This window comes from Lepus europaeus, chromosome 11, assembly GCF_033115175.1.
Source record: "Lepus europaeus isolate LE1 chromosome 11, mLepTim1.pri, whole genome shotgun sequence".
NCBI classification, from domain to species: domain Eukaryota; kingdom Metazoa; phylum Chordata; class Mammalia; order Lagomorpha; family Leporidae; genus Lepus; species Lepus europaeus.
Window position 1 is genome coordinate 81311497 of NC_084837.1, and position 71894 is coordinate 81383390.

The 71894-nt window shown below is 41.8% G+C and overlaps 2 protein-coding genes across 6 annotated transcripts; both read right to left on the reverse strand.

Annotated features, from left to right (window-relative positions):
- Positions 1-4022: 4022 nt before the first annotated feature.
- On the reverse strand, positions 4023-24226 carry GTF2A2 (general transcription factor IIA subunit 2). Of its 3 annotated transcripts, XM_062206038.1 has the most exons (6): positions 24089-24226; positions 12628-12745; positions 12378-12498; positions 9829-9933; positions 6009-6135; positions 4023-4319 (listed from the first exon to the last, which is right to left on the reverse strand). In XM_062206038.1, exons 3-6 carry the CDS (start codon positions 12447-12449, stop codon positions 4294-4296), a joined length of 330 nt encoding a protein of 109 aa, XP_062062022.1. In that variant the 5' UTR covers positions 12450-12498; positions 12628-12745; positions 24089-24226; the 3' UTR covers positions 4023-4293. The 3 variants fall into 3 exon arrangements, with proteins under 3 accessions (XP_062062022.1, XP_062062021.1, XP_062062023.1); XM_062206037.1 differs by lacking the exon at positions 12628-12745; XM_062206039.1 differs by lacking the exons at positions 12628-12745; positions 24089-24226 and adding an exon at positions 23672-23690.
- An 891-nt stretch (positions 24227-25117) lies between these two features.
- BNIP2 (BCL2 interacting protein 2) lies at positions 25118-49809 on the reverse strand. 3 transcript variants are annotated; one of them, XM_062206042.1, is made up of 11 exons: positions 49640-49809; positions 42787-42893; positions 41744-41811; positions 40425-40601; positions 38577-38753; positions 36141-36243; positions 35503-35634; positions 34230-34316; positions 34027-34125; positions 33268-33303; positions 25118-29988 (listed from the first exon to the last, which is right to left on the reverse strand). In XM_062206042.1, the coding sequence occupies exons 2-11, from the start codon at positions 42834-42836 to the stop codon at positions 29937-29939; spliced, it is 981 nt and encodes a 326-aa protein (XP_062062026.1). In that variant the 5' UTR covers positions 42837-42893; positions 49640-49809; the 3' UTR covers positions 25118-29936. The 3 variants fall into 3 exon arrangements, with proteins under 3 accessions (XP_062062026.1, XP_062062024.1, XP_062062025.1); XM_062206040.1 differs by lacking the exon at positions 49640-49809 and adding an exon at positions 48265-48460; XM_062206041.1 differs by lacking the exons at positions 33268-33303; positions 49640-49809 and adding an exon at positions 48265-48456.
- Between the last annotated feature and the right edge of the window lie 22085 nt (positions 49810-71894).

Consider the following 71894-nt stretch of genomic DNA (forward strand, 5'->3'; position numbering starts at 1 on the left):
CTAGAAATTCATTCTGGACCTCCTGAAAGCTACCTTAAAGAGAAGGCAACTGTCCAGAGCATCTGAAACTGAGTTGTGAGACTGCTGGATGGGACCTACATGCCATCAGACTAAGATCATGTGGCTAAAGAAAACAAGCCCCAAGGATCACATTTTAGGCCAGGTGTTGCACATTGCAGGCACTGGTTATTTTTGAATCCTTAAAGTTTTGCAATGTATCATATATTCAGATACAGGATAGGTCTAATGAATCCCATTTATCTATTGGACTTCAACAACTCAATGTGTCAATTTTCTTTTTTCAGTATCACTACCCACGGCCTCTATTTTTGAAGTGCTCTATGTATTACTAAAAAGTACTTTAGTGGTAAATGTTGTTAATCCACTGGGTTCTCAGCTCCATATAGCTCATGTCAAGGTGAGTAGTAACAGGGAAGTCTGGACGCTATAAAGAACAGCTTGTGGGCTGGTGCCGTGGCTCACTTGGCTAATCCTCCGCCTGTGATGCCGGTACCCTGGGTTCTGGTCCCGGTCCCAGTTGCTCCTCTTCCAGTCCAGCTCTCTGCTGTGGCCCGGGAAGACAGTGGAGGAAGGCCCAAGTCCTTGGCCCTGCGCCTGCATGGGAGACCAGGGGGAAGCACTGGATTGGCACAGTGCGCCGGCCGTAGCAGCCATTTGGGGGGTAAACCAACAGAAGGAAGACCTCTCTCTCTGTCTCACTAACTCTGTAAAAAAAAAAAAAAAAAAAAAAACCAGCTTGTGTACTCAAGCATGCTACTTTCATAGTTCTTGGGTTTCATACCCAGCTTTCTTGCTGACTGGCTGTATTGGTCTTCCGAATGGACCCCTCTCTGAGTCTTATTTTTTTGTGCACTGAGGAAGTTGAATGTATTGGATCATCTTTTAGATTCCAGCAGTTTTGTCTTTTTTGCTCTGTAGACCTTACCATGTGACTGTGTCTTGATGAGGAGGTCTTGAGTGACACCCATAGGCAACCTGAACTCCAGGCTCTATGGACTTTTCAATGCCATTTTCCTGATCTGGGGCTCTCTTTTCCTCCACAATTTCTTTTCTAAGCCAGACTGTTTTAACACCTGTCTGGATATTCCTTCATCTCTCTTGCACATTTCAATTCTGTTTCATGAGGCTCTGTCCTAAAGACCATTAAAATTCCTGTAAGAATTTCCCTGTCTGGCTTTTGATGCCTGTAGTAATCTGGTCTCATTCTATAAAATCAATTGTTTTCCACTTCCCCTTTCCATGTATTGTTTCCACTGAATTCAAGTTTTCTGACTATGCTAAAAATTGTTTCCCCAGAAATATATAATTAGAAATGCATGTATATTTTAAAATCTTATGTTTATTATGAGTAGCGATCTGACCCACTCAGTACTGGTTGATATCAAAAAATGAAATATTTACCTTGCCCCCCATATTGGCTGAAGGTGGATCAGAACAAATGAGCTGATCGATCATGTGTGGCATCCAGCCCAAGGAAGGAGCTAACCTTTGTCCAGTATTTGGATTCTAAGAGCAAGCAGGTGTGCATCTAGAGGGGACTGACTTTGGATGATCACAAAAAACCCAGCTTTTATTCTTAGTCATGACAGTGGATGAATTAATGGATTTTCTGTCCTCTATCCCAACCAAGACGTTTAAATCACTGGTACCTGTGGCCAGGTGGGAGACCACAGTGGGATAAGCACTTGCCGCGGACCTCTGTAATTGTAATAGTGTTAGCACCAATGGGAAGGTCAGATAGGCAGTGTAGGTTAAGTAATAGAACCATCAGGAGGAAGTATCAGGGTTTGACTTGTGTATCCCTGCTCACAAAAAGCAGAGGTGTGCTTGTGGCTAAGTGGAGGACTGGTTTCAGTGGATGGAGCACGGTGAAACCCTAGGCTGCGCACCAGTTACTTCTACGAGCTATCTAGGACCTGCGCACTGGAACAGACGAGTTTCATCAGTCTGCAACAGACCTGGCCTCCCACCCAACAGGCTGAGCAAAGTCCTAAGTATGGATCATTTAATAGTACACTGCTATACGAAAGGAGAAGTTTATAGTGTTATAAACTATACAAACATTGTTCTATTCTTTCTAGTTGGTGTGCCTGGTACATAACAAGAGTTGAGTGAATTCGTGAATGTGTGCTTTTCTTGGATCATGCTGTACAAAGGCTGGCTGTCCACCCTGCCACCTCCGGTTCCACCAGATGACTGAACTAATGGGACGTGCCTGATCTTAGACTATCTCCAAATCTGTAAGGCAAATCAGTCTCCTTCCTTCCTAAGTTGCTTGTTTCAGGTGTGTAGTTACAGTGATGCAAAGCTAATCAAGTAGTGAAGGTTAGGAAGCACACATGGGAATAGATGACAAAGAATAGGTTGCACAGATGATAAACTTAGATCTAAAGTGAGAATCAAGAACTCTGCTGGGGCCGGCACTGTGGCGTAGCGGGTTAACACCCTGGCCTGAAGTGCCAGCATCCCATATGGGCGCTGGTTTGAAACCTGGCTGCTCCACTTCTGATCCAGCTCTCTGGTATGGCCTGGGAAAGCAGTAGAAAATGGCCCAAGTCCTTGGGTCCCTGTATCCACGTAGGGGACCTGGAAGAAGCTCCTGGCTTTGGATTGGCACAGCTCTGGCCGTTGCAGATAAACTATTAGATGGAAGACCTCTCTCTCTTTCCACCTTTCCTCTCTGTGTAACTCTTTCGAATAAATAAATCTTTAAAAAATAATAAAAACCCTCTGCCAACATGCTGATGGCTATAGGAGCACCCGGAGAATAACATAAATCATTATGCCAACTAGTAGGTCAAGCCTGTTAACCATGTAAATGCTTTTGTATCTTTTGCACATATACAACCTACTGGTATCATTTACAGGATTTTAAGTTCCCAAACAGGTATGTAACTCCAGCCCTATCCTTTCTGAAAGTTTAAGCCATGACTTACTCCTTAAGAAACAGATTCTGTAAGTTTAATATAAATATACTTCTCTCTTAGCAATTATGCTAAATTTCAAACTAAAAATGGTTTTAATTTTTGACTAATTGTAATTAAGAAAAATCCTAATTGTGTGACTCTTGGTAACTTGAGAAGTTAATTTTCAAGTTCTTACTTGGCAAAAAGACAACACACTTTTTTCCAGAGTCCTTGTGAGGACTCACTTGGGGGACACAGCTGAGTAACCCTGGCTACCATCCTACAAATCAAAGGTCCTATTTGTATGCTACTAAATCAGACTTTTTTGAGTGATTAAAAATGATGACAACCATTATATTAGGACATGCAACTTCTACAACTCCAAAAAGCCCATTAGGAACTATCTAATATTTTAATATGTTGTTATTTTTGTAGATTGTTGCCAGTTATTTTGTCTATGGAGAGAGAAAAGGGTGACTTTTCATCCCTATGTAGTAGTTTAAGCACTCAACTAGGGGTGAAGAGGGGTGGGCTGCAGGATGGAGCTGTCAAGAGCCTCCTCTGAACAAATGATGAAGAGGGCCAGGTCCTCATTAAAAAGTCGGTCTTGCTGCATCTGTAGTCTGCTGGTAACTTCTAGTCACTTCCACTACCTGCATTGGATATTTTCTCTGGACAGTTCAGAAATGTCCTACTCATGTAAACAAGGGAAACTCTTCTCCTTCATTTACTCATATTGGAAAACAAATGTATTCACAGGAATTGTTATTGAAAGTCTAATAACTGCTAAGTGTAGGCCATTTGATCAGTATGGCCAGTTCAGGAAGTAATACAATTGTTCTTTAGGTTTTTTTTGGTTTTCTGGTTTTGTTTTTGCTACAGAACAATCTAAGGATGACCTAACATCCTAAATCTCTGATTCTGTACTTTTCTTAGCAAAATTCCATTTGAGTTTGGTTTTGACCCTGCTGATATTTTCATTAGATGACGTTATAACTGCCAAGGCTAACCCGACTGTACTGAAATGGATGCATTTTCTAAGTTCTTACCTGCCATCTTCATATTGACGGCATAATAACTCCAACAGTTATTACGTTGAGTTTTAAAATGAGTTTATTAAAGAATGTTCTTAGGAAGGCAACAACTTTTGATTTGTCATTAAAAAAAAGTTATATTCTTCATGCTGTATAATAAAGGTAATGTAAGAGGCTACAGTTACAAGCTTCTTTTTGCTGGAATTCTGCGTATAGCACAGTGTAGTCATTTCTGCAGTGCTAGAATAAATAAAAAAAGTCTCTTCTATGCTTCTTTTCAAAAAGCAATGAGTAACAACAGAAGATGGCATAAAAAAGAGCCATTTTTCCATTCATTCTGTAGTATTGGAGCCAGTATCTAGGAAACAGGAAAGAATAAGTAAATTAATTATAAATATTTTAAGAGTATCTTCAAAAAAGAAAAATAGTTTGAGGGGTGGGAAAGAGGGAAGCGGACCATGAAATAAGGCAAATGCTTAGCTCTTCATATTTATGCTAGAGAAAACCAAGTTGAACTACATTTGGTTCTTATAACTGTTATGTAACCACCTATTTTTTCTCTGCAGTCTCACAGAGAACCAAAACATACATAATAATAAGAGAACTGTTATTTAAAGATATTTCCAGGTGAGAAACATCACTCCTCCCCTCCTCCCCCCACCATCAATGCTTCTAGATTAGGAGCTCAAGTTTATTTCAGAGAGCTGACTTTTAGAATATTTATAGTATTACCTCCATTACCTTGCATCAGTGAGAAATGGTATTTTAAAAATCATTCAAACTTACCTCTACCTGTAAATGCCAAAGTATTTAAATTTTGGAAAAAAAAGTTTCCATTCTTTTCTGCTGATACAATAGAGTAATGGGACACAATTAGGGAAAGCTTTCCCCGAGTACTCAACAGTTATTTCGTGGAAGACCAATTATATACTTGGCTGTCACTGGGGCAGGTGCTCAGAATCAGTGCAGTTAAGGCTGGTTTGCTGCTTCTCTTCCACTCAACTTCGGGAAAAAAAAAAATCAGCTTGTGCCTCTGAGCAAGAGCAACATACTCGGAGAACCACGAACTAGGAATAGGTAAGTAAAACGGTATCTTTAGATGGATTCTTCAATATTACCTGGTTCTTTCTGTATTTGTGGTGTTTTGCTATGAAGGCTCAGATTCTACTAGTCTCCACCTGTGCTAACCTAGTACTTTAACAGACTTGTTTCTCAACCCTATTTCAAGTGCTCATTAGCTCTGCACTGCTACTGGAAAACTACATCATTAACTCATTTTGACTGAGATTTTCTGGTATCAGTGAATGAAGATGTAATTTTTGACTCTCATTCGTGTGTTACTGTAAAAAACAGAAGGGCTTCAAGAAGTTTGTGGGAAAATGACATCAGAAGATACTGCCATTTCTTCATGAACTTTCTGAAGTCCTTCATATACATGTCAGAAGTGAAGGCCGTTTTTATTTTCTTTGTGCTCTTTCTTCTTTTGAAATCAAACAAACCCAGCCCATAATCTAGAAGCCTGCTTTCCTAGAGAGTGGTAGTCTTTTCTATTTAATTCCAGGATAACTGCTTTAAACACATGGTCCAGATTATAAAGGTAAACACACATTCAGAATACAACTGGCAAATAGGCAGTAACTCCTCACAGACTGGAAGGCAGGGCTGTATAGCTTTTGAAATAGATCTAACAAATGACAGGAATGAACACTTAGCACACGACTGCTTTAAAATAGCTTTTAAGAAATTACATGTAAAGATATCAAGCAACACAAAAATAAAGTGTGTATCAGGCTTTCCCCAGCCCTCCTAACTTTTTCGTATTCAATCTGTGTAAGCAGTCTGTGTTACTGAATTACACATATATAAAGTCAGTTAAGAGGACCTGAGATCTGGAACTGAGAATCCTAGACAGAAGCTAGGCCTCTATTTGGGAGTTCATCATTTGGCCAGTTATAAATTCTTCATCTATTTGAAAAGCCTGAAGACTTAATTAAAAAAAAAAGATTTCAGGTAGTTATACATTTATAGTACTTTAGTGAACACTTACTTTTACCGTCACAGGCTACAATTTTCACTTTATCCACTTTAATAAGTTCTGTCACCTCTCGGAATTCCACATCATTCAATACAAAAGTCCACACATTATCACAGAATCTGTACGTATTTAGAGAGCCCTTAAAAACAAAACAGGAAGAAATGCCATGAAAAATCATTTAAGAGAACTTATTAGCTTCTAAGTATATAACTGTTAAAACACTGATATTCCCTTAATTTAAACAAACCATTAGAAAAATTTGCTAAGGAAAGGGTTAAATATTTCAGGTAGCAGACTTTTTTCAGCATTGTGAAAACTCTGCAAACCATTTAGTATGAAGCAAAGCTGAATGAAAGCTTGAATGTGTACTTCTACTGCCCTCATGTGGCTAAAATTCAAGTTGATTTGAATTTTTATGTAAACACTCAAGAGCTACATACTTCATTCTACATTAATTCTCTAAGCTTGTGTAAAAGCCTGGATTTCCTAGAAACAGTTAATTTTAATCCTGGGATTTACCTCAGATGTATTACTATATTAACCACTAATCTGTGATATTTATTGTCCCATGAAAATAACATTCATCTAATTTTTTTTTGAAGCAGGAAAAAATTTGTATCCTTCAACATTAAAAGCAAAAATTATATGAAAGGCAGAGTGACAGAGAAATCTCTCATTCCTCTGGTTCATTTCCCAAGTGGCTGTAACAGCCAAGGCAATGCCAGGCTGAAGCCAGAAGTCTAGGGCTTATATTTGGGCCATCTCCCACTGCTTTCTCAGGCACATTAGCAGGGAGCTGGATTGGAAGTGGAGCAGTTGGGACCCAAACTGGCACTTCCATATAAGATGCCTGCATTCCAAGTGGTAGCTTAACTTGCTATGCCACAACACTGGCTCCCAAAAGGAAAAAAACTTAAAAGTGCTAGACACAAAATACAACCAAACCTTCAGAGAAATATACATGCACACAGAAGATTTAATGTAGTCAGGAACAAGACATCTAAATGACTAAAATCTTCATAGAAAACAAAATTGAGCACAAAAATTTCCCCCTGCAGTGTTATCTGTAACAGCAGTTAAATGTCCCAGTGCTGTGGCGTAGTGGGTAAAGCCTCAGCTTGTGATGCCAGCATCCCATGTGGGTGCCGGTTCTTGTGCTGGCTCTCTGCTATGGCCTGGGAAAGCAGTGGGAGACCCAGAAGCTTCAGCCGGGCCAAGCCTGGCCACTGCAGCCATCTGGGGAGTGAACAGTGGAGGGAAGCTTTCTGTCTCTTCTTTTCTCTCTTTTAACTCTTTCAAATCAGTTATAAATACATCTGAGAATGACTGTGTGATGGCCTATGTTGGAGCTGTGGTCCGTGTCACCACTGAGTGAGCTTAGTTTAGAAGGAAGGACCCTAAAACAAGTAAGTGTGGAGTATTAACTGAAAGAGGTAGGTACTGGGTACAAAAGGAGGACAAAGGGCAGAGAAAGCAGCTCACAAAGTGAAGGTTGAGTGAGTCCTAAAGACTAACAGTCAATGGAAAGGAAGACAAACACTTGGAATGGGACGGGAGGTTCCCACTGATGCCTCTCAGCCTGCTCTGTTGGAAATAAAGTAGCTTCACTACAGAGGCAAAAAGGGGAACAACAGAAATGGATTCTGTGGAACTGGGAGGACTTGACAACAAAGGGTATGGCAGGGTGGGAGGGCACAGTGACAGATAACTCCCACGTTTCTGGCTTGAGTGACAGCAGAACTCTTCAAGCCACGGAGTACAGGAGGCATGGGCATATCGATTTGAGAACCTCAGGGCTGCGTGACTTCATTCAAGAGCATGTGGAGGTGCCAGACGGCCCTAAGGAGTAAACAGGGGGTTAAGTGACAGAGGGGGACGAGGACTACAAAAGAGCCTGATGGAGGCCAGGGAACAGGAGAAAAGGTACAGTAGTATTATTTCAACAGGAAATAGATTTTAAACACTACTTTCATCTGGATTTTTCTCCCTAAAAATTAATCCAAGGCCCCCGATACATATAATTAAAACCTTAGCTTTCATATTCAAGGGTCCTCCTCTCATAATACTCCATTAAAACAAAATTTGTGGTTACTCTTATTGCATAGGCCAGCAAAAATTACAGAAAAGAACTATATATTTAAATGTGATCCAGCATATTGTCTCATCTTTACCACGTATATTCTGGATTGCTGTAATCCAGTGGGGTATGGTGATTAAGATTGAACTAGCAATGGGGAAAACAAAAAGCAAAAATGGCAAAGTCAGTCCTGGCTAAGACTGATGGCACTGTTTCCAGCTTTTGGAAAACACACACACTTAGGAGATGCCTATACAGACCTTGGGAACTTTATGGGCTCTAGTAAAAGGTCTACCAAATTTTCTACATAGTAGAAGGTTTATGTGTTAACAGGGATTGATTTAAAAATAAAGGATTGGGGCCAGTGCCGCGCCTCAATAGGCTAATCCTCCGCCATGCGGCGCCGGCACACATTCTGTCCCGGTTGCCCCTCTTCCAGTCCAGCTCTCTGCTGTGGCCTGGGAGGGCAGTAGAGGATGGCTCAAGTGCTTGGGCCCTGCACCCGCATGGGAGACCAGAAGCACCTGGCTCCTGCCTTCAGATCAGCGCGGTGTGCCGGCCACAGCGGCCATTAGAGGGTGAACCAACAGTAAAGAAAGACCTTTCTCTCTCTCTCTCACTGTCCACTCTGCCTGTCAAAAATAAAAAAGACTTAAAAATAAAGGATTGGGTTTTCAAAGACAACCTGGGCTGATTTCTACATACGGTTACACAAACAGAAATGTAGTACTTTTGCCAGAATCATTACCTGGTAAAAATCTGAGAATACACCAAATTTTAATTCTGTCACTACCCCATTTCATCCCAGGTAATTTTCAGGCATGTGAAACAAAAAGACACTTTTACTGCTTCACTAAAATTTGGGTCAAACAGGGCTTTGTCTCATTCACCCATGTACTGCCAATACCTGAAATGATGTATAATGTGTAATGGGCACTCAAATCTTTGTTAAATAAATGATGAACGTTTCATCATCAATAAGAACACTAAGGGTCCCTTACATTTACAGGATAATAACTAAATGTCTCCAGCCACACAATAAACTATTTCTATTCCACCATGAAACTGAGAATTCTGTTTAGGTTTGGACGGCTACTCAAAGTGTAAATGACTAAAACAAAGGGCCGGTGCAGAGTTGAAGCGGGTTAAAGCCCCGGCTGCAAAGCAGTAGAAGATGGGCCAAGTCCTTGGGCCCCCGCACCCACATGGGAGACCTGGAAGAAGTGCCTGGCTGCAGACTGCTCAGCTCCAGCCATTGCAGCCATTTGGGGAGTGAACCAGCAGATGGAAGGCCTCTCTCTCTCTCTGCCTCTACCTGTCTCTGTAACGCTACCTTTCAAATAAATAAAAAGACAAAAATGAGACCAAGCTAAGCTGAACAGACTACTATCTACCACTTGTTCAGTTATCCAAGAGTAGACAGGTGAGAAGCAATGTGAAATTTCTAAAAATATCTCTGGACTTTGGGTTAAGGCCAGACTTTGAAATACACAACTGAGCCTGGCGGATTATTCTGCCACTTACCCTCAATCTCGCAGATAATGTTTTCAGGAGTTGAAATTTTCAGTAACTCCTCAGAGAAGGGAACCACTCAAACACAGGCTGATTTATGAACAGAATACTCATCTCACAGTAAGTGGATGAATTTAACATATACAACTGATTTAATAGTAAAAATCAGTTATAAGCTGTAGATACGTAGGGGTCCAAAAAACACTACGGTACAGGCTGTGAGACTGAGGAAAATACTCTTACCCGGAAATTGACTCTGTTCCTGACCCTCTGAGCCAATGCTGAGTTTATAGCCTTATCAAACTGAAGTAGAACTTGAAGGGCAAGTTGAGGGGTGATCTGTTGAGACTGAGAAAAAAGTAAAAGTCATAAATTCTCTTAGGGGAAAAACATGAAAAACAAGCAAAACTGTAATTTAACTGAGGCTAGCCAGAGCCTCTAAACCTGATTCCTTATTCCCCCTTTGCCATCCCTGACAAGAAGCCAAAGGCTCAAACTGTCTTGACACAAACATTCTGAAAAGGCAACATACCAAAACAAGGTTATGAAGCCAAAACAAAATCCTATTATCTTTTCCTTCCTTCACAATGTCTGGAAAGATAAAATGTTTAAAATAGTTTTGAAGCCCAGCAAACAGTATTTTCTTGGGAGTATTGTATTTTTAAGGTTAATTCTCAGAGCCAGCGCTGCGGTGTAGTAGTTAAGCAGCTGCTTACAGTCCCGGAATCATATGTGGGCGCTGGCCATTTGAGGAGTGAACTAATGGATAGAGGATCTAACTCTGCCTTTCAAATAGAGAATTTGTTTAAAAAAAGTTAGTTCTTGGTCTCACAACTATGGCACAGTGGGGCCACCATCTCATATGGGTCCAAGTCCTGGCTGGCTGTTCTGCTTCTGATCCAGTGCCCTAATGTGCCTGGGAAAGCAATGGAAGATGGCTCAAGTGCTTGGGCCCCTGTATCCTGCTGGGCGACCTCAATGAAGAGCCTGACTTCTGGCTTCAGCCTAGCCCAGTCCTGGCAGTTGTGGCCACCAGCAGATGGAAGATCTCTCTGTCTCTCCTTCTCTAATTCTACCTTTCAAATAAATATTATTATTATTATTATTATTTTTTTGACAGGCAGAGTGGATAGTGAGAGAGAGACAGAGAGAAAGGTCTTCCTTTACCGTTGGTTCACCCTCTAATGGCCGCTGCGGCCGGCGCACCGCGCTGATCTGAAGGCAGGAGCCAGATGCTTCTCCTGGTCTCCCATGCGGGTGCAGGGCCCAAGGACTTGGGCCATCCTCCACTGCACTCCCGGGCCATAGCAGAGAGCTGGCCTGGAAGAGGGGCAACCGGGATAGAATCCGGCACCTCAACCGGGACTAGAACCCGTGTGCCGGCGCCGCAAGGCGGAGGATTAGCCTGATCAGCCACAGAGCCGGCCTCAAATAAATCTTAAAAAACAAAGTTAGGTGCTGGTGCTGTGGCGCAGCAGGTTAAGCTACCACCTGCAGCATCAGCATCGCATATGGGCGCTGGTTTGAGTCCTAGCTGCTCCACTTCTGATCTAGCTCCCTGATAACATGCCTGGGAAAGCCTTGGAAGATGGCCTAAGTGCTTGGGCCCTTGTGCACATGTGGGAGACCCAGAAGAGGCTTTTGGCTTCTGTCTGTTGTGGCCATTTGGGGAGTGAATCAGCAGATGGAAGATCTCTCTGTAACTCTTTCAAATAAATACATCAATCTTTTAAAAATAATTCAGGGCCAGCGCCGCGGCTCAATAGGCTAATCCTCCGCCTTGTGGCGCCGGCACACTGGGTTCTAGTTCCGGTTGCCCCTCTTCCAGGCCAGTTCTCTGCTATGGCCCGGGAGTGCAGTGGAGGATGGCCCAAGTCCTTGGGCCCTGCACTCGCATGGGAGACCAGGAGAAGCACCTGGCTCCTGCCATTGGATCAGCACGGTGCGCCGGCCGCAGCACAGCAGCTGTGGCGGCCATTGGAGGGTGAACCAACAGCAAAGGAAGACCTTTGTCTCTGTCTCTCTCTCTCTCACTGTCCACTCTGTCAAAAAAAAAAAAAAAAAAAAAAAAAAAAAAAAGTTAATTCAGCCGGCGCCATGGCTCACTAGGCTAATCCTCCACCTGCAAAGCTGGTACTCCGCGTTCTAGTCCCGATTGGGGTGCCGGATTCTGTCCCAGTTGCTCCTCTTCCAGTCCAGCTCTCTGCTGTGGCCCAGGGAAGGCAGGGGAGGATGGCCCAAGTTCTTGGGCCCTGCACCTGCATGGGAGACCAGGAGGAAGCACCTGGTTCCTGGCTTCGGATCGGTGCAGTGCACCGGCCGCAGCGGCCATTTGGAGGGTAAACCAATGGAAGGATGACCTTTCTCTCTGTCTCTCTCTAACTCTGCCTATCAAGAAAAAAAAAAAAAAAAAAAAAATTCCAAAATTGAAATAAATTGAAAATTCTAATCTAAATCTCAAAAGATTATTAAATTGCACAAAATGATCCCAAAGCTACATAGCATATGCTTTCCTTCTTAATAAGAACAGGGAAAACCAACAATCTCAATTTTATGTCTAACAAAGGTTTTTTTGTTTTTTTTTTTTTTGGAAGTTTCAGATACATTCCACTACATCACTTACTCATCATGTATCTAGATTATTGTCAGGATGGCATAATAAACAGAACCTGAGGTTATTCACCAGTATTACTAACTGGGTCAAACAGTCTAGGTTATTCACCTTGTATCTCTGCCTGGGATAAGAAATGTGACAAGAACTACTACAGAGTGTTAGACTGTCAGTCTCCCACCTGAATGAGCTCATCTAGGCTCTCCTGAAGACTGTTTCCCAAAGTCGTATTTCTGTACAATTGATATGCCATGGCTCAGAAGGAAGAAAGTGCTCTTCTTATTCAGGCTTGCATTGATATCCTAGAAATTTAATGCACAATAATTTAAAAAATACAACTTAGAAATTATATATGCCTCCTCAATATAATTACTAAAATGTGTAAAAATCTGCCCTCTTAGTCTAGAATTTTCCACATATCATACTCTTACTTGTTGTGAAATCATGATCCAGGGAATCTTTAGTTCACATGTGCATGCCTGCCAGCCCCTTTATTTTCCATTTCTGTTAGATTTCAGTACTTGTGGAGCATCCGCCCAGAGGATGGTGCTGTGGTAAGTACCAGGGAGAGGGAGGTGAATAAACATATATCCTAACCCTAAAAAGTTATGCCCTGGAGGATAACAGATATAAAAACAGTTAAATTCATTGATTTAAAAAACAAAACAAAAACAAAAACAAAAAAACAAAAACGCGATAGAGATATCCAGAGTACTACAGAGGCTGCCAGTATACTGAGTTGCCTCGAAAAGCTTCCTGATTCTTCACACTGACCTTCAGGACAGTTAAAGAGGAAAATCTGGGATGACAATAGAATATATACAAGAAGGTTTGTGGGAGAATATAAACTGCTCCATATTACTCGTACCTAAGTGTAACAGGGCATGGCAGAGATGGATGGGATAGACTTGTTCCCAAGGTGAAGGTCAGGCAACGTGGAGCCCCTGGATCATGGCAAGATCAAATATTACAGATGAGGGATGGAAGCTCCAGAAAGGAGACAGCAGTACAGACTCAACAAACACTAGATGTCAGGAGACGCTCATTTATGCCCAAGTCAGCAAAAATCATGGTCAGCCAGCATCTTCACTTCACTTTACACAGCCCTTGCCTGACTTCAAACATTTCTTGGGCTTCTGGGCTACCATTCCCAGTGCTCTCCCTCCACCTCACTGGATTCTATTACACGTCTTGGTTTCTTGGCTGGTTCTCCCTCAGCTCCTGGCCTTCTTCCTACTAAACTGCCCTAAGGCTTCTTAGGTCTTCCTTCCACATGCTTGACTCCCACAATTACTTCACCCAGCCTCATGGCTTCAAACCTCATCTCTGTTCTAATGACTTCCAAATTCGCATCTCCAGTCCTGACTTCCCTTGTACCCATAGACAAAGGGCTTTCAATGCATATTAAAAAACTACATGGATTTCAATTTTTTTGTGCACCAAGATAAACCTTAATTCCACCACCCCCACCCCAATTTTTTTGTACTTCCCTGGATGCAAATACCAAGTAGGCAACTCAAATTTGCAAAAACCAAATTCCTGATACCATCCCTCCCGTACCCTGTCCTCAAGTCTTGCCCATCTCAGTAAATGGAAAATCTAGGCTTTCAGAACAATCCCCAAATCATAATCATTAACTCCTTTCTTTTTCTCATACCTGGAATCTAACCTGTCAGCTAACACTTTCAGCTCTTTTTTTCTAAATGTATCCAGAATCCAACTATTCCTCTCACCTTCAATGTTACCATTCTTATAACATCACCAAAATTAATGTGATAGTCCATTATATGGTTTAATAACCATGTCCCATCCCAGTATCTCTTAGCTTACAAATCCACTGTAAAGCTTAACTCAGAGTAAAGGGAGCGGCACCATTGTCCCTCTAGCTAGCAGAGTTAACATCTCAATGCTAGCCTCTGTTCTGAGAGCAGGCAAGAACTCCCAGACAGAACTCCTCATGTCAGGCCTTGAAATTCACTTATCACCCCTTTAGCTAACATCCGCCTGTGAGACTAACCCTGAGACATTTTGCAGGAACTTCAAACCTGGTTCAAAGAAAGTAATACCTAATCTACCCCTAGACCCAGACCGACTGGAGCCCACCTCTGCCTTTCCAAAGGAAAGGTGCGCCACTTGAAGGAAGGCCATGCATACTTGGCTGTGGACCAACAGCAGGCACACACATAAGAGGCACTGGGCATCTCCACTCTATAAAATTCATGGCTGAAGTCTGGGATTTGAGGGATAGCTGCCCGGCTCCTGGCTCTGCACACTGCAATAAATACCTACTTTTCCCCATCAGCCTGATGTCAGTGACCGGTTTACTGCATGCCAGGCATGCAGTCCTACTTCTGAGGTACTATAGAAACTTCTCCAACTAGTTTTGGGGTTGTTCTAGAGTAGCTTCAGGCTTTCTACCCTTGCCTATCTCACCCTTCATAGCAAGCACACTGAGACTTTACAACGCAAGGCAAATTACATAATTCATCTATTCAAAGTCACCGAAAGCAACACCCCACGTCAGAGTAAAAACCACACGTCCTACTGGTTTGCAAGGCCCTCCACCACCCTCTTCCCCTGACTGCCCAGGTCATAATGCTGAACTTCCACCTGGCAGGTCCGTTCCTGCTTGAGGACCTCCACACTGACTGGTCTTTTTGCTGTGAATGTTCTTCCCAGATACCTACAAAATTCACTCCCTGACTTCATTCGGAGCTCTGCTCAAATGTCACCTCATCAAAAAGGCCTTTTGTGATGAATCTGCAAAAAATAGTTTCTCCTTCCTCCTTCTTTGCTTTATTTTCGCTTTTCTTCATTTCAATAAAGCAGATGATGAACGCTTATTCCGTCTCCATCTACTGTAACTGACGCGCCATGAAGGCAGGAATTTTTGTACAGCTATGGACAAGTATTGACCACCTAGAACAAGGTATAGTTATGTATTCAGTAAGTACATGCTGACTCAACAACTTGATGGTATGTCAAAGTGCTGTATTAGCAGCAGTAAAAAACAATGAAATCCGGTCATCTGCAACAAAATGGAGGAATCTGGAAAATATCATGCTGAGTGAAATAAGCCAGTCCAAAAGGAACAAATATCATATGTTCTCCCTGATCAACTAACCGAGCTCCTAAAAGGAAACCCGTAGAAGTGAAATGGACACTATGAGAAATAACGACATGATCAGCCCTTGTCTTGACTGTTGAGGAACAACTTACTATTTTATTCCTTTTAGTATTTTTGTTGTTGTTGTTCTTTTTGTCCTACTTAATACCACTGGTTGAACTCTGTAATTAATACACAATTATTCTTAGGCGTTTAAAATTAACAGAAAAGTGCTCTCTGTTAAATATAAGAGTGGGAATAAGAGAGGGAGGAGATATACAGGTCGGCACATGCTCACTCGGACTTACCTCCAATGGTAGAGCTAGAAATGTGCCAGGGGATTCCAATTCAATCTTATCAAGGAGGCATGTACCAATGCCAGCTCACTTGTTAAAGTGAGAAGTTTAAGTACATAATTGATCAAACAGGGTAAGTGTGGAAGAGATTTCACAAATAAGACCAGTGTCTGCAAATAATGAAGGATAGAATTAAAAGGGAGAGAATGATCCTGCGGGGGAAGCAGGACACACAGCAGACTCACAGAATGGCAAATGCCCTAAACAGCACTCCGGCCTCAGAATCAACCCTTGGGGCATTCGCATCTGGCTAAAAGGCCCATGAGAGTCTCACAGGCATGGAAAGCCAAGACACTGTGGCAAAAACCACCTGAATGAAAGATCTTGGTGAACAAGACCCCAGCAGAAAGAACGGGCCATCAAAGGAGGAGGCACCTTTCTCGGAAGGAAGGAAGGAACCTCCACTGTGATATGGCCTTGTCTAAACAAGTTCAGAGTTGGTGAACTCAAGGGGCTTCCATAGCCTCAACAGCTCATGGCAAGAGCCTTGGGTGATCACCGACGTCATAAATAAGAATGTCAATTGTTAAATCAACAACGGGAATCACTGGGCACATGCTATCACTGGGCACAGGCTCCCCACATAGGATCTCTGTCCTTAATGTGTTTTACTATGAGAGTTAACGATAACACTACTAGTCAAACAGTACCCTATATCTTGTGCGGTTGTGTGGGTGCAGTCTGTTGAAATCTTTGCTTAGTATATATATGTTGATCTTCTGTATATAATGATAATTGAAAATGAAACTTGATGAAGAGTGGGATGGGAGAGGGCTGCGGGAGGGAGGGAGGGTGTGGGGGGGAAAAGCCACAACAATGCAAAAGCTGCACTTTGTAAATTCACATTTATTAAATAAATAAAAAAACAAAGTGCTGTATTAGAACTCTAAGTATAATTCTAACTTTCTACTTCATTGAAGAAATGGAAATAACAAAAACTTCAGATTCTCAGAACCAAATCTAACCACATACCAATCCGAATCTGTATCCCAACATACTGTGCCTCAGCTTAGTCGCTACAGTTGAACTACACATGCTTTTATCTAAATCTGTTCTTTGTACACATCATGTCCTACTGAAATCAGATCACCCCTTAATTAGGTTTCCTCAAGGCACGCCCTGAAATTCAAATGTCTTCTGATGGCCCACCCTGCCCAGATCCTTTCCTTCTCTGCCCCATGCTTCAACAATAGGCTCTGGAAATAAAGACCGGGCCGTATTTTTTAAAGTTCCTGTTTTCTTAGGAAAGCTGTTTAAGGCTTAGCCATACAGGCGCAGAGAAACTTGGACATGGGCAGAAGGTAGAACTGCCTCACCACCAGAACCAGAGAGATCAGAGGACGACTGGAATGTAAACGCTGGAGACCCTTCAAAAGCAAGGAGTGTGGAACAAGGAAACAAGGTGCTGGAGCGCATCTCATTAAACTATCACACGGCCTGAGTCCAAGCCCCTGCAAATCAACTTGCCTTACCAGTGTTTCCACATAGCGGCTTTTCCTACCTAATGGATAAAACTTTCCCCAAAGCCCTGATCAGGGAGACAGATTTGAGCTTACCCCTTCTCCATGCTGGTTGGCTACGCTAATAAACCCTTCTCAAAAGACCAGTGTCACAGATTGGTTTTTGTGTGCATGAGGCATTGTTTGCTAACACTATTCCCGGTAATACAGGAAGGGTAGTATTTTAGCAATTCAACTGTTCTTCACTCCCTTATCATCAAAGTTCCCCTCTCCACAGCCATTTCTGTTAGCAAACAAGTGAGTACTTCTTCCATTTTTCTTTAAAGTCACAACTCACTTCCTCTGACAGCAATACTGTATTTTCTATTCCCCTCTTTACTTTTTGTCTCTGATTCTCTCTCCTCACCTTTTTCTCTTAAAACTGCTCTAAGTAGGTTTTTGCCTCCATCACGCTAATGAAACAGGTGGTGAAGGTCATTGATGGCATTACTAAGACTAGACTAGAGCACCTGACACAGCACAGCTGACTACACTCTACTCTTTAAAGGAGGCTTCCTTGGCTGCTGGAATTCTAAACTCTGAGCTATCCTCTTAACTCACTGGTTCATCCTCACACTGTTGGGCTCCCTGAACTCATGTCACAAGACACAGAGGTTGATCCTCTGCTGCTTTCTATCTATACACATTCCTAAGCCATCAACATTCATTCTCATGGCTGTAAATACCACTACCGATGATTCCCAAATTCACACAACAGCACTGAACTTACTCTATGATCTTGGCTTAGGAGGATCTTAGGCTCCGTCTGCAGGTTCAGGCCTGGGGGTAGTAGGCCATAGAGCCCTCCAGTTGGTGTTGGATTTAAATCTAAGGTCTGGACTTAATTCTCTACCCCTCTCCTGAGCAGGCAGAGAGCAGTTTCTATATGCTGTGCTACTAAGAGCTGCCAGGGACGGGGTGTGTGGGCTGCGGCAGGTGACACCTCTTTCTTTCTTAACCTCTTCGATGAGTCTTTGCTTATTACACTGCAGCTGAGCACTGTGGCCTCACTTGGCTGCCTACTCCACATCGCTCTGTTTTCCCTATCTCAGTTAAAACTCCACACTTCTTTGAGTTTACACAAAATCTGTGAAGTCACATGCCACGTCTGGCTGCTCGCAAATCCGATAATGTTCATGTGCGTTGAGGATTCAGCCATTTCTGAACATCTCCACTGTTGGCACCCTGGTCTCAGTCACCATCACCGTCCACCAGCTTAGAGTCCTCTACACTCTAATGGCAACTCATTGCACAGGACAATCTTTAAAAACACCAGAGACAACATGTCTCTTCTCTATCCCATCAGTCGTTATAAATGCATTAGTGACTCACTCTTTCTCTCTCCAATCTTACCTACTATTCATCCCCTCCCTTGCTCATCTCTCTCCAGATACAGTGGCTTCCTTGCTATTTCTTTGACGTGAAAAACACACTCCTACCTAATAGCCTTAGAAATGGCTGTTCTTTCTGTTAGGAATGCTCTTCCCTAGGTGCTCACTTGGCTAACTCTAACGTCTTTGTCTTTGCTCAAAGAGAACTACTTGAGCCCTAAACTGACCACCATATTTAAAATACCAATTCCTACTTCTAGTCTGGAACTTCTTTGCTCATTTTTTTAATGGAAACATCTAACACATTATGTACTGTCAATGCCATGGGTACAACGATTTTGTTCTGTTCATGGAAGTAATTAGGCCTCTAGAACAGTACCTGGCACATAGTAAGAGCCAAATGAAACATTTTCAATAAATGAAGGCAAGTACCAGTATTTATGACATTAGGGAAAGGGGAGGGTAAAAAGGGTATGGAGAGGTCTCAGGAGGGAGATAAAAACTTTACAAAGCAAGGAGAGGCAGGGTAAGACGGTGGCTGAGTAAGATACTATGGCAATCATCTTCTCACAGGGACAGCAATTTGAACAGCGAGGTATGTACCAAGTCACTTTCAGAAGCGCTATGGAAGCCAAGTGAGGCCACAGTGCTCAGCTGCAGTGTAATAAGCAAAGACTCATCGAAGAGGTTAAGAAAGAAAGAGGCGTCACCTGCCGCAGCCCACACACCCCGTCCCTGGCAGCTCTTAGTAGCACAGCATATAGAAACTGCTCTCTGCCTGCTCAGGAGAGGGGTAGAGAATTAAGTCCAGACCTTAGATTTAAATCCAACACCAGCTGAGGGCTCTATGGCCTCTACCCCAGGCCTGAACCTGCAGACGGAGCCTAAGATCCTCCTAAGCCAAGCTAACAAGGGAAGGCCTCCACTGCTCCTCCCTCAACCTTCTGTAAACAGAGCAAGATTCCAAGTGCTGAGGAACAGGGTGGGAAAGTGAATTTAGGACTTTGCCTTAAGCTCAGTGCCAGTACCACTGTAGTGATGAGACCCAGTGCACAGACTAGAATCTCCTATCCTCCAGGCCAGTACTGGCCCGGGGAGGATGAATGAGTACTCTAGCTCCATGGGGGGCAAGACAGCACAAGGCCCTGTGGCCAAGAGTCTCAGGTGTAACCCCGTGTTGTGGCAGTCTGAACAGTCTTTTTTTTTTTTTTTCTTTTTGACAGGCAGAGTGGACAGTGAGAGAGAGAGACAGAGAGAAAGGTCTTCCTTTTTGCTGTTGGTTCACCCTCCAATGGCCGCTGCAGCCAGCGCATCTCGCTGATCCGAAGCCAGGAGCCAGGTGCTTCTCCTGGTCTCCCATGGGGTGCAGGGCCCAAGGACTTGCGCCATCCTCCACTGCCTTCCTGGGCCATAGCAGAGAGCTGGCCTGGAAGAGGGGCAACCGGGATAGAATCCGGCGCCCCAACCAGGACTAGAACCAGTGTGCTGGCGCCGCAAGGCGGAGGATTAGCCTGTTAAGCCATGGCGCCGGCCTGAACAGTCTTTACCACCTTTCTCTGGATCTTGGACAGACAGCAAAGAGCAAGACTCCAGCCACAAGTGTGTAGGTCGCCACGGTGAACAGAAGACTGCATTCTGGAAGTGGTAAAACTATCGTGGGCAGATTTTAAGAAGCTCTCTCTCCAGGACAGTACCTACAGATGGAAGCTCGGGACCTGCCCCATTCAAAGTGGGGAACCATGGTCCTAATTGACTGGATTTATATACCAGCCAGCGTGACCTATGATTGGTTGCAGCAGCCCTGAGCTCCACCTCTTTGGCAGCAGGCAGCCCACAGCAAAGTGGTCCTTGGTCCAACCCTGTGCCGGGCTGGCCTTGGCTGGCTGTGGGCTTTGCGTGTGATCCAGCATTGTGGCACAGGTAGCCACAGAACTGCTTACTCCATTCCTCTGCCAACCCCAGGCAGCATTATGAACAACTCTATACCAAGAAAATGGAAAACCTACAAAAAATGGATACATTTCTGGATACATAACTAACCAAAATTAAACAGGAAGACATAGAAAACTTAAACAGAACAGTAACAAGTAATGAGACTGAATCAGTAATTATATGTTCTCAAAGAAAAGCCCAGGACCAGACGGCTTCATTCCTAAATTCCATCAAACTTTTATTGAAGAATTAACACTAATTCTCTTCAAACTACTACAAAAAACTGAAAGGTAGGCATTCTCCCAAACTCATTCTGTGAGACTAGCCAAAATCAAAGAACAGCAATCTTATAATCTCCCTACGAGCGCAGATGTAAAAATCTCAACAAAATACCAGCGAACTGAATGTAACAACACTCGAAAAAGATTATTCACCATGACCAAGTAGGATTATCCCAGGGATGCAGGGACAGTTCAAAATAGGCAAATCAATAACGGTCATACATCATATATCAACAGAATGAAATAAAAAATTCTTTCAAAAGATGCAGAAAAAACATTTGATCAAATTCAGCATCCACTCATAAAAACCTTGAGTAAATTAAGTAAAGAAAAACCATCAACATAATAAAGGCTACATAGGACAGTCAACACAGCAAACATCATGTTGAAAGAGGAAGCCAAAAACATTTCCCACTAACATCTGGAATCAGACAAGGCTGTCCTTTTTTACCACGCCTATATAATATAGTACTGCAGGTTTTAGCTGGAGCAAGTAGCCAAGAAGAAGAAATAAAAAGCACAAAATAGGAAATGAGAAGTTCCAACTACCCCTGGTGCAGATATGATTCTACAGAGAAACTAGGATGAATAACATATACAAATCAGGAGTATTTTATACACTAATACTGAACTCACAGACAAGAAATTGTAAGAGCAATTCCATTTAGAACAGATGCATTAAACCCCCACAAAACCTTGTAATAAATTTAATCATGGATGTGAAATGGATGTCCCTACAATGAAAATTACAAAACACTGATAAAAAAGTAAAGGCATGAGGCTGGCGCTATGGCATGGCCCCTGCTGCCTGCAGTGTCAGCATCCCATATGGACGCCAGTTTGAGTCCCAGCTGCTCCACTTCTGATCCAGCTCTCTGCTATGGCCTGGGTAAGCAGAAGATGGCTCAAGCTCTTGGGTTCCCTGCACCTGCCATGGGAGACCTGGAAGAAGCTCCTGGCTCCTGATTGGCGCAGCTCTAGCCACTGCAGCCAATTGGGGAGTGAACCAGCAGACGGAAGACCTCTCTCTCTCTCTCTCTCTCTCAGCCTCTCTTCCTCTCTCTCTGAAGCTCAAATAAATAAATCTTAAAAAAAAAAAAAAAAAAAAGTAAAGGCACAAAAAATGGAAAGACCTGCCCCTCCCCATGTTTATGGATTGGAATAATTGATATTATTACAAATATCCATACTACTCAAAGCAACTTACAGATTCAATGCAACCCCATCCAAATACCAATGATATTCTTCACCAAACTAGAAAAAAATCCTAAAATTCATATGGAAACACAAAAGACCTTGAATAGCCAAAATAATCTTAAAATCAAGAAAACCAGAGGCATCCTGACATTCAATTTTAAGATATATCACAGAGCCACTCTAACCAAAACAGCAAGGAGCTGGCATAAAACACAAAGACCAATGGAACTCATATACAGCCAATCGATTCTCCACAAAGGAACCAATACCGTAACAACAGATACTCTGTTCAATGAATAGTGCAGGGAAACCTGGCTATCTATATACAGGTATATATACAAAAATCAACTCAAAAATGGATCAAAGGTGCAAATGTAAAACGTGAAACTATTAAAAAAAACAAATGGGAAACACTTCAAAAGCAAAAACTGGACAAATGGGATATTAAACTAAAAAACTGCACAGTAAAGGAAATGAGAATGAAGAGACAAGCAACAGAATGAGAGAAAATATTTGCAAACTAACCATCAAAGGATCAACATACAGATTATAAAAGCAATTCAGAAGACTCGGCTACAAAGTTCCAGGCAATCCACTTAAGCAACGGGCAAAGGACTGGAATACACACTTCCCAAAGTACCACCAGTGCTAGCAGCGAAGAGGAAGTGCTCAGGATCCCCAGCTATCAGGAAACACTACCAACCGCACAGTGAGGCAGCATCCCACTCTACTTACAGCGGCCATGGCTATTATCAAAAACACAACAATAACAAAAGCTGGCACGGATGTGGAGACAAGGAAACCCTTGCAGGTTGTTGGTGGGAATGCAAATCAGTATGTCCTTTATGGAGCACAGTATGGAGGTTCTTCAGAAAACTACACAGACATGCACTCTATGACCCGGCTATCTCCACAGGCAATGAAACCAGTTCATGAAAGATACCTGCACTGCCACATTCATTATGATCCAATCCCAACAGGAAAGATGGACTCAACCCAGGTGCCCAGGAATGGTTGAATTTGTAAAGAAAATGTAGCATACATACACAATGGAAATTATTGTTCAAATATAAAAAAATAAATTTTGACATTTGCAAAATGGATGGAACCAGAGGCCATTATGTAAACTGAAATAAGGCAGACACAGAAAGACAAATACTGCATGTTTACTCTTACATGAGGAAGTCTTAAAAACAGTCGCTTTGAACTTAGAACAGTGATTGCTAGGGTCTGGGAAGGGTGGGTGGTAGAGGGATGGATAACGGGGTTCAAAACACATAGTTAATACACACAGTAGTAACAGTTCCTAGTGCACCCCAGCACAGTGGGGCAGCTACAGTTCACAATGTTATATAGTTCATAAAGAACTGGAAGAGAGGCGCTGGTAGGCTCCAAACATAAAGAAAATCAGAAGGCAATGGAAACGTTAATTGCCTGAATCGATCAGCTGATGTTGAATACACGGGTCGAAGACTGCACGGCACCCCCATTAAAACGTGCAAGCATTACAAGTAAAAATTTAAAAACTCCACGAATCACGTTAGGGCATCTTGGGTCAAAAGTCTCAGTTATCTAGAAACCGTGACCGTTCGCTAAAATGACTCGCGTTAGCGATCTCAGAGGCTTAACCATCGCTGGAGAAGCGCTCCGATCTCTCAGGTGTGGAGCCGGCAGCCCGAAGCCCGCGCTCCCTCCTCGGGACCCTGCGGCTCGGCGCTCAGAGGCGGCTCCACACTCCTAGGTAACTAGTCCCAGTCCCCCGGCATCACCCACCCCGTTTCCACTCGTCCCTCCGTCGGAGCCGGCAGGAAGCTAAGCTGGAAGGCGGACTTCCAACGCACGACGACGCAGTCAGCAGCCGAGGAATGCCCTAGGAAACGCTCCCTGAATTCGGCACCACCCTTCGGGCTGCTCGCCTGAGTGCTTCCCAGGCATCCACCTGGCGGACCACGCAGGGCTGCGCCGAGGACCTCCTCAGGTCCGATCGCCCGCCCCAGGACGCAGCCGCCTCCCGCCGCGCGCAGGGCACCGGCCCGGGGCCTCGCCCGCAGCGAGGTCGGAGGAAGGCCGACCCCCGGCGCCAAATCGCCCTTGGAAACGGACCGAGCCAACCGCAGCCCCGGCTCTGGGAGCTCAGGGAGGCGCGGGCCCTGCCTTGCCTCACCTCCCTCCCCGGCCCAGCTCACTCACTGCCTGTGGGGAAGGCGCTTCCCGCCGCGGCGCGGACAGAAGCGGCGCGGCAAGTGGCCAGGAAGGAGGTTCCCACTTCACCGACCACTTCTTCGGCCGCCGCGAAACCGCAGAGCTCGGCGGACGACCCGGAAATGCTCCTGGAACCTGGAAGTGACACCACGAGGGTGGGCCGGGAGGCCCCGCCCACCGCTGCGCCCGCACGCCAATCAAGGCTTCCGAGGTGAGGGCGGGGACGCGGGGAGGGGGAGGAGCGTCGGGCTGGCTCCTCCAACCCCAGAGCGGTGGCCCTGCTTTTCGGGTGATTCGCAAGTTTCACTCAAGCGCTCCGAAGAGAACTGCAGTTTTTAGAGACTCATCTCCCCCACTGTTAGATGCAAAATTTAACAAATATAGGGCATGCACCTGCTATGCTTGGGTTGTGTTCAGGACAATTCTGCTGAAGACCATGTGACACGAAATTGAAGACGAATTCTGAAACATCTGAGATGGATTATCTCCTATCAGTCAAAATAGGGCTGCAATTATTTTAGCCTGGCAGTCTTAGTTTGTTATTAAGAATTTTAATTTCTGAGACACTGTACTTAAAATTTGTGCCTAAATATGCAACTCAAATACCTTGGGCATAAGTTTGCATAATCCTAGATTCCTTGAGGTATCCTAATTGTGGATTGAACTTTGTAGTGAGGTACACAGCAGTTTGCGGACAAAGCCAAAGAGCTGCATAGTAATTAAAGACTAAGTGCTACCAACTGGAACCTCTGAGCAGGCCTTTAAATAGATTCTCATTTACCCACTCTGCATTTTCAGCCACTTCCAATGTTACCTTTGGATTCTTTCCTAGTTAAAATTTCTAAACTGTGAAATACAAAATCTGTTTGTAATCCAGATGTTAAAAATTAAAGCAGATTGGACTCCACTCCTGGAAGAGAACACCAGATCACAGGAAAACAGAAAAGGTCTGAAATTATTTGAAAGGCTTATTAGTAATCCAGTGTGAAAATTTAGTGGCATGGCAGAAGACAGAAGAATGTGATAAAACGAGGCACAAAACGAACTTTCCAATTAATTTATTTAAGTTCATGAATGCTGCAAAAATATGATGTGCAACAAATCAAGACACAAGTGATTGCATTCCTAACAGGTCAAAGGAAAAGAAAATATTACATCACCTTAGTAAATCATGACCAACCTTAGTATTTCTTAAAGGGACCACATCGACATCTTGCACACACAGACATCAAAACTGAATTTCTCACTCTGTGAAATGATAGTACTGGGCTGGGCAACACTATCCTACCCAGCTGTGAAATGATCACAGTACTTTTGGCTACACAGCAGCTGGTGAACCTGTGGCAACAAAAACATCTTTGAAATACGTATCAAAGTGCGTTAGTGTCTAACAAACTCTGACCTGTGTTCTATACGGACAAGACTGCTAGTCAGCGGCCCTGAACGTCACTGATATTTACTAACTGGGTTTATGCAAATAAACAATTAAGCAACTGTTAAAGGGGCATTAAACTTCCCATAATCTGCACACAAAAAGTGCAGTGTGCAGTGGCGTAGCTGATGCTGTATTTTCCAAGTTCTTCCTTTGCTAAATGAAATGCGAATTGAAATTGCAAGTCTGAAGCATTAAGCTCTTGGTTTTCATCTGGTAGTTCATCTGTTAAGTGCTTTATGTGAATTTTCATGGCATTTTAAGATTTACTCTCAAAGCAAATGAAATTAAGTAGAAGATCTATTATATATAGTTGTAATAAACTGTTCTATTCAAAATTTAGTGTTGCTTTTTACTGTGACCATACTACTTTATTTTCAATTAACTTTAGAACTTAAAAAGGAAAGTTACATGACTGGGCCTCAGTACTGATCCAGGCTTTTTGAGAATCTCTGTAACGGAGAAGGGAGTGATGGGTCCCTCAGGCAGTTCTTTTGCACTACCTTAGAACCTCAAGTAGATAATAACTCCTTTCCCTCCACAATCAGCCTTCCCACGAAGTTCATGCCCTAAGAAACTCAAGCTACACAATTCCTATTCCCCACAAGATAAACTCTCAAACAACAAAACAGTGTTAACTTCTAAGTACTGTAATTCTGCTATTTACTCCATCCCTCCAAGATTTATTTGTGATCCATTTCTGAAATACATGTATAAGATGGGGGAAAAATACAGGCAAAAAACCAAGTGTGTAACAACAATCCCTTTTCAGCTTATCTCCTCACCTCACCACACTGAGTTACCTTACGTTATTTTCTACATACAACATGGGAAAAGGACGACTCTACCACCACCTCGCATACAGTTTTGCCTACTTCATCAAGACACCGTAGTGTTCTACCAGATACACATCCTAATGCTAACTCATGTACCAACTAAAGAGATTTAGCAAGCCGCGTCTGCATTAGGTCGAACACTTTCCCCAATTCCCTGAGCTCTCACCGTTTCAACAGCCACATAATAATGCTGAGTTATTTGAAAAAAGCCTCTATCAAAAAAGCAGATCCCTTACCTTTTAAAATACTGTAATCGCATTTGAAGAGATTCCAGCCATAGAAATTATTAGCTCAATATTCAGTGCAGTTACTAAATAGTGACGTCCTTTTGAAAGACTACATCAATGTTTACCGACTGTGAACTGGGAAGAACCCAGTCTCAGCCTTTAATCTGACACTGTGATTACTAACCCTCTCTGTTCAAACTTGCTTCTGTATGGATAAGCAGAGCAAAGCAAACATGGATTCTTTTCAAAGCTGATATCATGTTCTCTACTTCAATCCGCAGTCTCCTAATTCACATATTATGATTAGCCGCCAAGTTTTCCTGCTGGATAAGAGAAACAGTGCTACCAACGGCCGTATACAGTATTTCCCTTAAGAGGGACACATTGATTCAGGGAGGTCTTAGCTAAGTCTTTATCTCTTTAGAAAGGTTTTCATTTTCCACGAATGTAGCTAGACTTTACTTAGAATCATATTTCTTCATACCCGCCTCTGAGTTACAGACTATTAAGCTTAAACTGTGGGGTCCATAAAATCGTTCCTTGGTGCTTGCTTAGGAAGATAACCAAATAGAACAGAGTCAAATTATTTCATACTTCAGTGGACAAACTTCTAACTAGAAAGGGGCACTCAGCCTACATCCAACAAAAACAGGGATAGAAGCATCATATTTGGCCAGTTAAGTTAGATCCATGGCCCCAGGAAAAAGATAAAATAATATAATTGTATGTACTTCTACCTCCATCAGTAATGGAAAATTAAAACTGAATATAAGAACATGTTACATAGCTACAAATTGCAAATAAGCTTAATAAATGCTTTTCCTTTACACTACCAGTTATTTCTTAATGTCTTACAGTTAGGAAACATTTATTGCCACACCCCTATAGCAGAATCCACTAAGGTGTAGGTTAAAGCAGGTATTCTTTAATCTCATGATTCACAGAACACCTCCTTTGTTTAAAAAAAACAAAAAAAACAAACAAGTGTAACAACATTGTCCTAAGTTTTGATGTTCTGACAGAATATAGGCCACTTCTCCTTTAAAAAAAATTGGGAAAAAAATCACTTTTACAATAAGTTGTATCTATAGTTAGGAACAATGACTGCAAAAGCAAAAATCAATAAACACAACACAGAGTTGAACTACTCTTTGCATCTCTCCAACCTGAACCAAGCACTTAACGTGGTAGAGAAACCACCTATTAAAAAGGCCAGCCCATTTTGAGAAAACATATAGATGAAAAGACTAGTAAAAATGTTCTGCAAATATAGAATATAATCACAATTGATTCAAACAGGATCTTTTATTCATAATCTTCACATGGTCAATTCAGAAGGAATGCCTAAATTGTTACTGTTAGTTTACTTCTTCAACACAGTGTTTCTAAGATTTCAGTCAGCAGTGATGGTTTTGGTTTAATTTGCTGTAACCGACAGTACAGGAGCTGCCCAGAGCCACTGGATCCAAGTTGAGAGAACAGCTGCTGAGGCCCTGCAGCACCTCCGGCATTGCATTTAAGTTACCACAGCAAGTTTGTGACTGAGGAGGACAAAAAGTAAAATTCCCTTTGGTAACAAAAACTTCATACTGTAAACGACAATACCATGTATGTGCTTAGGAGAAGACAGGACAAACCATTCTTTTCAATTGTTGCCACTCTAGGCCAGTCTTTTGTAAAACACACAAAGGGGGCCAGCGCCGTTGCTCAATAGGCTAATCCTCCACCTTGCGGCACCGGCACACCGGGTTCTAGTCCCGGTTGGGGCACCGGATTTTGTCCCAGTTGCCCCTCTTCCAGGCCAGCTCTCTGCTATGGCCCGGGAAGGCAGTGGAGGATGGCCCAAGTGCTTGGGCCCTGCACCTGCAAGGGAGACCAGGAGAAGCACCTGGCTCCTGGCTTCGGATCAGCGCGATGCGCCGGCCACAGCGGCCATTGGAGGGTGAACCATGGGCAAAAGGAAGACCTTTCTCTCTGTCTCTCTCTCTCTCTCTCACTGTCCACTCTGCCTGTCAAAAAAAAAAAAAACCACACACACACAAAGGGCTGGAGAGTAGTGTGACCTTCAAGTTTGGAAGATATTGAATTTACCAAATCCATGAGTCATTCAAAGATATGAAACAACGTTAGACCCATCTGTTGTTTTTGAATGATTTGGTATGTAACTGAGCTCAAAGGAGAATGTATTTGAATGTGCAGGTACTCACCACATGAAGCAAGGAGTGCATATGCTTATCTTAAGAGTGTCATTCACAACAGCACATCCAAATGATGTTTCAACCTAACTTACGGTACTGTCAAAGACGATTCAACAGAAAATTGAGGCCAGACCGTCTCTGACGGATCAAGTCACCAAGCTCCAATAACTGATGTGGAAGTATCTGGTAAAGTGCCCACAGTGAGCAGTTTAAAAAGCAGCCCGTTTGCTACAGAAAAAGTCGTGACAGCGAATAACTCGTCATTCTCTGGAGAACGCCACAGCACTCACACGCACGGAGGAGAGCAATACCCTGGACACACAACTTATTTCATATTAGTGAACAAACCAAGACTTTATAAAGTTCTGACTTTGGGCCAGAAGATAAAATGTCCCATTTATACATATATACAAACTCCAATTCCTAGCCTCTTACGTCCTCTAATTCTAAAAATGGCTTTTAGACTTTAAGTTTAAAAAGAAAAAAATGTGCAATGCGCTCAAAGTTGCACTTCTGAATTAAGGAACAATACACATTAAGTTAGACAACAGCTGGGGATGGTACTAATCTACTTAGATTATGCACATGATCTTTGGGTATTCATGAGTATCAGTCTGACTGTCCCTCACCTTGTGAGCAACTTAATTTTCTAAGTTACCCAGGAAATGCATTGAACCATTTACAAAATAAAACAAATCCTAACATGCATTTTACAAAACCATGGTCTTATTTACCTGCATATTCTTCCACAAGACAGGTATACATTAAAAAATATTGCTCAAAAACATAAAAATATATATTATTTCTTTCCTTTACCATTTATGCATATAAATATGTTACTGAAGATGCATAATTCAATAAACAAATGCAAAAACTTTTATATAAAGTGTAGTTCTCTGCTATTTAGCACTACAAAATACAAAATGATTACAATACAATTAGCTATTAAGGAGCTAAATTCAAGAGATTTGCAAACCAGTACAGCAGTGAACAGTCCCTTGTACAAAAGTCCATTAAGAAAAAGTCAAGTCAATGTTGTAACAGATTACATAAAAATATGGGCCAATAAATGCATTATAAATGCAAAAGAGAGCATTGCTTCATCAGCACATTCTTCAGTCTTGTTTGGACTAGATGCCAAACTTACTGTTCACTTTTTGGTTCATCTTGTTTTCCATTAAGCTCTTGATCAACTCTGTTTAACGAAAAATATAAATAATAAGACGCTAGCAACTGAACATTTTATTTCTAAAAATAGTGACTACTTTCAGCATGGAATATTATTCTGTTAAAAACAAAGCTTTGCAAAGAAGCAGACACAGTAAAAAGGTTACCAAATATTTCCCCAACCAGAAGAGACAAGGGAATTCCTACAGACAGGAAGACACTGGTAAGAAACATGACTGCTGTTTCTTAAAGATTATAAACTGCATACAAATGTATATGAACTTTCTTAAAAGTTCATGATGTATAGCAAAGCTGCAGCAAGAATCCAAAAAGTAAGAGACTGGCAGGAAAAACAACTCCTCAAAAATGGGTTTGGTAGCTGAAATATTAAAGTGCTACCAATGCCAGCAACTGACCATATTTTTAGATTGAGTTATAAAAAAAGGTACATTTATGAAAACCATAATTATACTTAGTCTGTGTGACTCCTTTTCACTTATTTCGACAGTAAGAAATCATAATAATTTAAGAGTCCAAAATGTCTAAAAGTAAATTAAACATCTTCTAGGTTTACTGTGGATTGCATAGAAGCCTTATCAAAATTTAGGCAAGTGGTGATTAGAAGAATTATTCAATTACCACACAGTAACTACAGATTGCTTTTTGGGGAATGGTGTTGTGGTATCAGCATCATGTCTGAGTGGTGGAGTAGAAGTAGCTGCTCCACTTCCAGACCAGTTAACCAATGCACCTGGAAAAGCGGCGGAAGACGGCCTAAGTACTTGGGCCCCTGCCACCCAAACAGAATCCAGACAGGGTTCCAGGCTCCTGGCTTTGGTCTGGCCCAGCACTGGCCATTGCCGCTATTTGGGCAGTCAACCAGTGGATCGAAGAGATATCCTTCTTTATTTCTCTCTCTCTCTTTCTCTTCCTCTCTTTCTGTTAACTCTCCATTCAAATAAATCAAATAACTATTTGAAATAATTACAGACAATCTTTCAGGTAAACATACAATAGTCTATCATTACTCTATCTGTAGTAGTTTGGATAACTGATGCGGGAACACTTAGTGACAATTTGGTATGATACAGGAAGAAACTTTTCGCACTTGTTTCCATTACTATGATCACCTGAACATTACTGAATCAGACCCACCATTCTTGGCTCGTTGTGAAGCCAGATTATCAACATTAAAAAATATTTTATATTGGTATCAAATATTTGAAGATATACAATTCTGATAAGGCATAAAATAAATACCCAAATCTTCAAATCTGGAATATCTCAATGAACTACTTAACAAATTATTTTTAAACATATTGAAACATTTAGTCTACCTGCCTGGCCACACCTTCACTGAGTTGTTTGAAAGAAACATCTGTAACATTTAAAACTGTTCTATTTGAATACTCACTTCTGGACCCTGCTTAGCATCAGTACTTAGCATTGAGATGTCACCTTAAATACGTTCACATGCACCTAGCCTGTTTCAATTTTGGTTTTAAAAATATTACTCTATATTTAAATATAATTTTATTAGAACATAATATAATATATATTAAAATATAATATAGTTTTATTCTCAAGTGGATTCTCTTTTTTAAAGCCAGCAAATGTCTGTACAAAAACCAAGAAGTACCAGACATATGTAATGATTCTTTTTAAGGCTACTGACACAAAAGAAAAGAAAAATAAATAAACAAAATCAAGATAAAATAGTAGGGATAGGTTTCAAACATCTAAAAAGAATGAGTTCTATTTTTACTTGATGCTTAAATTACTCCTTGACAGTTAATCAAATTTAAAAAGGTGTAATACAGCACATTGCATTGACAAAGATAATTTGTTTTCAAATTCACAAAGCAGTGAGCTTCAAAATCCAATTACAAATATTTCTAATTTTAGTCACTTGTCTGTCAAATGTACAATGATGCCTAGAAAGGAATGAGAAACCAGCATGATCTAAAATCTCTATCTATATCTCGATGGTAAAGTACTGGTTAAACTGTGAAATGTCAGGGGCCGGCGCAGTAGGTTAATCCTCCACCTGCGGCGCGTGCCAGCATCCTATATGGGTGCCAGTTCTAGTCCCAGCTGCTCCTCTTCCAATCCAACTCCCTGCTGTGGCCTGGGAAAGCAGTGGAAGATGGCCCAGGTCCTCGGGCCCCCGCACCCACATGGGAGACCAGGAAGAAGCTCCTGGCTTCGGACTGTCGCAGCTCTGGCTGTTGCAGCCATTTGGGGAGTGAACCAGTGGAAGGAACACCTTTCTGTCTGTCTCTCCCTCTCACTGTCTGTAACTCTACCTCTCAAATAAATAAATAAAATAAAATTTAAAAAACTGTGAAATGTCAGGTAAAAATGTAAAACCATGATTCTATCACACGATCGATTAACTGAATTCTCACTGAGCAGCAGAACTAAAATGTGTTCAAAGTTAGGAATGTTCCAGTTACAGTTAGTGACAGTTGATTGCTTAGAATGGTCAAATGAAAACTACGTAAAATTCTCTCACCTTAATGCTTAAAAAAAGGAAGACTGCATGAAACTATGGTTGGCCAACTTAAACTATCAAAATTTATCAACAAATTAGTTCTTCTAATACCTACACTCTTCTATGTTACCATATAAAATGGAAACTACTTTATACCCTTGCACTTCATCTTCTATGCCAAGATATTAATAGATAACAGTTTGTTATGCTCAAAGCAGAAGTGTTCAAACTTAAATGTAAAATGGAAAGCAGAGTGATCAACTGTTAAATGGTCCATTAAACTTTTAGGTATTTTATCACATGTAGAATTTGACTGGTTAGCAGGCCATTTAATTTAAGCATACAAGGAAATCAATGTTGGTTAGCCAAAGAATATATGCATTGCAAATATAATCATCAACCCCAGGGAAATATACAATTTCTTAAAGATATCTACACAAACATTTCAGAAGCACAGGTTAGAGATCTAAAAAAAAAAAATGGTAAAACAAATGGTCTTAAGAGCAACTGGTATTTCAAATAGTATTAACAGTAATTTCTCTGGTTTCACCATCAGTGTTTAAAACCATAGGTAGGGTTGGTTGTGGTCTTTAATTCCTAATGGGTTTAAATATATGGTATTCAAACAGGGTGAATCCAAGTCATATTCAGCACCAGGAACTTTGGATTCACCCTGTATTGGGATGCTGGGGTGTATTATATTTACAAGTGCTATTATCTTTGTCTACAAGCTAACCAACCAATAAGGAAGAGTTAGTCTGTGCAATGCAAATGGACTAGTCTAGATGCAACCCAGTCAAGGTGTGCATATACCTTTTCTGTTTCTTTTTAAACTTTTCTTCTTCATACCTTGGTAGGGAAGAGTTATTTCAGTAAGTACACATGTTATGAAGTGAACAAAATCTTGAAAAAAGGCACTAAGAAATAAACTCATATAACTTTGCAGACAAAACCAAAAATAATGTACAAAGTAGGAACTAAAACTGACTTAATACTACCTTTGATATATTAAACACCCTAAAACTTCACATTAACAGAACAAATCAATGTCTCTATGTAACAGCATTGTGGTGTCCAGGTAGTTATGTTAACAGCCTTATACTATGTCCTTTCAAAAGCTAAGAGAGGGATAAGGGAATTTTGTAAACAACTTCCCGTCACTGCAAAATACTAAGGTTAGACTGATTTAAGTAGTATTTTATTTTTCTAGTAAGATGATCATTTGATTCCATGATTGATTATCTCAAATTTGGAAAGCAACGTGTTCAAGTTTAGACAGTGTCCTTTAGTACAAATCAACTAGGAAATCATCTCTTACTTTGTAACCAGCCTTAAAAAAAGATAAAACGAATAACTACCAGAAATCATTTCTCATAGTTCTTCAACTAAGTCTGAAGAAACTAGTGGCTAATGGAGACTATATGGGAAAATGGTTTTTACCTCTTATTCTCTCTTACACACAAACTAGCAGTTTCAAAACATATTGAAAAAGAATGCATATTGAAAAATATTTCCCATTATACATCAAAATACACAGAACCAATACAATTAGAGAAATAAAATCAAACATACTGTTTTATGCACTCTGGGATGCCAACATATTCCATGGGGACAAGTTCTGCTAATTCTGCCAAATTAAAGACGTATCTAATTTTCTGGCTGAATTTTGAACTATGGAAAAAAAAATAAAAATTACATCAATATTTCCAATCAATAGAGCTACAAAGAAATTTATATAAGGAATTTTTCTTAAAAGTCCATGGCTCTAAAATTACCTAATAAATGGTCTTGTAACAGCCAAAAGTGTTCTAATAAACCAAGATGGATGCACAATGATTAGAGACTTCAGGTTTTTTCGTAACCTGGAGTTAAAAAAAAATTGAAAGTATTTACAAATTCTAATGTTAATAGTTAAGACATCAATAAGTATGTACAAGTTTACAGAAAATAACTAAAAGCTATAACCCAGATTTTCTCACTAAAGATGAGAAAATATATTCTTAAATTCTGATTGTCTCTCACTGCTATTAAATGAATTTTGGATTACAGTTAAACTATTAACAGGGCATTTCCAAAATTCATGGAAAACAGAATTACAAGGTAGGTTTAGGGGCCGCCATTGTGGCATAGCGGCTACCACTGACTGCAATGCCAGCATCCCATATGGGTGCCGATTCATCTCCTGGCTGTTCCACTTCCGTCCCAGCTCCCTTCTAATGACCTGGGGAAAGCAGTGGCAGATGGCCCAAGTGTTTGGGCCCCTGCATCCATGTAGCAGACTCAGATAAAGCTCCTGGTTCCTGCTTAGGCATGGCCCATTTAGGGAGTGAACCAGCAAACAGAAGACTTCTCTTGCTTTCTCGCTTTCTCTCTCTCTCTCTGTAGCTCTTTCAAATAAATAAGTAAGTAAATCTTTAAGAATAAAAAAAGATGTTTATTTGGTGCATACAATTTTTGAAATCCATGCATACGAAGGATCTTCAAAAATTCATGAAAAAAGCATTTTATGAAAAAACTACATGGATTACAAAAATTTGGGGCACTCAAACAAATATCTTAATTTTTTTCCCACAAACTTTCTGAAATCCTCTTGTGTCTTCATGAGGCACAAAAGATACTAAGGACTACAAATTTGGCAAATTCAGTATTTAAGAAAATACAGAAGTACTATGTTTTTCATCCTTCCTCAAGGTATAAATCATGTTCAATTCTGTATAAATAAGAAATAAGGCCGGAGCCACGGCTCACTAGGCTAATTCTCTGCCTGTGGCGCTGTCACCCCGGGTTCTAGTCCTGGTTGCCCCTCTTCCAGTCCAGCTCTCTGCTGTGGCCTGGGAGTGCCTGAAGTTAGTCTTTATAAAACAGATTAAAATTGATTTCTTCTATGACATTCTAAAATACTTTGGAAAATGAATCCATTATGAAATAAACAAATGTAATTTAAGAGGTAGATATTTTGTCTTTATACAGCAGAGAGAAAATGAAAATTTATTAATAAGGCCATCATAAAAATTATTCAGAGTAGCTTTCAACTTGTATTTATATTACCTTCTATCAATCTGTTGATAGCATTTCCTGAGCCATCCCAGACTGGGCATTTTTCTTCGAGTTGTTGCACCATTTAAATAAACTATCATATAGTTTTCTGCTACTAACAGCTCCAAAGTGCCAATAACATACCTGTAAAAACAAATTAGTTTTAAATATCATGTGAACTAAACTAGGTCTTCCAAATAATACAATTCCCTCTCTACCCAACAATGACAGGAAACACAATTAAAAATTTAAAGCTGCATTAACTGGCATTATGATTATTTTCAAGTTATTTTCTAGAGACACATATTGAAATTTCCCAAAATAAAGTTTTAAAAAATTGCACCAACCTGAAAAATAGAATGAATATGACTCACTGAACCAAGTCAGCTCATTACTTTGGGCTTTAATGGGTTAGTGTAATTTAACCATATGATTGTGAGAAAGTCACTTCTTTATGATTAATGTAAATAAAGAAGTTAGGATAATCGGAGATATATACTTTCTAATTTCAAAATATTTATTTTCTGTTGAGCTCTAAAACTACAGGTGCATAATGACAAAGAATAAAGACTTAAAAGAATCAACTGGGAAATTTATAATTTTTACAGAGCTTTCAGTTCCTTCAAATATTTCTGTTAAGATATACTTACTTGAAGAGATTGTCCATCAGATATCTATAGTTAGGTTGACCACTCTCAGGCATAAAACAGACAGCAAACACAACAATGGCATTCAGTCCATCCCCATAATATCCTGAGGAAGAAATCAAGGATTAAATCACCTGCATGATTTCATTCTGAAGATTTTCTTAGAGGACATCTATCTATATGGTTGACAGACAAACACTTAAACTAGTGTAAATAAATGCCAACTTTATTTTAGAAGATAGATAGGTGATATAATCCAGGCAAATACAGCATGCCAGAAATAAAGTATTTTTAAGAAACTGAAGGGTAAAACTGGTTTCTAAAAGATATGTTTACATCTGATGACATCTAAAATGTTGTAGAATTTAGGAAATTAAAACCAAGCAAAGAACTCTGACACCATTTTCAGTGAAGAGAAACAGGACTAAAATGTGTATGTTGCAACTGTAATCCTTAGCTATTAAGCTGTATCCAGTAAAAAATATTTTCTGCCATAACCTTCGTTTTCACTGTCTTTAAACCTGAAAATAATGAACACTTCAAGAACATGAGAATCTTCACTGTCTCTTAATAACCTCAACTAACAAAACATAATGGGTATGATAATCCAACAGAATAAGAGGTCTTAATTATTTCCCCCACGAGAAATAAGATGCTGCTTCTGAAAGATACTAGGTTTAAACTGCAGGGCAGGTCTCAGAACTTGATTCCTATGAACTAGCTGAATTAATGGAGGTACGTGGACTTCCCAATCCAGATGACCCCAGTCTTCTTCATCTGCTAAAGCTTAAATTAGGCAGAAGAATGTAACTGCAAATATTCCAGTAATTTGCTTTCAGATGAATGAAGACTGCAGAAATAAGAACGGAGAGCATTTGGCAGAGTGTAAATTAAGAGGAAAAGACGTTGGCCGGCGCCGCGGCTCACTAGGCTAATCCTCCGCCTTGTGGCGCCGGCACACCGGGTTCTAGTCCCGGTCGGGGCGCCGGTTCTGTCCCGGCTGCCCCTCTTCCAGGCCAGCTCTCTGCTGTGGCCAGGGAGTGCAGTGGAGGATGGCCCAGGTGCTTGGGCCCTGCACCCCATGGGAGACCAGGATAGGCACCTGGCTCCTGCCATCGGATCAGCGCGGTGCGCCGGTCGCAGCGCGCCAGCTGCGGCGGCCATTGGAGGGTGAACCAACGGCAAAGGAAGACCTTTCTCTCTGTCTCTCTCTCTCTCACTGTCCACTCTGCCTGTCAAAAAATAAAAAATAAATAAATAAATAAATAAAAAAAGAGGAAAAGACGCCCTGGGAAAGAGGCGTCAGTCTGCGCCATGCCCCGTGAGAGGACTGAAGGTAATCTGACATGCTCTACGGAACGCACTGTGTCCTGACATAGAAGTCTACCTATGGAAGTCAGACTGACGGCAGTTTAACTTGTTTCACAATCTTCCCACCTGACTTTAAATTTCTTAAGGGAACATTTTTTTATGTCCCATAAAAATGTGCAGTGGGTGCTCTGTAAAAAAAAAAATAGAATGAACTAATGAACTAATTCAGTGAAGCAACACAGGCGAATCTGAAACACACGCGGCTGAACAAAAGCAGCAGACTACAGCGTGCATACTGCGTGGTTTTAGTTCCATGACCTTCTAGAACAGGACAAAATTCATCAGGGCAGGGGTGGGTATCAGCTTCTGAAGAGGGGTATTTACTGGGAAGGGGTATTGGAAAATTTTCTCAGGCAATGAAGATGTTCTGTATGTTGAGAGGTATGGGGCATATGTATGGGTATAAATGGTTATATGGACATTTGTCAAAACTCATTATGCTGTCCATAAATTTTCAAGTGAATACAAAGGGTAGAAAATCAAGTCCCTGTTTCAGGTAGCTTGAATGGGAGGGAGACAGTTTCCAGTGCATATGCTTTTGTACTTTTTTGAAAGATTTATTTATTTGAAAGTCAGAATTGTAGAGAGGGAGAGACAGAGAGATGTTGCAGCCACTGGTTCACTCCCTAGATGGCCACAATGGCAGGAGCTGGGCTAAGCCAAAGGAGCCAGGAGCTTCATCTGGGTTTCCCATGAGGCTGGCAGGGGTCCAAGCACTTGGGCCATCCTCCTCTGCTTTCCCAGGCGCATTAGCAGGGAGCTGGATCAGAAGCAGAGCAGCAGGAACAGGAATCAACGCCCATAGGGGATGTCTGTTAGGCCACAATGCCTACCCTACATTTGTACTTTCTAAACTATTTGTGTGCATTAATGATTTTTAAGTCCTAATCTTATCCTTTTACTTCAAACCTGTTATGTCACTAAAATAATACAAGAGGTATTTACTACTCTTTTAGCATGAGGTAGCTGTCTCTCGGGAGATTGTTTTAAAAGCATTTAGATTTCTGTTACTGGAAGTAACAGTTAAGTTACTGTTAAGTCCACACAACAGTCTTCAGGCCCTCTTACCTCCGTGGCTGATAACTTTTTTATAGGGCTCGATTGCCTTCATATCAACCCTGTGGTCCTGTTCCCCAATCCGGAACATACGCCAGCGTCGTCCGTCTTCTTTCTCCTCTGCTGCTGTGTATTCAGCAATTGAGCCTTTCCTAAGGACTTCAGTAGTTTTGGGTTTTGGAAGGTCATCTGCCAAAAGAGAAGGCTTTTCAATCACAGACTGTTAACGCAATGAAAATCAAATCGATGCTAACCACTTTACTATCTAGATTGTTTGGAGAATTTTTTTCATTATACCACCTGTGGAATTTTAAATATCTCTTCCTTATCAGATGAAAAAGTTGCTCTTAACATGAGGCCATCTTGAGTCTTTGGAAGTCACAGTTCTTTAAATTTTTTTTTTTTTTTTTTTTTTATTGCCCAATTCAGCAAAGCACCTAATCATGGTGTAATGTATATCCACAAGTTTGGAAAAGGTAATTCATAGAGCCATCCCAGCTTTGGTACACGGGCCCTGCAATGGCTTTCCAGAGTCTACGTATGGCAACACTGTCCTGGGCAGTTAACTGCTACAGGTCACTTCGAGTAACTATCTGGAAGTCAGTGTTTTTGGATGAGCACATAAATTAATTCTCGAACTCTATAATACCAGATAGAAAGTGGTTAACTACTCAGTGATCATTTCTCATTGGATCAGGTTTATCAAGTGGAAATATAATATTCTGAAGTGTACATGCAAAAGTAATTAACATTAGCCAAAATAGAAGCACCAATGATTAGGTGAAATTTATGTTTCAAGGTTGCAGTTTAGCTGATTTTTACTGAGGTAATTGATTTTTACAATTTGAGTATCATAGTCCTTACCAAAAGATGGGGGAAGGGGGAACCTACTGCATGTTAGTTGTTTGTTTCCAAGACAAAGCTGTTAACCGAAAATATCCTTCCGGAAATGACTACAGCAGCATTAGAGAGAGAGACAAAACACACAGGCAAGAAAACTATTTCAGTATCTTTATAAAATATTGCGTATTACTGGACTGCTTATTGAACCAGTAAGACAGGGAAGAAAAGAGGAACAGAAGATACAGAATATAATTTTTTACTGCAAAATACCTAATGCCAGATACTAACTTGAAGTAGAAATCATTTCAAAGATGGAAAAAAATATGTATATAAAAATCATTCATTAACTACCACATAACCATACTGTAGGCAGCAATTATCTAATTAAGGAAAGCACACAAAGCAAAAACATGTCAATTCCTTTAAGTCCAAATACTTACTGATAAATACAAGATTTGGGGGCTAAGAGTATAATTTAAATAGATGGTTTCACAAAGTGGAACACTATTAGACAAACCTACTTAAAAAATCACCCCTTGAGAAACTTCCTTTAGAATTCTCTTTATGCAAATCCTTACTACTTTTAGCACATTCCCTAAATTATGTCTCTTCAAAGCTTTTTTCCTTACTGGATCAACTGAAAGGGATCATGCCATAATTATCAAGCAATATTTCTGGAGCAACTACAAAAAAATACAACTTTACAGTATTGGGCAATTAAGAAAAAAATAAAGCCACCTCTGTAATTTACTTTACACAGTTTTGAAAACCATGAGAATATTCAAATGTTAGCAGAATTTCCGCCTCAGTAACAAATGTATGAATGCTAGAAAGAGTAACATATTTCAGACAAAATCCTTTAATACATTAAATTTAGTTGGTTTCAATATCAAGTTTTGAGGATTTTCAATTATCTGAATTTTCCATTCCTGAAGGAACAGCATTATCAAAGCATGTATGCATATTGAGACAAACATTAATTATCAAAGATCAGATTAAAAATGGGGAAACATTTACCTTCCCATTCAAACTCATTACTGTTCTCTGACGGTGTGTCTAAGCCATCTAGATCAATCTCCCCACTTTCATCCAGGTCATCTGACAACACAGAACCATCACTAGGATCCAGTGTCAGGCTAATGTCTGGAGCCATTAATTTCTTTCTTACTTTATTTCCATTAACTTCCAGTGAGCCTGGAATGGAAAATAAAGAAAAAATATTAGAAGGAATGCTTAGATGATCAGGGAGAGCAAGAAAAACATTTTAACCACTTCATTCTTGAGAAGAACATTAATTAAACAAAATTCCAAAGCATCCATTTACAAAATTTGGATTTTGATCACTATTGCTTCTATCATCATTGCAAGAGATCAATGAAATATCAATGTCTTTTTATTTTTTTATTTTTTATTTTATTTATTTTTTTTTTGACAGGCAGAGTTGGACAGTGAGAGAGAGAGAGAAAGGTCTTCCTTCCATTGGTTCACCCCCCAAATGGCCACTTCGGCTGGTGTGCTGTGCCAATCTGCGGCCAGGAGCCAGGTGCTTCCTCCTGGTTTCCCATGCGGGTGCAGGGCCCAAGCACTTGGGCCACCCTCCACTGCCTTCCCGGGCCACAGCAGAGAGCTGGACTGGAAGAGGAGCAACTGGGACTAGAACCCGGGGTGCTGGCACTGCAGGCAGAGGATTAGCCTAGTGAGCCGCGGCGCCAGCCTCAATGTCTTTTTAAATAACACAAGTAGAACTTAGTAATCACTTCTCTACTAAAAATGATAAAATCATCTCCTTCCATCCTGTTGAAGATTTCCAAAAACTTAAGGGTATGTGTTTGGAGAGTTAAATTTCTGAAGCATTTTTAAAATGCCTTCCCCAATGTTTTATTTATCTTTTGGCTTCCTATGATTAAATAAAAGCTCAGGCCAGCATTGTGGTGTAGCAGGTCAAGCTGCTGCTGACTACAGTGGCATCCCATATGGGTGCTGGTTTGTGTCCTGGTTGCTCTACTTCTGACCCAGCTCCCTGCTATTGGCCCTAGAGAAGCAGTGGAAGACCACCCACGTGTTTGGGTTCCTGCCAAACCTGGAAGCAGCTCCTGGCTTCCGCCTAGCCTAGTCCTGACTGTTGTAGCCACCTAGGGAATGAACCAACGAATGGAAGCTCTCCATGTCTCTGCATCTGTGACTTTCAAATAAATAAATAAATAAATCTTAAAAAAAAGAAAAGAAAAGAAATCAAAGCTCAGTGTATATTTCTGACAAAGAAACAGTCAAAAACAACATGGAGTCCGTCATGTCATTGTCCATCATGTCATTGAAAGTGAAGTGTCAGTTCTCACCGGGCCGGCTCTCTGGTCCAGCTACATCCAGCACATCTGCCTCAATGCTATCATCTTCTGGTAAAGGTCTGTAAGACAGGGATAGATACACTTTTTAAAGCAGAAGGAAAAACTCCTCTTGGAGTGTAAAGATCTATGTAGCTTAAGGAGACAAATATGCAGAAAATGGAATAAAGCAGTATATTTTCACCTTTAGTAAATTACCCATCACTTTTAAAGAAAACATTCTCAGACTGTCAGAGTTGACTGATATTTATATATGTCATTATGTATTACATATAATGTGTTATTATAAGTAATATATAGATACACGTTCCTTATGCAACAGTCCAAATATGCAAAATATGTAAAAATTACAGGCTACCAAATATAATTCAAATGCACAAGTACGCAGTGCATGCCAAAGCTGTTTTTACTCACAATGAGAATATGGTAATGACAGCTACAATTCATCTGAGTTCAGCATCCCTATATTACTATAGTGATTATGGGCTACAATGACTCAGTTCTCCCCCCTGCAGTCCATCTTCCAACTGCTAAGGAGCCTTACTGCACACCGGCATGTCTTCTGGCCACGATGGCATAGAAGCATCATTTCGACAGAAGGCCCGACTTTGCAAATAAGTCAGCATGGCTGGCCAGATGACATAGAAAAACCCGTTTATTTGGCAAATAGGATTTTTTATCCTCCTTGGAAAAACTCACAATACTTAAATATTCTTACAGACAACCAGATTTCCTCCTCCCAGGAAGCCCGCCATCTCCAGTTCAAAAACGACTGCTTTCAAGCATTGTTTATAACAAAATATTTAAGACTCCAATGATCGAAACACATATTGAAGATACAGAACACATTTGGTTGAAAAATAAGATAGAAGAGGAATATTCTAACTGTTGGAAAGGAACTTTTATTTCCTACTATCAAATGATGACTTTGTAATACTGAGTTTCTTTATAAAACCAAACATTCATTAAGTGACACCGTAATAAAACAACTTTGCAGTTTCGTTTTAAGTGTATTTTCACTTAAAAGTATTGCTCACATGGGAAAATCTTCATCTTGCCATTCTTCTTTAAGTTCTACACCTTCCATCCTTAGGGTGGATTCAATGTCAACTGCAAACCCCGGGTAATCCGGAGAGCCAACGTCCTGTGAGGAGAGGAAAAACTGATAATTTAATTTCCACTTTTTTATCTGCTGACAGGTGCAATCATCTTATGTTTCAGTTCATACCTCCACTCTATCAATCATGGTTCAAAGGTATGGTCAACAAATCAATTTGTCAGGTTACAATTTTTTTTTTCCAGAAGAGTCAAAATAGAAGAACTATGCATGTGAGTGGACATGGCACAGTGGGTTAAGCCACAGTGGGTTAAGCCACTGCTTCGGATGTCTGCATCTCATACCAAAGTGCATAGGATTGGGTCCCGCTCCACCTCTGCTTCCTGCTAATGTGCCTAGAAGGCAGCTGATGGCCCAAGTACTTGGGACCTTGCCACCCAAGTGGGAGACCTGGATGGAGCTCCTGGCTCCTGGCTTCTGCCTGGCCCAACCCTGGCTGTTGAGGACTTTTGGGAAATGAACCAGCAGATGGAAGATAGCTCCTTCTCTGTCTGCCTTTCAAATAAATAAATAAATATTAAAAAGAAAAAATACTCAGAGGACATATATTCTAGTAAAGCAAGTATTACCGTACTAAGGATATTGTTCAGTGCAAGTTTTTTTTTTTTAAGTGTATATATGCATATTGTGTCTCAGGTGTGATCAAAAATGTATTTCATATATGGATTATGTATACATATAGAAAGTCTGAAGTTGGGCCAATAAATAAAAGTAAATACATTATCTACTAGATATTTCCAATGTTTTGTATCCTTTGGATACAGGTTGATTGTAGAAAACCAACACTAATACATTAGCATTTATACTGTGACGATGCAGCAGAGCCTGCTTATCTTCTTTGCTCTGGTTTTGAAACCACCATTCTGGAGTAACTTACAGAAGACTTGTCCAGGAAATGAACTGTGCCAGCTTCTCACTTACTTCACATTTGTACCATCCATTCCTTCCTTATAACTCAGCATGTGTTAAGATGCTGAATGTGGGCATGTCTTTGCAGATACAACTACAAATTTTAACTTATGAATTTTATTTTTTCCAAGGAAGGATCTGAGTGTCAATACCTTCATCTCACACATAGTGAGGTGTCTACAGATACGCCCTTTGGCTAATGGAAAAAAACAAAACCAGGGGTTTAGGCATAGTATTTAGGAAGTCATGAAGAGCAACTGGCTAACAGGGCAAGAAAAATCACGACAGACAGGGCACAGGTATAAATGAGTATTTAGTTCACTCATAATAGAGTAAGTCAACAGGTGAAGTTACTTAAAAGAAGTCCTAATATGTATTTCTTGAGTGAAATTATAGTATTACTAGAAGAGTTAAGAGGTTCACATGAGTAGAAGAGGGAAAGACTATGATCTGAGACTGACTCATTTCACAGCCAGTTCTGTCTCCCACACGACTTGATTTTTACACTATGTATGCATAATCTTAAAATAACCCACCACATCCAACAAATAATGCCAGCCTTCTGAAACAAAAATGTAGTCACATTTTATAGTTGCCTGAGCTGCTGTCATAATAGCACTCATAAGATCTACAAAATTGTACAAAAAAACAAAGTTTCAGAACATCAACAAAAGTACAATGGAAATTTCCTAAAAAGTGCTCGATTTTACATGGCAAACTAAATTCTCATCTCTGCCCACAGTGGAAGGCTCAACTTCTACTTCAGAAGTTTTACTGATACTCAAGATAGCAGATTTCAAATACTCTCAAAGTGAAGGTGTACTTGTTAGCACAGAGAAAAAAACAAACAAAAAACCAGATGCTGACTCTCCTCAGAAACATATTTCCTTAGAAACACCAGCTTATTTTTATATAAGAGGAAGGCATTTGTAATTCTCTAGAATACTGGGCCTGGCAACTTTGAGAAACTAGTGAAAACCTGTGTTTGTCCAACAAGCCCACATGCTCAACACTGATTGCTCTAGACTATGCTCCAGTGAGACTAAAGTATTCTGCCACCAAAGGTTGACCAGAGACAGTCCCTTCCAGATTTGTAATTCCCTGTATACCTCTCAATGCCATGTCTTCTCAATTCTTTGGTATTCACTCGAAAGAGAAATACAATATTTCTCTAAATTCATCAACCAGAAAAGCTTTCCATTATCTTGTCTCACTGTTTTACTGGGGATTGCAAAAAAATGTCAGATGTTATAGGTGTCTTTTTTCAAACATCTCAAATACTCAGAAGAACATTTAACATTTCAAAAAGAAAGGTAGACTACAAGTTGCAACCAATAGATTCCCAACACCTTGCACAGTAGTTGGCATATACTAGGCCTCTGAACATCAACTTAGTGAATATTTAATGGAGAGGCATGACACTGGATAGTAAGCTTTTGCTCAGCCTCCTAGGCATATTTATTAAAATAGACTTATTTCTTCCATCTGCTGATTCACTTCCCAAATGGATGCAAAGAGTGTGGCCACAGCCAGGAATCTCAAAATGCACCTGAGTCTCCACACGGGGGGCAGGGGCACAAGTACTTGGCCCATCTTCCCTTGCTTTCCAAGGTACCATTAGCCAGACTGGAACTGGAGTAGCTGGGATTCGAACTGGTGCTCATATGGGATACTGACACTGCAGGCAGCTTATTTTATTAAACTTTCTCAGCCTACTTATTCAACTTTAATATACTGAATCATGTGATGTTACTACACCTTAGCATATGGATAAGTATATTTAGCTTGGGGATAATTCAGCTAGCTAAAGATACATAAAAGAGATAAACATAGATTCACTTCACCATGAACTTAAGGAAAAAAGTACACCAGGTAGATAAAAACAGTTCAACACAATTGGGAGCATACTGTTCTTGGAAGCATTTTATCATCAAGCAGCTGTAAGAACAGGAAACAAAAGAAAGGAGTTAATGTAAGCACAACCACTTTGAAAGGAAATCAGGACACTGCTGACTCACAAGTTAACTGTGGTTACTTCCCCTTTTTTGTTCACAGGTTTTTTTTTTTTTTTTTTTTTTTTTTTGCAAATTAAAATGGGGAAATAACACTTTAGTATGTAATTTGTTAAGATAACCTGATGAGGGGCCAAAGCCACCACCTACAGTGCCAGCATCCCATATGGGCACTGGTTTGAGCCCTGGCTTCTCCACTTCTGATCCAGCTCTCTGCTATGGCCTGGGAAAGCAGCAGAAGATGGCCCAAGTCCTTGGGCCCCTGCACCCACGTGGGAGACCCGGAAGAAGCTCCTGGCTCCTGGCTTCGGATCAGCTGAGCTCTGGCCGTTGCAACCATTTGGGGAATGAACCAGCAGATGGAACACTTCTCTCTCTCTGCCTCTCTGTAACTTTGCCTTTCAAATAAATAAATAAATCTTAAAAAAAGATAACAACAGGATGCAACAGGAATAACCTGATCTCCCAACAAACTTGGGGTCAGGGTGGCACATCCCTTCCTATACCATTTATCTGTGGAGGTTGTAAAAGTCCCGGTTGGGTGCCGGTTCTAGTCCCGGTTGCTCCTCTTCCAGTCCAGCTCTCTGCTGTGGCCCAGAGGGGCAGTGGAGAATGGCCCAAGTGCTTGGGCCCTGCACCTGCATGGGAGACCAGGAAGAAGCACCTGGCTCCTGGCTTCGGATCAGCACAGTGCCGGCCATAGCAGCCATTTGGGGAGTGAACCAACGGAAGGAAGACCTTTCTCTCTGTCTCTCTCTCACTGTCTATAACTCTACCTGTCAAAAAAAAAAAAAAAAAAAAATTTCAAGGAGATAATGGATTGGGGGAGGGGCGGGGTTGTGATTCGTATATCCAATCAGGATGAAGAAAAGGATTTCTCCATGCAACTTAGCAACAAAAGGCTGAAATCAAACATTAGGGTCATATCTAGAACTGTCCAGTTCCAACTCAACTTAAAATTTTACACAGTAGTAACTGCTGCTGGAATCGGTGCAAGCAATGACCATCTATGCTGATAGAATAAAAATGCCAGGCAAGCCTTTTTCCACTTAAACAAAAGAGTTTTATTCTAAACATTTATGGTAAGTTTTAAATCAACAACCTATATGTTTATGAGAATTGCCAAAACATCCTCCAGAAAAAATCCTTTATGCTCGTTATTGTTTCCTTCAGGGTATGTAGCATCATCTAAGTTTTATTTTTTTTTAAAGATTTATTTATTATTTGAGAGGCAGAATTATAGAAAGTGAGAGGGATAGACAGAGAGAAAGGTCTTCCCATTGGTTCACTCCCCAAATGGCCGCAACGGCCAGAGCTGCGCCGATCTGAAGCCAAGAGCCAGGTGTTTCTTCCCGGTCTCCCACGTGGGTGCAGGGCCCCAAACATTTGGGCCATCGTCTGCTTTCCCAGGCCATAGCAGAGAGCTGGATTGGAAGAGGAGCATCCAGAACTAGAACTGGCGCCCAAATGGGATGCCAGTGCCAAAGGCGGAGGATTAACCTACTGTGTCACAGCGTGGCCCTATCATATAAGTTTTTAAGAATAAAATGAAAGGCCAGTGCTGTGGCATAGCAGGTAAAACCGCCGCCTGCAGTGCTGGCACACCATTATCGGTGCCAGTTCGAGACCCGGCTCCACTTCCGATCCAGCTCTCTGCTATGGCCTGGGAAAGCAGCAGATGGCCCAAGTCCTTGGGTCCCTGCACCCTTGTGGGAGACTCGGAAGAAGCTCCCAGCTCCTGGTTTCGGATCAGACCAGCTCTGGCCAGTGCGGCCATCTGGTGAGTGAACCAGTGGATGGAAGACCTGTCTCTTCCTCTGCCTTTGCCTAACTGTAACTCTGCCTTTCAAATAAATACATAAATCTTAAAAAAAAAAAAAAAATGAGATCTCTAGGAGAAATGTTAACTCAAAATATCAGTATGCAGGGACCGGCGTTGTGGCATAGTGTGTTAAGCTACCACTGGCATCCCCTGAGTCCTAGCTTTTGATCCAGCTCCCTGCTAATGGGCCCAGGAAAGCAGCAGCAGATGGCTCAAGTGCTTAGGCCCCCGCCACCCACATGGGAGACCTACATGGAGTTCCAGGCTCCTGGCCCAGCCCCAGCTGTTGTGGCCATCTGGGGAGTGAACAAGTGGATGGAAGATCTCTCCCCTCTCTCTGACTCTGCCATTCAAATAAATAAATAAATCTTAACAAAAAGTGATCAGTATGCAGAACATACTAGAGACCTTTAAAAAGAGCTTAACATTCTGTAATTCTGGAATATTACTATCACCAGATCATACCAGTATTCTGCTTTATAGGAAGTAAGCTTAACAAGACACCTTTTGATCCAATGTCAGCCAAAGTTAATGTACTGGATCTGGATCTGTGTCTTCTTTTTTTTTCTAGATAGCTCTTATCCTTATCTCTCAAGCATTAATCCAGTTAGAATGAACAGCGCCACTGTCCAAAACAGTGCTTTTCACCACTTACTGACACTGCCACATCCATCATCGCATCTGCTCCAGCCGACAACTTTTGTGAGGCGCCGACACTGGTGTTATTATCCCTGTTCTGTCTTACGTGAGCAAATGACACCACATCCTGGTTCCCGGAGCTCCTCCACTGGCAGCTTTATACACGGTAAGTCTCATGTGCCGGCTCTGGTACACTTAGTTTCAAAGGTTCGGTAATGCCTGCAAGTCACAAGAGCCTTCCTTGCTTGATGACAACCTAGGTCAAGTTCATGTTTGCAGAAGTAGATCTGCCATACTTTCTAAGCCCAACTTCAGGCTGCAGGAGGAAAGATTATCAAGACCAGGAACGGAGTTTACAAAATAAGAGCTAAGGAGAAAACGTGCAAGATGACTCAGAAACTACTAGTCAGAACGCTAACTTCATTAGGTAACTTCCATTAAAATTCTGGCGAAAGGTAGACATTTACAAATTACAAAATTTCTTCTACAACTGCAGAAGCTCTCACAAAACATCAGAAAAAGGAGACATTTTACTAAAGTAAAAAATCAAGCGGTACTTTTTTTTAAGTTAGAGACTCCCCCGTGTTTTTTTTTTTTTTTTTTTTTAAAGGCAAGGATGGAAAAATCACCACTATAATGCACTCAATTGGGACGCATTAGGACGACCTTAACGAACACAGAAAAGCTGTCTGCGCAGAGCCCCCCAGACAGACAAGGTCAGTTTCAAAGCAACGTATTAAAGATCGAAACACATTGCTGATTTAACACAGGTCGATCAAGTAGCTCAGCTCTCCAGGGGCAGCAGACGCACCCAGGACATCAACCCCTTCTGGCCAGGTACTTAGCAGGCCGTGTCTGTAAACACGGAGGGACGCAGCTTTTCACGCACACACCCGGTATTTGGCCGAGCTCGCCCGGGGCCGTCTATAAAGCCCTGCTAGCTGCGGCTGTTTCCGCGCCTAACCCCCGAGGGTACGCGGCACGCCACACAAGTCCAAGTTTCCTTTGTTCTGCAACAGGACAGACTCAGACCACCAGTACGGAACCAAGGCGGCCCGTCGCCGCGCCCACACCCCGGGCGGAGGCAGGAGCAGACACGGGGGAAGGTTCCATCCCCGGCACAAGCAACAAAAACGGAAAAGCCACGGAGCTGGGGGTGCAAGGCTGGCAAACGCACACAAGGAGCCGAGCCAAGGGCGGGGACCTGAGCCGGGCGGGGAGCCGGAAGGCGCCTCCCAAGCAGGTTCGAGCGCACCCCGAACAACGGAAAACGCCCTGGGCCTCCGCTCCGCAGCAGCCGGCCTTGGGCAAGCGCCCCTTCAGACGTGCGCCCCCAGCCCAGTTCCCGGCGCCCGGACTCGCCGTGCTGAGCCCTCCCAGGCCGCACTCACCCCGGAGGAAGCCTTGGCCTCCTCGTCCTCTTCTCCCCTCCAGGCCGGCGACGTGGGGCTGACTGCCAGGTCGCAGAAGACGGCGCCGAGAGGAGCCCGCTCCTCTCGGTCAGCGGCGGACAACCCAGCCTAGTCCCCGGCCGCAGCCCCAGCGGCAGCTGCAGCGGCAGCAGGTGACCCGGACGCAGAGAGCAGCCCGGGCGGAAGTGACAGCATCCTGACCCTTTCCAGGCTCCGCGGCAGGCGGGGGCGGGGCCGCGGCGTGGGGGGCGTGGCTTCCTAGTCAAACCCACGGCTTCGCTCCCTCCTCCGCTGTCCGGGGCTAATGCCTGCGCGTGCGCACTGCCGGCAACTGGAGCAGCCCTCGACCTTTGGGTCTCTACTCTCTTTTTTCCGCTTTTCCCGGCGGTGAGGACGCCTGCGATCTCAGGGTCATTGCTATTTTTGTTCTGATTGTTTTTACTAATCGCTACAGTGCCCGTGTTGTATAAAGTAGATGAACCGAGGGGAGGAAATATATGCGAAGCTTACTTTCAGGCATGTAGATCTCAAGGCGGTCTCATTTAGGGGCTGCTGTTGTGGTTCTGGTCGCAGGTTCGAGTCCCGGCTGCTCCACTTCCGATCCAGCTCTGTGCTATGACCTGGGAAAGCAGTAGAAGATGGCCCAAGTGCTTGAGCCCCTGCACCCACTAGGGAGCCTGGAGGAAGCTCCTGGCTCCAGCGGGCTATTGCCAGCGGATGGAAGATGTTCTCTCTCCCCTTGTCTCTGTTAACTTTGACTTTCAAATAAATAAACAAATAAGCGTTCGCAACACTTTCTCTGTAAAGATTTACTTCTTTAATTGAATGGCAGAGTTAGAGAAGGAGAAAGATCAATCTTCCATCCCCTGGTTCACTCTCCAAATGGTCCAAGTGCTGAGGCTGGGGCTGGGGCTGGGGCTGGACCAGACCCAAGGCCAGAGGCCAGGAAGTCCATCCGGGTTTCCCATTTAGGTGCCCCAGGCCCAGACACTTGCACCATCCCCCGCTGCTTGCCCATGCGCCTTAGCAGGAAGCTGGATGGGAAGTGGAGCAGCTGGGACCTGAACAGGCTTAACCTGTTTGGTCACCAAGTTGATCCCAAATCCTCTTTATTTTGAACAGCTTTAGAGCAGTGTTTCTCAAACTATCTCTGGAGCGCCATCAGTTTATTATTATTTTTAAAATTTCCAATTGTAAATCATACTTTGATAAAATATAAATGAAATGGAAAAAGGTCTATGAACTCCAAATGAAAATATTTTTATTACAGTCACCAGCTGTAGCATTTCTTGTAAAATTGCTCTACGGGTTTCTAAACTCTGAACCTTAATTTCTGCACTTGCCTCTCTGTAGACCAGTAACAATCCTGGGGGGATGAGGTCTGTGGACTGTACTTTGAGTAACAATTCTGCTCTACAGATTCAAGAAAATGAAATTAAGGGCCAGCATTGTGGCATAGCAGGTAAAGCTACCCACCACCTGCAATGCCAGCCTCCCACATGGTTCAAGTCCTGGCTGCTCCACTTCCCTTCCAGCTCCTGTTAATGGTCTGGGAAGAGCAGCAAAGGATGGCTCAAATGTTTGCGGCTCTGCCAACCACATGGGGGATCCAGGTGAAGCTCCTGGCTCCTGGCTTCCACCCGGCTCAGCCCTGGCCATTGTGGCCAATCTGGGGAATGAGCCAGCGGATGGATGCTCTCTTCTTTTTCTCCCTCTCTAACTGTGCCTTTCAAATAAATAAACATATAAATAAATAAATCTTTTAAGCAAAAAGTAGACTAATGTGGACAACATCGTAATCCCTCATTTTTTTTTTTTTTTTTTTGACAGAGTGGACAGTGAGAGAGAGAGAGACAGAGAGAAAGGTCTTCCTTTACTGTTGGTTCACCCTCCAATGGCTGCTGCGGCTGGCGTGCTGCAGCCGGCGCACGCGCTGATCCAAAGCCAGGAGCCAAGTGCTTCTCCTGGTCTCCCATGTGAGTGCAAGGCCCAAGCACTTGGGCCATCCTCCACTGCACTCTCCCCCCCCCCCCCCCCCCCCACTCCGGGCCACAGCAGAGAGCTGGACTGGAAGACCGGGACAGACTCCGGCACCCCGACTGGGACTAGAACCCGGTGTGCCGGCGCCACAGGCAGAGGATTAGCCTGTTGAACCACGGCGCCGGCCCGTAATCCCTCTTAGACTCGTCATCCACTGCACAAAGACTCAGCTGTTTGAGTAATTCCATAAGGAATGATCAAGCTTCAAGTGAGCAGGAAAGCTCAGGAACTAAAATCATTGACCCAAAATGTAGCCCTCGGAGGCAGCTGCAGTCTTGCTTTGGTAACATTTACTCACGATTGACAGATGGTTAAGCTCTCCATGCCTTGTCTACAAAATGGGTGGTGGTGGGGGGGGCACGGGAGCAATACCTACCTCATGGGTTTTGGCAAGGTGAGCTTGTATGTAAAATCAGTGCTTGGCATATTGTGATTGTGTGTAAGTGTTGGGTATTATTTTCTTCCTAATAATTATGTGAAACAGCTGGCAGACAAAACAAAACTGATCAAACAGCTTTAGCTAAACAAGTGCTCAGACCGTGTTCCTATGAGACATTTCATCTTCAGTGACAGATATTTTATAAATCCAAATTTTGCTGATTTCAGTTCTGCAATGTGTAGAATTCCCCACAGGGGGGCAGAAAAATCATTTGAAATCATTTACAGTAATGTAACTTGCAATTTTTAGTTTCATTTAGTACCATTTTCACTTAATAAGCTTGATCAGTGTTTGCTTTGGTTTTGAGTAAGCCATTGTATCATTTCAACTTGCTGAAGCTACAGATAAGAAAAAAAACTCCAGATTAAAAAAAAAATCACTGTTGGGGTGAATGTGTGGTGTCGCAGTTAAGGTTCTGCTTGGAACCCCCACATCCCAGATAGCAGGGCTTGGGACTGCTCCTGCGCATCCTAGGAGGAGCGGGCGATGGCTCAGGACCAGGGCCCCTGCCACCCTGCAGGGGACCTAGACTGAGTTTCTGGCTCCCGCCTTCTGCCTAGCCCAGCACTAGCTGTTGTGGGTATTTGGGGAGTGAATTGATGGTTGGAAGATCTATGCCTCTTTTTCTGTCATTTGGCCTTTCAAATAAATAAGAAATGGATAAACTTAAAATTTTCTATTAATATATTTATATATATGCTTTCCAATTTGTGTATACATGTAACTATACATTATACATGCATGTCTTTCTAAAAATGAGATAATGTACCTCATAGTTTATAATCTCTTTTTTTTGCTCTATTAATAAATGTATCACGAATTTCTTTTTAGGTCAACAAATTTCAATATCATCACTTTGATGTGAATAATGTGTTTATTAACAATCCTTTATTGAACGTTTAGCTCCTTTTTTATAGTTTAAAAAATAACACTTTATGGAATTCCCAAAAATTCAGAAATATAGGACTTTTTAGAAATGTATTTATTTATTTGAGAGGCAGAATTACAGACAGAGAGAGAAAGAGACAGAGAGAAAGGTCCCAATGGCTGGAGGTGAGCGGATCCAAAGTCAGGAGCCAGGAGCTTCCTCCAGGTCTCCCACATGGGTACAGGTGTCCAAGCACTTGGGTCGTCTTCTACTGCTTTCCCAGGCTAAAAGCAGAGATCTAAATCAGAAGAGGAGAATCTAGGACTCGAACCAACATCTATATGGGATGCCGATGCCACAGCCAAAGGCTTTGCCTACCACGCTACAGCGCCAGCCCCAGTTCTAACTTATTATCAAACAATGTATTACATCTTCAAATAATTTTCTTCCTACTTCCACACAGGTGTCTCTAAAGCAATGGTCTATTGTTAATTTGAAAAAAGTCATTAAAATACTATTTTAATAGTTTTCTCTGTTTCCTGATTTTTTTGGACAGTTTAATGTTTTTATATTCAGTTATTCCTATGCGCCTCTTGGAATAGGTATGTATTTAGACTTTTAAAAATTGAAAGAAATTCAAAGGAAAAAGAGTGTGGCTTCCAAACCTACAAGGAAGGTATCACTTGGTGATGCTAGCTCAGAGCCACTGTCAGCCTTCCCTCTGTGCTTTCTGGCTTCGCTCTCCTGGTCGAACAGGCATTTGTCACCCTCACCTTACACAAATGGTCACTGTGTCTTCTGGTAGTTTACTTTCCGTGCTCTTGCAGATGAATACCAAAACCAGTGGGAGTTTTATGTATATGGATAGGATATGAGATAGGGAATATGACTTTACTAACCCAACTAAATATGTTGCCCATTACCATTCATCATGTGATCTAGTAATTCAACTCTACTAGGACTCAAACAAATGCTTAATTTCCAAGCTGACATTTTACATGGACTACTTCTTTAAGTATACAATTGTTAGATAAAATTTTATTGAACAATACTGTAAATCAATGCTGTTAGGCCCTGAGGAGACAGGAAAATAATTCACAGTGTCTACCTTTCAAGAGTTCCTAAGCTAGCCAGGGACAGGGGTGAATGATGGTATAAACAATTGGGTGGATTGGGGTAACCTTGTAACAACTAAGGCGCAGCTCTATAGAAGGGCACCGAACAGATCGGGGACTGAGAGGTAGGGGCAGTCAAGGAAGGCTTTCTGGAGGAGGTGATGCTGAACTGAATGATAAGAGGGGAATCTTCCAAGCAGAGGGAATGGCACATGCAAATTCAAGGAGCCAGCTGGGAGGTGCACACTGTTCAGCATGACTGGAATACAAGCAGTAGGAGAGTGGGTGGTAGGGAACAGCCTGTAACAGAAACAAGAAACTGCTAAAGGTCAGATAAAAAATGGGTTTCTTTGTGGTAAGGATTTATTCAGAGCCAATTGTGAGCAACATGGAAGAGCAATCTATTCCCACTTTAGAAGTGCACCTCAAGGCCGGTGCCGTGCCTTAACAGGCTAATCCTCCGCCTTGCGGCGCCGGCACACCAGGTTCTAGTCCCAGTTGGGGCACCGATCCTGTCCCGGTTGCCCCTCTTCTAGGCCAGCTCTCTGCTATGGCCCGGGAAGGCAGTGGAGGATGGCCCAAGTGCTTGGGCCCTGCACCCGCATGGGAGACCAGGAGAAGCACCTGGCTCCTGGCTTCGGATCAGCACGATGCGCCGGCTGCAGCGGCCATTGGAGGGTGAACCAACGGCAAAAAGGAAGACCTTTCTCTCTGTCTCTCTCTCTCTTACTGTCCACTCTGCCTGTAAAAAAAAAAAAGAAGAAGAAGAAGAAGTGCACCTCAGCACCTCAAAAGAAGAGATTCAAAGACTCCCTAAAAATGAAGGCATCTTTAGGGTAGGTCCTCCACGAAGAACAACCTCTAGAGGGCAGCACTCATTTGCACACATGCTTCAGTCCCTTAAAGTCGTTGAGGAGACTTTGCACCATCATTTGGACTTAAAAATAGAAGCACTCAACCAAAAGATCTGAAGGACTGCCACATCTGTGTCAGGGATGGTGGGGAGAGAGGAGAGGCTGCAGGTGGGGACAGGCGGGCTGGAGGGCAAGGTGAAGGCACCTTCCGGCCCGCCGGGCTCACTGAGAGTTATAGACAGTGAGAGAGAGACAGAGAGAAAGGTCTTCCTTCTGTTGGTTCACTCCCCAAGTGGTCGCCACAGCGCTCATCCGAGGCCAGGAGCAAGGTGCTTCTTCCTGGTTTCCCATGCGAGTGCAGGGGCCCAAGCACTTGGGCCATCCTCCACTGCCTTCCTAGGCTACAGCAGAGAGCTGGACTGGAAGAGGAGCAACTGGGACTAGAACCTGGTGCCCATATGGGATGCCAGCACTGCAGGCAGAGGATTAACCAAGTGAGCCACGGCGCCGGCCCCAACTTCCTAAATGTTAACAACAGCCGTAGCTGGTCCAAGTGGAAGCTAGGAGCCTGGAACTCAGTTCAGGTCTCCCATGTAGTAGTTGGGACCCAAGTACTTGAGTCGTCATCTACTACCTCCCAGAATGCACAATGCTTGGGTCCCTGCAGAAAGCTAGACTTGGAAGCAGAGCAGGGACTTGAACTCTTGCACCTCTGACATGGGATGTGGGCACCCCAAACAGCATCTTGACCACTGGGCTTCACACCTGCCCCACACACTGGCATTTTAAGTTCTCACATCTGTACCTTTGTGCATATTTTCCATAGGTATCTCACCGGGCTGGGTGGCCAAAGCCATGCTCCAGAGCATGTGGCTTGGCCAACGGAGTGCTCCCTCACCCGAGTGTGTATGCAGGACACACCCAGTTCCCCCCAAGAGCCTAGAAGTCAATGTAAGTCTTTTATTATTTATTTGATTATTTTATTATTTATTTTCCTTATTGTGCTGTTAATAAAGAATTTCTGGAGGATTGGTTCTGACCATGGCAACGCACTTGCCACGTCCATTCACACATGCCTCTTACTGATGTTCACTCGGCTGGCTGGCCAGCCCCCTGTCCAACCTTGGACTAGAAGAAAGACGAGAGACGACGAAGAAGCCATCTGAGACAAAGCTTAGGAGATGCTGTGTGAGTTCAAGTTTTAGAAGGCAGAAGACACACTAAACAAGACTCTCGCGTGCTACTTCCCTCTCCACTGCATGATTTCATAGATTGTTATTCTTGCCTACATGCATATAAATCCAGTGATGTTTAGCAGCTCGCTCATAATTTTCGAAAAAACATGAAGCATCCTTTTTGCATGGACTGAAAATGTCTTTGCTGGTTAAGCTTGAGGGTAAAGTTAGATACAATTATATATTCATTTAATTATTCATAAGTTGAGTCTGAAATGAATATATATTTTTTCACTTACTCACTTTCTAAAATTCAAAACTAAAGCCAGCAGCAGTTTTGTCTTTGGCATGGTGACAAGTTTCTTTTCTACAATGAACCAGTCAAAGAAATTGTTCCAGAGAGAATTTGTGCTTCCTTACTTCACAAAATCAAATTGGATGTGCACATATATTATGCACTACCCTTGTGGGATGAGCCCACGTCCCCGGGGACTGAAAGGAGGCAGCGGTGCCCATTTCTATCTGTAATATAGAAATATTTCCATGCGCAAATTACAGCCATGTCGGGGAAGGACTAGCCTTATTTATCAGAGGATTTGAGTGCATGGGGCTTTACGGATTGATTCCTTCAGGGAAAGAGTTCAGAGCTGAACAGTGTTTGTCGAGGGTGCACATTTCATTCAGCAGAAGAAGGGGGCCCGGTGTTGTGGTACAGCAGGGTAAGCCGCTGCTCCTGATGCTGGTAGCCAGATCAGAGTGCCAGTTCGAGTCCTGGATGTTCTGCTTCTGATCCAGCTTCCCGCTAATGTGCCTAGGAGGCAGCCAATGATGGCCCAAGTGCTTGGGTCCCTGCCACCTACGTGGCTTGGAATTCCATGGCTCCTGGCTTCAGCCCACTCCAGACCTGGCTGTTGCAGCCATCTGGGGAGTGAACTAGCAGGTGGTTCTCTGCTTTCTTTCAAATAAATAAATAAGTAAATAAATAAGCAAAATTATTTCTGGTAAGAGTAAGTTAAGTCAAAGTGAGAATTGGTCAACTAAAGTGAACAATTCTGGAGCCAATTATAGTCTCCTCATCCAGATCAACACACAGCTATAACACTGCCACTCACCAAAGCATTAATCATTCATTCTGCAGCCTCGGAATTAAAGCACAGTCTTACTTGTTTTGAGAAAACAAGTGCATTTCCAAATACCCATGCATCTGCTGGGTCCACTGGAAATTTTACTACATTTAACAAATCTAAGCATTAATGTAGCTCCATGTAAAGCAAATACATGTTTATGAGTACAAATATAAAAATTAAAAGGTGGCATCTCCTAATTCAGTGATTCAGTGTCATAATGAGTAAATATTCTAAAAATATATTTCTAAAAATAGTTTACATCCTAAAAGTAGCCTATTCAACTGAGCCAATCTAGGGGATTATACTTTAAAACACAGAAACTCAATAAATAGAAAAATGTACTAATTAAATTCTTTCCAGTGAGTTTCAGTACAGCTGAGAGTTTATTAAAATTATAACATTATTTTTCATTTACATGGTTAACTTATGATAAAGAAAAGCACTTTATTTTAATATGATTGCTAAAGCACCAAAATTGTCCTTACTAGGAGAAAGAAGAAAGCTTTCCAGTTTCTGGTAAATAAGTTACAGGGAGAGACGAAATGGCAGAAATTTACTATGAACTACCAGCTTGAAAGATACTTAATCTTTAAAATCCTAGGTTTTATTTTTTGAATGGAGCACTAAGTCATTAGTAGGTCCCCTATTAAAATGAGAGAATACTTATATACGTGTGTGTGTGTATGTGTGTGTGTGAAATTCCATCCCATGTAACCTTACCCAGGCACTATTTATAAAAATTGTTTTCAGTACTCCTTGTGTGTAGTTTGGAGTGTGAGAGTGTGTACAGGATATGTGTGTGTGTGGGGGTGGTGGAAAGGATTTGAATCAACAAGATGACTAATGCCTGAAATTACGTTGTTAGTCTTTCCTTAATTAGCTTATGACACTGATCCGTGTTAAAATGCAATTATTTTTCACAGAAGGATTTGAACACATAAACCCTCGGCTGAAATGGAAGGCGTGCTTACTGCGTTGGGGTTAGGAGACATTCTGGTCCTCGTTTCACTCTAATCTCTGTGATTCTGAGCTAGTGATTTAACTTCTTCTGCTTCCTTATTAGTCATTTATGAGGTACCAAGACTCATTTTATATAATTTAGCTTTTTTCTTAAAGCTGGGATTATCATTTCCTTCAGTTTTAGGAATTCATTAAAATGGATGTGGACGTTTAAGTGCAAACATCTGAAAATTACAAAAGTCATTAAAAAAAAAAAAAAGACACAAACCAAGAAAAAACTCCAAAAACATACATGCCAGGTGATAGAAAAGATACTTTCAAGACCCTATCTATTTGTCAGGGATATTGCTGTTTACGGATTGCTGGTTTGCACAATGGAGCCCTGAGCTCAAAATCCGCAAATTCACCTTGAAATTCCAGTCTGTCCCTAGCCTCTCTATTCCCCGCCGTGAGCCCCCACCCCGGTCTGTATTCTCAAAGGCTGGGAAGCAGGCAACAGCAAATGCAGAAACTGATGGCCATCTCAGGCACTGCCTGGCTGTGATCATTTTTGTCTCAGAACCGTTCTGCCAGTGGAGAGCTCCTGCAGAGTCTAGTTTCCACGAGGGCCTCTTCTTGTGGTTCTCGCCTCAGTTCTTTATACAGCCTGGAGGTAGAGAGGGAGTATGTCAAAATCACTTGAAACTTGGTCCTGTTTTCGTTTTGATGGTTCTTTTTGTGCTTGTGGTTGATAACAAAACCATTCTCTAGCTTCTGAGTTTCTTGGCTTAGTATTATTTTTAAAGTATTCATAAAAATGTACATGCTTTTAGGTTCTTCCAGCTAGGGTTTAATAAATTTCTCATGATGTCCCAGGGGCCTCCTAAATAAGGAAACTTTTTGTTAAATTAATAAATCTATCAGAAATTAAGCTCCTTATTTCAATTAATTTTAGAAAAAAAAAAAGTCACAGATTGTGATCTTCACTGCCCATCTTCTCCCACGCCCTCATAAATTGGTGTGGTGTTTAATTTTTGATCTAGGAAAGAATAATTCATTTTTATCTTCATTTAATTTTAATAGTCTAGGAGTAGTCTATAGAGATTGAATAAATTTAATCCTTCTGCAATTAGTGTCAAATTAATTCATTCTGGATGTGGATAACTAAAGAAATACAGCTCCTCCCACACCCTGACAGACACCTTTATCAGGTTTAATGTTTTATGTAAATGATCCTACTTGAATGGAATCTTGTCCTGCTTCTCCTCCCTCCCTTTCTGCCCCTGTTAATGGTTTTTAAACCTACACTCTCTGGCTGCTGTGTGATGCTGCAGAAACAACACACTCTGCTGCTGTTTGGCAGTGAAATTCAGTTCCCTCCCTCCCTCCCCATAAAAGTTCACAGCCCTGTAACTTCTGTGGGATGCTCCAGCACGGATGATAAGACTAAACCTTGTGAGCATTCAATGATCTGGGTGTACCTGGTGTGCAGCCAGCAGCCAGCAGCCAGCATTATTGTAAGAAGCCATCCCAGATCTGTCAGCCAGAGACGACTCTTCTGAGCGGGCATACTGTCCCTCCTATGGGGAAGTCGTGTCACAAAAAGCTACCAAGCTTCCAAGACATGTGAAACACTCTTCTTCCTTTTCTCTAAAACCAACACTTGGGATTAAACAGTTGATGTCCATATAGGTTTTATAGTTAGCCAACTTAATACATGAATATTATAATAATTTAAATCTCATCTCATAATTTTTAGTGCAGTTATAAATGCATACTAGCTAAGACTAAACATGACTCATCAGGATTTTTTTGAAAAAGTAATTTAGTTATCTCTTGTCAAGTCACTCTTTAATGTTAAATGTTACTTTCTGTATCTGCTGTGATAAGCATTAAAAATCTGTAGATTGGTTGATAAATCATTGTTTAGGAGTGTCTAAAAGGTTCAGTAAATGGTATGAAATTGCCACAGTGTAATAGATGGTTATTTGATAATGAATGAAATTGTTTGAAAATACTGTTAAAATGTCAAGTTTAAACATATATATCGTTACTCAAAAGGAAGGCAAACATGAAAACCACAGTGACATCATAAATATACTGCAATAAACACATTTATTTATACCGGGCAAGTTGTAGGTACTTTGTATAAGTGTGTACAAATTGATATATGAAGTTAATTTCAATCTGTAAAAGTAATTGCATTGGTTTAACTTATTTAACTCTCCTTACAATAATGTTTATTGCAAAAAAAGAAGGTAAAGAAATAAATGATGATAAATAGATAAAATACATAGGAAGTGGGAATTGTTTTACAATTTAATTACACTGTCACATAAAATTATCACACAAATACACCAACTTGACAGCAGAAATACATTAAAACTCTATTATCCAATGCAGAGACCAGTTTTTTGTTGGCCTTTATTTCTTTTGCACATTTAAAATACTTTAATTTTTTTTATCAATGCAAATGTTTAACCAATGTCAAAAGCAAAAAGGAACAGAAGTTCTCTTAGAGGAAACGTTCTGCTTGGTACAAGGTGGTGCACACTGATGTGCCATCCAAGAAAGGAGTGGTCACCCTCACCCTCCACAAACGGTACAGTGAGGGAGTGGAAACACAGAAACTCACAACAGAAAATGAAGTTAAATGATTTGTTAGATTTGTGCAGAGCTCGGAAGATGTGCCATGACTTAGTAGCTGTACATCTTCAATGACATAGCGTTTTATGCCGGGACAAATAAATATATACTGTAAAAAATGTGCTGGTTTTACAAAATCAACTCAGACATTGATCTCCTAATGTTTGAGAGGCATATGTGACACACTGTGGGTCTTATGTAGGCTAGCCTCTAACCCTTCAGTTAGAACCAGAGTGTAGAGTCACAAAAACTTCCAGAACAATTCTGAAAACTTGGCATCCATTACTGTCTTGGATATCTAATTATCCTATAGGTTTTATAGCACATTTAATAATATTTACACTAGTAATCTTTTCAGATTATTAGAGCGAAGATAATTTTATTCATTCTATAATGAAAAAAGCAAAATTTAGTTTGGGAAAAATGAACAAGATAATTAAAATAAACTAGTTAAAGGGAAAAACTAATCGAAGGGATGAATAAGGACTGAAAGTAAGCAGAGGAATGAAAGTACCAAGGGATAATGCAATTAATAAGATAAAGTGATTAAAAACACATCATGAAATTTCCTTATGAGGATCAAATATTTAACCACGGACAATAAACTAACTTTTAAAGATGATTTTTGGTCCTTATGAAATAAAGCCAGGTTTCTATCTCTTAATATCCATTCAAATTGAAGGCAAATGTGTGGATCTTTTGCAGTACAGGGGTTTGATAAGACATGGAAAACTCCCACAATGCCAACTTCATAACAAATTGGATTTATTCTTCAAAATGCCTGTTGGGGAAACACAAGTGATGAATGAAAAACCGAAAGAAGGCTTTCATAGACTTAATTGACCAGACAAGGACTCATTTGAAATTAATTATGCTATTCTCAAAACCAACAAAATCTGATAATTTTCTCATCTCTGGGACTTGAAGCTTATTTACTTGCAGTGATTTTATAAAGTGTCATCTGCCAATACATACATATATATGTATACATATTCATGGTATATACTTATGCACAGATTCTTAAATTTATTTATACACAGGTTCTATTACTCATACATTTCTTCCAATGAGTGACACATTTCTTAAGTAAAACAAGCAATGGGAAGTATGGAAAAACAGGGGCAACAGGCCGGCGCTGCGGCTCAATAGGCTAATCCTCCGCCTTGCAGCGCCAGCACCCTGAGCTCTAGTCCCGGTCGGGGTGCCAGATTCTGTCCCAGTTGCCCCTCTTCTAGGCCAGCTCTCTGCTGTGGCCCGGGAAGGCAGTGGAGGATGGCCCAAGTGCTTGGGCCCTGCACCCGCATGGGAGACCAGGAGAAGCACCTGGCTCCTGGCTTCGGATCAGTGTGGTGCGCAGGCCACAGCGGCCATTGGAGGGTGAACCAACGGCAAAAAGGAAGACCTTTCTCTCTGTCTCTCTCTCTCACCGTCCACTCTGCCTGTCAAAAAAATAAAAAAATAAATAAATAAAAATAAAATTAAAAAAACCAGGGGCAACAACATTCAGATGGTTTAAAATCTGAAAATAAGAACATAGTCAATTTTTATATGTATTTCCATGTTTATTACTGCTGAAAGATCATGCATTTATTTATTTGAAAGGCAGAGTGACAGCAAGAGAGAGAGAAACAGAGAAAGAGGAGAGAGAGAGAGAGAGAGAGAAGGGGGGGGGAGAGAGATCTTTCCCCCACTGGTTCACTTGCAGGCATATCAAGTGTGGGTCTAATCCACTGTGCCACAGGGCTGCCCTTGAAAGATAATTTTTTAAATCAGTTTTAATGATGGGATACATCTAAACGTAATTCTTATAGAGAGAGGGAGAAAGAGTGCGGCACATTTGATTTTTCTCAGTGACATGATATATGGGGACTAAAGTGTGTATTAAATCTTAAGGCTTTCTAGGCTCATTTTGACTTTCAGTTGATGAATTAATTTATAAAAGAAAGAAGTAGAGATTGAAATAGGTAAAATACAATAATAAAGGTAATTCAGACATGACAATGGAAAATGGAGATGCTTAAGAAGAAAATTTAGAGTATCAGATATTGATGAGAGTAGAATCATAAAATGTTATTCCTAGAATGGCTTTCATATTCCTATAAATTAAATAAATTGACTCACTTCTGAACGTTAGGGTCTTCAAAATGATATGTATATACTGAAAATATGATCTTTTTTATTGGCTACTGCTACAGAAAGGGTCATAAGTAATGCCAGCCATTATTAGAATTTAGAATACATCATTTATTAGGCTTCAGAATGGCTTGTTACGTGCAATCGTTATTTAAGAAAATATTGAACATGAGGTGTAGTTAACTTTTAACATATCGAAAATACTGTTAACTTTAAATTCGAACTCTTCTAGTCTCAAAGGAAGCAGTATGTAGCCACTTTTAAAAAATTATACCCCATCTCAAATGTAAAACACGAGAAAGACAACCAGTAGAGTGAAACAGAAATGACTGCATCTTTCTGACCATATAAAACGCCAACCTGCTAAAGCAGAACTCTCCTAAAATCCTCTCGGTATTAATGCTTTCACCGGTACTGGTACTGCTATTACGCATCCTTCCTCCCTCGCCGTGACACCGACTTTTTATCCGGCATCGTTTCCTGAACTGTGTCACTTGAGTGCCTGGGAAGTTTTGACTGCCAGGGAAGCAAAACTTCAAGAAGAGGATGGAGCAAATCCCCCTTCTTTGCCCTAAGGTTAGAGATGGTTCTGTAAATAGCCCGCTGGCTCTGTTAATACAGAAATTGTCCTCACGTCAGGTTCAACATAAGCAGGAAATTAACAGTGTATCCGCACCATCCATCCATCCGCACATGGGAAGACTGTCCCTTTCTCCTGAAGCCTTGATCTGCCAGACGTACCTGTCTGCTTCTAGGCAGAGAGATCTCTAGGATGTGCAGAATAGGGATAAAATTGTCCAGAATCCAGTGTTTGGGATGATGCTAAACTCTCCAGGAAATTAAGCAGCTGTTGGTACACAACGTCAATGAAAGTAGAGAACAGGTTGGAAGCCTGGATACACATTTGCATAAACATGCTGTCTGGGCCTGGCAGGTTCACCTTGCTTCAGAATTTTTTTTTTTTAAAGTTATATGAGAAAAAGAGAGAGAAAGAGCATTGTCATCTGCTGGTTGACTTCCCAAATGCCCACAATGACCAGGACTGAGCTGGAGCCAGAGTCAGGAGCTGGGAACGCAATGCAAGTTTCCCACTTGGATGGCAGGAACCCAATCTCTTGAGCTGTCACTGCTGCCTCCTAGGGTCTGTGTTAGCAGGAAGCTAGAATCAAGACCCAGGCACTCTGATTGAACCCAGGCACTCCAATGTGGGACTCAGGTGTCTTAAGCAACATCTTAGCTGCTAGTCAAATATCTACCCTCAGATCTTTTCATCATTCTGATCATGGCCTTCTGAAATATTTTTATCTTCAATGCCAATCATCGTTGCTTTTTTAAGTGTAAAAATAATTTTGCTTAATTTCATACTTACACAATATTACTTCAAAAAGTCCATGGAAAATAGGATTCAGACATAAGTTTATTTTGGTTAATTTCTAGATTGTATGGTAAGTACAATGTTTAACTTTATCAAAGTCTGCGACTTGTTTTTCAAAGTGGTTATAGCACTTTTTATTTCCCATGCAATGCATGTTACTTCCATTGCTTTGCATCCTCACCAGCACTTAGTATTATTGTCAACTTGCTTTGATTTGAGGTAACCTATTAGGTATGAAACAGTATATATTGTAATTTAATTAAACAATTTCACACCTATAACATTTTGTTTCATGAGAGAATTCAATGAATTTTAAATAATTTTGTCTACAAGGCATTTGTCTTTCAGCTGAGAATGTAATATATAAACACAGAAAAAACAAATAGGATATTTCAATCCTATCCAATATGGTAGCAAGAATGCTGCAAGAAGAAAGCACATGATTGATTTCCATTGACACTGCTATAGTTTACTGCCCCTGCATGTCTTGTGGACACCGAGTTTAATGGACTATTCCTTCACTGATACTATTCTTTTTTCTTTTTTCTTTTTTTCTATTTTCTGCTGTGACCTCAATTCTGGTCTTTATCATCTCATCTTAGTTTACTACAGCAATTTCTAACCAATGTTGTGTCCTCTAGTTTTTTTTTTTTTCTTTATTATTACTTTAGTCCTAATCATAGCCACTAAATTAATCTACCTAAAACAGTTTTCTGTGACTTCATTTCAAATTAACACAAATTTAGGCCAGTGCTGTGGCTCAATAGGCTAATCCTCCACCTGTGGTGCCGGCATCCTGGGTTCTAGTCCCGGTTGGGGCGCCGGATTCTGTCCCGGTTGCCCCTCTTCCAGTCCAGCTCTCTGCTGTGGCCCGGGAGTGCAGTGGAGGATGGCCCAAATGCTTGGGCCCTGCACCCGCATGGGAGACCAGGAGAGGCACCTGGCTCCTGGCTTCGGATCGGCGCAGTGCACTGGCCACAGCATGCTGGCCGCAGCGTGCCAGCCGGAGCAGCCACTGGGGGGGTGAACCAACGGCAAAAGGAAGACCTTTCTCTCTGTCTGTCTCTCTCACTGTCCACTCTGCCTGTCAAAAAAAAAAAAAAAAAAAAAAAACCCACAAATTTAGTAGCTTGAAACCATACTCATTTATTTGCTATTTGTAGGTCAGAAGTCTAGGCATAGTGTGACCAGGTTCCTTGTTTAGAATCTCAAAAAGCTAAAAGCAAGGTTTTAGAGCTGGGCTGTGTTCCAGTCTAGAGCTTGTGGTTGTAGGAAAAAGGTTTATTTCTTATTAGCTTTCAACTGGGAGCCACTCTCAGGTGCTGGAGGTCGCCCTTACTTCTGAACAGATGGCTATCACCTTCAAAGGCAGCAATGGAAAAAGTCTTTCTCCTATCAAATCGAATCCTCCTCATGCTTCAAATCTCTCTCTCCAGAGAGAGCACAATCCCAGGTAAGGGCTCACGGGATTGGGTCCTGCCCAGCCAGGATGATCTCCCTGCCCTAGAGTCAACTTGTCCAAAAAAACTTAGCCTAATCACGGTTGTGATGTTGCAGCATAATCTTAGATTCCACCCACAGTCACGGGGGTTAGACAAGATACATACACCAGGGAGGGAGAGCCTGGGGGCCATCCTGTGATTCTGACTGCCACAAAGAGTGACCAGTTATTTAAATTGAGCAACATTTTAAGAAGTCATGTCAATATTACTCATTGTTTATTGCATTGTACTTTTTTGCTCTGGGTTCACTTTTCTCCTTGACAAGATACAGCATTCTTTAATAATGAATATATTGAGGGCCAGGAGCTATCAAACACTTTTGTCAATGTCCTTTTTCATTCTCACTCTCAAGATACAGTGATTCTGATTGAGTTTTTTAAAAAAGATTTATGTGTTTATTTGAAAGAGTTATAGAGATACACACACAGAAAGAGAGAGAGAGAGAGAGAGAGAGAGAGAGAGAGAGAGAGAAAAGGAAGGAGAGGGAGGGGGAGAGAGAGAGAGAATCTTCCATCCATCCACTGGTTCACTTTCCAGACAGGCACAATGTTGAGGAATGGGACAGGTTGAAGCCAGGAGCTGCGGTTTCATCCAGCAATCTCACTTGGGTAGCAGGGGCACAAGGACTTGGACCACCTTCTGCTGCTTTCCCAGGTGCATTAGCAGGAAGCTGAATTGGAAGTGGAGTAGCTGGGATGCAAACCAGAGCCTATATAGGATGCTGGCATTTCAGGTGGCAGCTTTAACTAGCTACACCACAATGCAGGCCCCAGTATTACAATATTTTATGCCAAAAATTCCTCAGTTAAATCTTCCAATTCAGTAACTCCTGCTTCTTTTTTCCTCTAGATTTTGACCCACATATCAACAATTATCTAAGTAATTTATTAGCCATGTATTTTGTTTAATTTTTACCTGTTTCATAATTTTGTTTTTATTTCAAATGGATTTTAGACCTGCATCTATTCTTTGTGCATCCTAAATGAATTTGTTTAAAGATTTCAGAACTTTAAAAATCATTTCCTTTCCCTTTTTTTTTGAGATTTAAAAGTATTTATTAGAGTCAAAGGCCTCCAGCCAGAGCAGCATGGAGAGGGGCTTTCAAGAGAGGAATAAACCCAACAGGACTGGTGGCAATGGGCTTTTTAAGTACAATTTCTGAAGGGAAAATAAAACTTGACAGGCAGATTGGCATCAGTTACCAGGAGGGGACAAAAACCATCAAAAGGCCTGATTTGCAATTCTCCATCCTGTCTGGCCAGCTAAGGGTGGGATAGGTAAATTGTTTTCACAATGAGCTGTGAGCTTAGGAAGAGCTCCCTTGCCAGTGGTAAATTTGGAAGGAGGGTCGCCTGTTTGTTTTAGCTAAAGATAATGTTTTGGAGTAGGAAGCAAATATTTTACATCCCAAATTCCATTGGGATCCCCTGATTATTAACCCATCTGATTCCTCACCCTAACATCATTTTCTTTCTTTCTTTCTTTTTTTTTTTGACAGGCAGAGTGGATAGTGAGAGAGAGAGACAGAGAGAAAGGTCTTCCTTTTTGCCGTTGGTTCACCCTCCAATGGCCACTGCGGCCAGCGCATCTCGCTGATCCGAAGCCAGGAGCCAGATGCTTCTCCTGGTCTCCCATGCGGGTGCAGGGTCCAAGGACTTGGGCCATCCTCCACTGCCTTCCCGGGCCATAGCAGAGAGCCGGCCTGGAAGAGGGGCAACCGGGATAGAATCCGGCGCCCCAACCGGGACTAGAACCCGGTGTGCCGGTGCCACAAGGTGGAGGATTAGCCTGGTAAGCCACGGCGCCGGCCTTCATTTCCTTTCATTTCAAGTAAATTTCTCTCTTTGAAACATAGTTTTGTTCGGCTGTTTTTTTTAAGGAAGAATTTTCTTCTTATGTTTCAGAATTTGGGTTTCCAGAGTTTTATTTATTTATTTATTTATTTGCTATTTTCTGGGTTTGCTTTTTGTACAGCTGCCTGCCTATGATCTCCCTGAGACCTCAGGCTAGAACCCTGTCTAGTGTCAGTTCCTCCTAGCTCCTGTCCTAGGGGGCGCCAGTGACACACAAGATGGTAGTGGGTCAGGTCTCCATGAAGAGGCTGGGTCTCTGTCCCTCTGTCTTCCTAGAGATAAGGCATATCTCTGGGCCAAGGTGTCCTCTTAAACAGAAGACTTCCATCAAGTCTAGCTGGAAGGGGCTCCAGCCCTCTGCCTCTTCCTGGGCACTTTAGTCCCTCTCATCACACAGAAGCTCAACTCGTGGTGCACGCCTCAGCTTCAGCCCCCCCTCACGAGATCCTGAGCAGAGGGCAGACATGTATGACACACGTTGTCAGAGCTGCACTCTGGATGCCACACGGAGGATGCCTGCCATGGGCCTGCTGTGAGCAGCTGGATCCGCACGGTGGTTCCAGTCACTGACTGGAGAAATAAGCTGGATCTTGCCCCAGAAGAATGAGGTGACGGTCCAGAACTGGGTGATCTGGGTGTTGCAGGTTCCAGACTGCATGTGTGAGGCGAGCCACCCACAGGAGATTCAGTGCCCAACTGGAAGGTCAGAGGTCTACTGGACCAAAGAACGCAAGCTCTCTGAAAGGATGGAATCTTCTACAATAAGGATACGTGTGGCTCCTGGGCTGGAGGCGACGAGGGAGCCCCTCGGTATTGAGTGGATGACTTGCTTTACAACAGGCCGAAGCTTCTCCCTGTGGATTCAGTGCCAGCTATGTCTGAATCAGCTTGCGGCCAGGGCTTCTGAATGGGGCTTCTGCCACCCTGACTGCTAGCCTTGCATCACTGCTGCCCCCGAGACCTCACAGAGCCAATTCAGACACGTAAGCAACGTGCCGTTTAGGGCGTATCTCTGTATAAAGGCTGAACTCGAACGTTGAGGACAGCATAAGGATTATTCAGGCACAGAGGTTTCCTTCTGCCTCATATGGATATTTCATGCAAAATTTGGGGGCCTGTCATTAACTAGCTCATTACTTTAATGAGCCACTTCATTATGTAAGTGTAGACACAGCTTTACAATTATGTATACAGTTTCTGCCTGTGTGTAAATAATTGTGAAGTAAAAATATTAATTCATGAATGTAATTGTGTAGGTGATCACTCCGCATTTGCTCAGAACTAGCAATTAGTGCATGCAAATCAGCTAAGGCAAAAGTCTTTCTGATCCCGTTCAGAATACAGGAAGAGTTAATTCGCGAGAAGGCCTGTTCTTGGCCCAGCTGACTCTCAGAAGTCACGTTCCGGCCTCCGCACATCAGAAACCGGCTCTATTTGTTGTGAGCGTTGCAATCACTCTTAATGCCCTTGCAAACACAGGAAATAAAAGGCTAACAAATCATCATCCATTAACTAATTATATTTATCTAGACAGATAAAGTTGGGAGGAAAAGAGTGGTCATTTTTTTTTTTTTTTAGAAAAAGGTGTTTCTCATTTGGCAAACATGAAATTTATAGCTTAATTATCCCTCATAGTGCCACAAACAGTTTTTTTTTTCCTGTGAATCATGCCCAGGTCTCCAGCTTGTTTTTCCCAAAGAGGTGTAAATGTGTGTTGACTCCCAATTAAATCTGTACTCCCTCCCGTGCTAATGGGATTTACGTGTCCGTGAGTTTTCACTAGGGCCCACAGTAGGAAAAAATTCTGACAGAGATGGAATATCACTCCTTCGGCAATACAAATAGCGACTAACACAGAATAGTGCGAGCTGCCTTGGCCGTCTCCAGTCGTGAAAGCAACTAGAATTATTTATCCCCAAATAATCGTGCTGGGTTGAAGAGCAGCAACTGAGTTGCCACGATCGGTGGATGACATTTGCACAGTTATTTCTGTGTTAGCCATTTCAAAATATGCTGTGCTGAATTCTAAGTCTTCGTAAATGGTGCTCCATTTACTTGCTGGCCACGCGAGCGCTTATGTTCTTAGCTTGCTGTGTGCATTGGGGGTGTCTTTCAGCTGCCGGTCTTCCCAAGTTGAAATCGATCTTGGCAAGGTAAAGATTCCAGCGGCGAGAGGAGGTGAACCATAAACAGAAGGCACTCCTCAATGACTCGGGAGCCCAAGATTTCAATGTTTAGCCCTCCCCTTAGTGCAACATCTTGCCACCTCCACTAGAGGGAGACGTTGGGCGAGAAAAGCAAGCATCCTTTTAGCACTGCTGACATGGGGATAAAATGCCTCACCTAGCAGAGATTGGGCCTGCCCTAATGCCAAGATTTTGAAAGTATGAAAGAACATACGGTGAACATTCTCCTTGCTACTCCTATCTCCCAGTTATCCTCTCTGCGGCAATTGACCAATTTCTTGGGCTATTTTATTCCTTAGGCATTGAATGTTTATTTAGAGCTGATTTATGCATATATATGTAACTGAAGATATTACTTCCCTATTCTTTTATCTATTTAATTTGAAAGGCAAAATGGCAGAGAGAGAGGAGGGAGAGAAAGAGAATCTTCTATCCACTTGTTCATTCCCCAAAATGCCTGGGCTGGGCCAGGTTAAAGCCAGGGGCCAGGGATCCAACTACTTTAGTCATCATCGTCACCTCCTAAGGTGCACATTAGCAAGAAGCTGGATTCAGGAGCCAGAGCTGGGACATGAACCCACATCCTCAGATATGGTTTGTGGGCATCCAAAGTGGTGTTTTACCACTATGCCCAGTCCTCTACCCTTTTAAAGGTAAGTGGTGGTATACTATACACTCATCTTGCATTTAGTGATATATCTTAGAGATTGTCCTATGTCAATGGAGGACCTTTTTCAATCTTCTCATGATGTCATTGTGTGCATTTCAGTGTAATGTATTTAGCCAGCTCCTTATTGATGGATATCAATTACAATGTTATCAATACATTATTTGTAAAGATTTATTTATTTTTTTGAAAGCCACGTTACAGAGAGAGAGGGAGAATGGAAGAGAGAGAGACAGGTCTTCCATTCTCTGGTTCACTTCCTAGATGGCTTCAACAGCCTGGGCTGGGCCAGAAAAGAGCCAGGGGCCTCTTTTGGGTCTCCCACATGGGTGGCAGGGGCCTAAATACTTTGGGGCCATCTTCTACTGTTTCTTCCAGGCCATTAGCAGAGTGCTAGATCAGAAGTGGAACAGCCGGGACATGGACCTGCACCCATATGGGATGACTGCATCACAGGATGCAGCTCTACCTGCTATGCCACAGTGCTGGTCCCAATACATCATGTCTTAAGAATGCCAATTTACATATAGGATAAGTTCTGGGAACTGAAGTTCCAGTGTGGGTTGCAGAGTACGCAGGCCAGTCATTAATATCTCATCATAGAACTATTTAACATACAAGCATGCACAAAGAATGAAGTGACTCACTCAAGAAAACTTACCAAACTTTGTTAAGTTTGTGTCTTTGTTAATCTCCACACTGCACATCTTTCAGAGACCTGGATGAAGTTTCTGGCTCCTGGTTTTGGCCTGGCTCACCCTTGGCTGTTTGCTGGCATTTGGAGAGTGAACCAGCAGATGGAAGAACTTTTTTCTCTGTTTCTTCCTCTATCTCTGTGCTTTCAAATAAAAATGAATCTTTTTCTAAAAAACCAATATGCATTATATTTATACAATGCTATTGCAAGAGTAAGCATTGAGAAGAAAATATACATTATCCCTAATTCTACTATCCAGAATACCCACTGATACCTTTGGGGTTCAGATTCTTTCACAATCTTATTTACAAATCGGGTCATATTTTATATACTGTTTTAAACCTGCTAATTTTTCGCCTCTCTGTGTAACTCTGATTTTCAAATAAATAAGTAAATCTTTTTTTTAAAAAAAGTTTGCATCAAACAGAGTCCTGGAGGTGATCCTATTTATAAAAATTCATCTTGGAATCCATCAACTACTAAAAGCTGCTCCCTGCCTCCCTCCCTCTTCTGGGTAGCAGCAGTATAGACATGATAACAAAGGTGACAGTCACACAAGGTCTTCACTTAAAACAACTTGACTCATTTCTTCCCTAAGCTTCTACTGTGGACTAAACA

Bases quoted from the DNA above. Each gene is read 5' to 3' on its own strand.
- BNIP2 (XM_062206040.1), bottom strand. From the start codon at position 48,285: ATGATGGATGTGGCAGTGTCA. The intron at 41,812-42,786 runs GTGAGCAATACT...CCTGTCTTACAG, and splicing joins CAAGATGAAGATTTTCCCAT to ACCTTTACCAGAAGATGATA. The intron at 36,244-38,576 runs GTAAGAGGGCCT...TTTCTTCCTCAG, and splicing joins AAAAGTTATCAGCCACGGAG to GATATTATGGGGATGGACTG.
- GTF2A2 (XM_062206037.1), bottom strand. From the start codon at position 12,449: ATGGCATATCAATTGTACAGAAATACGACTTTGGGAAACAGTCTTCAG. The intron at 9,934-12,377 runs GTGGGAGACTGA...CTTTTTTCTCAG, and splicing joins GCCTAGATGAGCTCATTCAG to TCTCAACAGATCACCCCTCA. The intron at 4,320-6,008 runs GTAAGTGTTCAC...CCTGTTTCCTAG, and splicing joins TGTAGCCTGTGACGGTAAAA to ATACTGGCTCCAATACTACA.